At 39.3% G+C, this 72,089-nt stretch overlaps 2 protein-coding genes across 4 annotated transcripts; both read right to left on the bottom strand.

The window, feature by feature from the left end:
* Positions 1–37,271: 37,271 nt before the first annotated feature.
* On the bottom strand, positions 37,272–58,333 carry LOC121947828 (CCR4-NOT transcription complex subunit 6). Its single transcript, XM_042492966.2, has 12 exons — positions 58,202–58,333; positions 56,919–57,040; positions 55,828–56,014; positions 54,314–54,399; positions 54,111–54,215; positions 53,918–53,986; positions 53,047–53,204; positions 51,425–51,579; positions 46,224–46,378; positions 45,753–45,986; positions 42,636–42,838; positions 37,272–41,854 (listed from the first exon to the last, which is right to left on the bottom strand). Exons 2-12 carry the CDS (start codon positions 57,028–57,030, stop codon positions 41,639–41,641), a joined length of 1,680 nt encoding a protein of 559 aa, XP_042348900.1. The 5' UTR covers positions 57,031–57,040; positions 58,202–58,333; the 3' UTR covers positions 37,272–41,638.
* A 755-nt stretch (positions 58,334–59,088) lies between these two features.
* Positions 59,089–69,146, bottom strand: simc1 (SUMO interacting motifs containing 1). Of its 3 annotated transcripts, XM_088081174.1 has the most exons (11): positions 68,952–69,145; positions 68,568–68,738; positions 64,818–66,086; positions 64,455–64,702; positions 64,231–64,300; positions 63,810–63,970; positions 62,318–62,410; positions 62,091–62,222; positions 61,205–61,361; positions 60,900–60,984; positions 59,089–59,454 (listed from the first exon to the last, which is right to left on the bottom strand). In XM_088081174.1, exons 2-11 carry the CDS (start codon positions 68,715–68,717, stop codon positions 59,243–59,245), a joined length of 2,577 nt encoding a protein of 858 aa, XP_087937300.1. In that variant the 5' UTR covers positions 68,718–68,738; positions 68,952–69,145; the 3' UTR covers positions 59,089–59,242. The 3 variants fall into 3 exon arrangements, 2 of the variants coding, with proteins under 2 accessions (XP_087937300.1, XP_042349434.2); XM_042493500.2 differs by having other exon boundaries at positions 68,568–69,145; XR_015777277.1 differs by having other exon boundaries at positions 59,420–59,454; positions 61,321–61,361; positions 68,568–69,146.
* Positions 69,147–72,089: the final 2,943 nt, after the last annotated feature.

Raw genomic sequence — 72,089 nt, 5'->3', positions numbered from 1 at the left:
TCTCTCTCTCTCTCTCTCTCTCTCTCTCTCTCTCTCTCTCTCTCTCTCTCTCTCTCTCTCTCTCTCTCTCTCTCTCTCTCTCACACACACACACAAATGATGGGCGGACCAATTCCTTTCACAGTTTTAGTTCCTCCAATATCTTAACCAGGAAATCTACAATTTTTGCAAATATGGTGTCAGTTTCTCAGTGACGCTCTGGTATAGTACATGCACATTCAACAGCTGGTCCTGCCCACCCTGAAAAACTTCTTTTCAATGCATTACAAGTCATCATGTATTAGTTTGCATTAATTTAGATAAAATATTTACTCTAATGCATTGATTCAGCATCTCACTTGTATTTAGATGTTACAGAATTGTCGCTGACCAGCAGTCTGTTGTTATTTGAGTGGCAAGTAGCTTCCAAGTTACCTTCGCAGTTTTGTCCTGCATTTATGTGGTGTCAGAATAATCTGAAAATTTCAGATCATATTTCTTGATCTTGATATTTATTGCTCTGAGCAATAAAATACAGCGCATCTTCTTTGTAGCATTCATTTTGTTTCCTCATTACAAATTATAGCTCATGAACAAACTGAAGTCTGAAGAACGACATTCCCAGGAGCAACTGAATGCACTTTTGGCCTTGGCTGGCGGGGGTCTCAACTCAAGTCCAATTTAGTCCGTCCTAGCACATTCACTGAGTGCCATTTCTGCATTACATTACTACACAAAAACAAGATGAGTAGTAGGATTTATATTTTTTGTAGCAGGCCTTTTTTAGGGGACCACTCTAATGCTAATGCAAATACAGCCTTAAATTTTTTCCTCAGGTATTCCAGCTAACAGGGGGTGAGTACTGCTGCAAAATTATGTTTCATCGAATTTTTGTTAAGCTCTGTATACATTTTACTGTGTGTGTGTGTATACTATGTGTATATATATTAAGATACACACACACACACACTTTTCTGCAGATAGCATTAACAGCACAACTGTTGAGCATTTACGCACGTAGACTAACAATGTAATGGCACTGATGACAATGTTTCTGCAAGCTTTTGAGGTAAAGCACATCACTGAAAATGTCCAGCCGACACAGCACAAACAATAGATACTGCATGTCCTGGTGATGTCAAACATCCCCAGTTGTGTTAAGACTCTTCATAACAGTGGTGCAGAAAAGACACGTCGAGCTGCTCATTATTGCCTTTGTCCACAAAACACTGTCTGACTCTTGATCTTTTAACTGTTTTACAACTTGTTGTTTTTACTCCTTCTATCATATAATTGTGTCTTTTGTGCTGAAGCCACAACCAAAGAAATGCTGCTGTGTGTTACTCGTCTCTCTCTGGTTTACAAGACGAAGTCATAAACTATTTTGAGTCTTTATGTTTGAATATGTTTCCAAAGAGGCACTTGTTGGACAGCTTTAAGGCTGCATTTTTAGTGGTGGAATTTGCATTTACTCAAGTGATGTATTTAAGTACAGTCAGGGCCGTGGGAGCGTGGGAGAAAAGTGGGACTGATAATCCAGGACCCCATTAAAAGGGGGCCTTAAAAATGTCTGGAATGAAAAGTCTGGGTTTGTTCACAATTAGTTATTTCTACATTATTAGTGTAATAAATAAATTATAATTGCCTGAATAAATCGGTTGACAGACTGAACTTCGTAAAAATTCATAGCAGAGGTTCTCTGAGGTGCCATTCGAAGAGAAGAGAAGAGAAGAGAAGAGAAGAGAAGAGAAGAGAAGAGAAGAGAAGAGAAGAGAAGAGAAGAGAAGAGAAGAGAAGAGAAGAGAAGAGAAGAGAAGAGAAGAGAAGAGAAGAGAAGAGAAGAGAAGAGAAGAGAAGAGAAGAGAAGAGAAGAGAAGAGAAGAGAAGAGAAGAGAAGAGAAAACTGACTTTGTGAACAAAAAATTAAAAGTTGTCTGAGAGAGACATGAATCAAGAGAGGACAGCAAACTGCTTATGCACGTGCCCCAGAATTAGGTGTTATGCCGCTGGTTACTTCATCCAATACAGTTTGGTGGCAAATTTTGTACTTTTAACTCCACTACTTTTATTAATGGTTACCAGTTACTGCTCAAATTCAATAAATCAACTCATAAATTATGAGTAGTTATATATATTATAAGTAGTTAAAATTAGCCCCACTTTTACCAACTGTAGCATTAAAGTGATGAGCATATTGATGCAACAATAATTATAAATCAGTTATATAATATACATTACTCTCAAATGGAAGATACTGCATATTTTAGTACAATATTGACTGCACGACTTAATCATACATACATCATACTTAGTCAAAGTATCTGAATACTTCATCCTCCGCTGCATTATTCATGCTACAATGGTGATCAGTGGCCTGTACATGCTTCATAAACACAAGACGTATTCTCAAACATACACACACACATGCATGTGCACACACACTCTTGGTATAAATAAAATGAGGACGCACACAGACACACACACCGTGGCCCCAGGCCATTATCCGAGGCAGGTCCAAGCGAGTATGTCAGGGTTATTGGAATGTCATTTCACTGTTTTTGGAGGGGGATCAGATTTCCAATTCCTCTTGACCTCCCTTCTCTCAGCCTCCTCCAGGGCTCCGCAGCAAATGAACAGGGTCACCATGGTAAAACAGGCCCAGCCAAACGGCTGAACTGCCGCAGGCATCCTAGCGGCAGAGTCGATACGATCTACGCAGAGCCAAAAATGCAATAAACAGCATATCATACTGTGATTAGTTTTATGTCTGTCACCATAAAATAACAGAAAGGATTTAGAACATTTTGCCGCACGCTGGAACACTTTCAGCAACAGCTGGAGTGCTGCGTTGCTTCATTTGAGGTTTGGGCGAGAGAAAGTGAGAGATGAGTTTGTGGTAAATGGAGAGTCTCTCGCCTTCATGTTTTGTGTGAAATAGTCTCAGTTTTTTAGCACCCTCTCATAGCACCTCCATTCACACGTTGACCCCTTTTTCAAACCACTGTTGACAACCACATAACCCTGTAATAGAGGGTGTCAGGAGCAATCTGGAGACATTGCTCTCTGGGAGGGCTCCCTCAGATACAAGTCCGATATGTCCTACTCAGGAAGTACACTCAAGGAGGAACTTGCTGTCTCTGTTCTTGTTCTAACATTATTCTTTTTCTCACTCTCACGCACCCTCTTTCAATCTAATAACCATACCTTTATCTTACCTGAACCTTTGTTCAGTCTGTAGGTCTCAGTACGCTGTCAATGTCCTTGAGTGGATGTGTCCCTGAGCTTAAGGCAAAGAAGAAGAGGAGGAAAGAGAGAGAGAGCGAGAGGGATGAGGGATGGATGCACACACAGAGCGAGCGGATGACATAAAACAGATAATTCGGGGTCAGCAGGTTCAAAGCTCCACAGTGACCCTGGACAATTCCTGAGGCGTGCATGCATGTCATCTATATTTCATTTCAAAATATTTTTACTTTTTCTGACACTCTCTTGCTCCTCATATCACATACATTTAATCTGCAAAATGAAATGTAAACTATTATGTAAACAGAGAGAGTTCATTGATTTAAGAACAAGAATGATCTCTTCAGCTTCAGTCGGGTTTAAAGGCTCATCACAGCACGCCGGCTGCACTACTTAGTGTGATGAATGGCTCGCTTTTAGCAGCTGATGTTGGTCATTTATCAGTCGTAGTTCACCTTGACCTCTGCGCTATATTTTATACTACTGATCACTCTATCCTTTTTGAACCTTATGCACATTGGTTGGTTGTAAACTGGTTTGTGTCCTGCTATCTCTGAGATGAAATTGTACAGTTGGGATCAGAGTCCACAGGTCCTTTCCACCAGGTTGCTCTATGTGATCATCTTTGGTCAGTTCTTGGCTGCCGAACATCGCCCAACGAAACAGCCGCCCCGTTATTGAACTGAAGGGCATCCCTCCCATCCTGCAAACGAGCCTTTGATCAGCACCATGGACTGCATCCAAGGTGCCACATTTATCAACACTAATCTAACAGCCTGACCTGGACTTAAACCAACACCAAAACCTGATTTCTCCAAGTGGCAAAAAAACATTTTCATCCAAAACAGGCTCAACAGTTTTCGGGCCACAGTGTAATGCAGCAGTTGCAGCGTTGATCTTTATGCCATTGCAATTACCCACAAAAACACAAAGTACACACTACTCACTTTCAAGAACTGTAGAAACATTATTGTGGTTTGAACTTATTTTGGCAGCTAAGGTAACATAACAAAACTTCATCTGTTAATAACCTTCAAAGTCTCATTCATGCATTTATCACATATTTAGACTATTGTACTGCCCTGGTTCTTGGTAAAAGTCCATTGCAAAAGTAAAAAAATGTTTTGATACTTACAGACATAAGAATCAGAATCAAAATGATCGATATGAGACTGTGTGCCTTGTCAAATTATCAGGTAAAACCATTTTAGTTGTTGCCATACTAACATTGCGATCTGAGGTTGACTGTGACTTTGCCATTAGTTACTTTCAAATAATCATGAATAAGGCAGAAATTAAGTTAGCAGAGACATTGTCTTCTTAAATATCCCTTTCAACAAACTATTTCTACAGCCTCTATATTTATATTTTTTTAAATATTTCATTTCACCCATAATGTCTGTCCTGTCAAACTCCTGCATTGGTTTATCCTTATATCGTGTATCACATTTGGCAAACATTGTTTCAGGAGGATGCTATATAAATAAAATGTATTAAAATTGAGCAACAACAATATTTTAATGTTTTTAGAGCAAATGAAACCCGTAGTCCATTTCAATTGAAATTCATATTCATATTCAAATTCATTGTTTTAGTTTGAAAAATCCTAAAACAAAAAAAAGTATGGAATCTGTCACTCCCCCATTGGCTACAAGAATCAGCATCTACTGATTGACACAATTGACACACACAATCGCATACTGTAGATCAACGCCCCCACCCCTCCCCTTCACATGAACACACACACAGACACACACACACACACACATACACACAAACACTTTTTGCATGCCTCTCTTTGGAACATTTCATTGTGGTTAATCGACCTATGGCCCTCTAAGAGGATGACGGAAGGTATTAGAGGACAGCCGAGAAATACCTGGGTGGACCAGGTCACTGGAACAACAGCGCTCTTATTGGAAAAGGTAATACCTCATCCACATGAATTAGGATGGACTTGTATAAGCCAAGCTGCCTCTGTGAGAGCAGGCAGAGGATCACACCAAGTAATGCATTTGTGCGCAGCAACAATGAATAGAGACTCATGCATGCATACAAAAATACAAAGTCACATGCATCACACCTCTGCACCTCTGTGTTTATAATAAGAGCAGCCTTAAAGGATCACAGTGAGCGAAAATCTCACCTGCTTTCCATCCTTTCTTTTTACTTTCTCTATAGGTTTCTGGAACATTGCAGCTGGACTGCAGGTGTGTGTCCTTCATTCAATTTTCTCTCTTTCTCGTTTTTATTGAACTCGGATCAGTTCACTGAATATTTATTATCATGACATTTTAATGGGAAAAACATGTTGCCAACATATACAATAAAAGAGTAAAGTATGCTAGTGTACAAGGTATGCACATACTTTTACGTATTTCTGGTCTTGGGCTGTTTTTCATTGTTAAACAACAGTGTGCTTCCAACTTTGTGACAACAGTCTTGGGAGAGGGCCAGTGTCAACATGATGTGATGTCTTTGAGCACTAAGCATGAATTCAAAAGAACTGGTTTTAGACTGAAAGAACTTGACAGGAATGCCAGCTGGGACCCAGGCCTTATTGCCCAACATCAGTGCCCAATCTCACCTATGGCAAATCCCCACAGCCAGCTCCCAAAATCTTGTGGGAAGCTTTCCCAGAGGTGTGGAGGCTGTCGTCAGAGCACATGAATGTCCATGGTTTTGAAAGGACATGTTCAACACATTAAACTGATCTGAGTTCAGAGGTAGAATCGCCCTTCATTCATTAAATTTCCTGGTTGGTAATCAGCATAAGATTATCACTGACTTGAGGTCAGTGGGAAAGCTCGGACATGTTGCATCACTGAGGTCACTCGCGTGTAGATGCGCCTCTTTTTGAAATGTCAAAATGGACTGTTTTATTTTCAAACGTCCATGGACAGAAAATTTACATGATGGATAATTTTTCATCGACAGCTGAGGAGGAACAGGACAGGGAGAAGACTGCTTCCTCCGCCAGAGCCGGTGAGTTTAAGCATATTTAAATGTCTTTATAAATCTCTCTCTCTCTCTCTCTCTCTCTCTCTCTCTCTCTCTCTCTCTCTCTCTCTCTCTCAGGCATTCATATTGAAATCTTGACACTGATTTGAGCCCCATCTTTATATAGCCAAAAAAAAGTTGTCACTAGTGTCAACATACTTTAGCCATATAAGTAATTACACAATTCCAATAAATTCAGAAAAAATAGTTCCTGACAACATGTAGAGAAAATAAGAAATACTTAGGACCAGAAAAACAAAGAAAACGGTTGAGTGCATCACGGCAGAACTTGTTTCAATAGACAGCGAGTTTAAATCAATAGGATCATATTTGTCAGTGTACAGGAGTTTTCATTTGGTTTGAATATGAGGCCAGCTGAAGCTGCATTTTTTTTTTTTGCCTTGTGCTGAGGGTAAACGTCTTACGCTTTCTCTCTCTCTCTCTCTCTCTCTCTCTCTCTCCAAAGCTCCTGTAGCAGATATCACATTGCACCACATGTCTTGTCTTACAGATGATGAGCTATAGCCCCACATTCCTTTAGTCACCATTCCCAAACTTGAAAGATCCCCGTCTCGCACTATTTTATTGCCAAGATTCCTTATACTGCTCCATATACCTGGAGCATACCCTCTGGCTAGTAACCAATGCATTAGCTAGCCCATGAAGGCCTACTTTAGCTTCTTTGTTTCTCAGCACCAGTATCTAGAAATTGTAATAAAAGTCCTGTGGAACAGAAAAAGGGGAGAATGAAGGGGATTCCCTGATGTGCAGAGGGACCAAAGCTATGTTCACATTACAGTATAGAATATATAGTCAGCTCTTCCTTCAAATTCAGACGTAGTCTAGTTATTACTATGTGGTGAATTACACTTATTATATACCCTTTCTCTATACACTACATTAAAAGCAAGTTGGACCAACCTACCAACTGACAAAGTTGTTAACATATGACCCCACATTTGGTAAAATGATAATATTGATATTAACTGGGAATATTTTTAATTATATTTGACAGAAACAGACAAAAACACCAGATTGCTTTGCACGATATGACTTTTTCCACTCACTCTTAACTTAACTAACTCTGAAACACAAGTATTTCTCTATGTACAGAGATACAACTTAACCACAGTTAAATCTACAAAGGACAGAAGTTACGCTACAGCTTGTGATGCTAAAATGAGTTTCTGTTTATAGCTGATTGCTTTGATTGGACACAATGGATGTTACCTAGAAACAGAAGCTAAGAAATTTGTGTTTTAATGGTGTAACCCAATCAAGTAAATCAATAATTTGAAACTAGTAACCATATTTAACAAAGACTTTAAGCACAAAGCAAAAGTAGCTGGTGCAACCCAGTCCTTACTAAAAAAATCACACATGCACGCACACATGTGGACACAGGTACACACCCATGCCCAATGCAAAAACTTTGGTCACCGCCTGCCATGAACATGCACATATGCACCTAAATTTTCCCCCTCCACATCTCAACCTCATGTGGCATGGTGGTGAATTAAAGAGGGGAGCAGTGAGGCCATTTCCCCCTTTAATTAATAACTGTCTCTGTTATTATCAAAGCCACACTCATCTTTAGCAGGGAGGGGAGAGGAAGTCCTCCCACTATACCTCATAAAAAGCAGAGAGGGTGGTGAAAGAGAAGTTTAACGTCCACAAAAGAAGACTAAAATACAGGACGTATGAACTGTAATAGTCGTCAGCCAAAAAGTTTGGCTTTTTCTGTCACTAATACATATGATAACGGCCTGCATGCATCTGTTTTCAGTTGGCAGCTATGGCAACAGTAACACAGATAATACATCCTTTAAACTATAGTTGCATATTTATAGCATGTTTCCACATCTGTTTGTCTACATGTGGGCTCTGCTCTGTGTTACGTGTGTGTGTGTGTGTGTGTGTGCCGCGGAGGTTATCGGGACTCAGGTCTAATAACAACCTTGATACTGTTCTCACAGAGGCCTCTGAAGTTGCCTCCACTCCATCAAGTCAGTGTGTGGTTGCCCGGCAACCGAGGGTCCGGTGTTCCTGAGCGGCGCTGTTTGTTCCCTACGAATGATCCGCCAGAGAGAGGAAAGATGGGCGGAGGTGAGGATGAGAGGAGGAAAGACACAAATTGGTAAATGGAAGACGCAGCCTCAAGGGGCCCTGAATCAATGCCTGAGCAAACAAGCTCTGTCTGTCTTTCTCAGCCGCCATCTTTCTCTGTGTTAGATGCTTCACTGTCTTGTCTCGCTCTCCCTGACCCCCTTTCTCTCATATAGTCTCCCGTTTCATTTTTACTATTTTACATGCACTCTGTCAACTCATTAACACCAATTTTTACTTTAAAATGTTCTTAATTTCCTTTGAATTATTCAGCTTTCTGTCTCACCCCACAGGCTATTGTCTACCCGATTCATTTTCTCCCCTCTCCACCATTTCTATTCACACTTTTTTGTTCCTGTGCCATTAATAAAGATTGTGTCTCCTCTCTTCTCCATCTCTCTGTGGAATACGACTGGTGAAAATGGGCTATAATCTCATATATAGCGCCTAATGATCAGAGTTCAGGGACTATGTGCTGCTAAAGGAAACCTCTGCTGTTAGCTGCACATTCTCATGAACCACTCTTCAATACACTATTACAACCTCGGCACAAGCAAGAGGATGTGCCTCACTTAATGATATTAACTAGTTCTCTCATTTTATATTAAATTTTCAAGTTTTATATTTATAGTCAGTTGTCACATGACTCTTTATGTATGACAAAATGAAAAGTTTTCAGCTTAAGCCAGCTTGTAAAATTCTGGTATTTTACAAGCTGACCCAGCTCAGATGGCTGTGATATACTGCATACAAAAACGCTGAACCAAAGGCAGACCAGCAATGATGCATTCATCCATTTAGGGTCCTGGTATGTCTGAGTGAAAAGAAGAAGTCTCAAGGATATGGTTAAAGGAAAAGTTCATACAGAATGTCAGCCCATGTTACGCTGAAGTCCTGAAGAAAACTTTGTCTGTCTTACATGACTCCACGGCGGACAAAGAACCCCCTCACCGTGGAGGCATACAAGAAAAACAACATTTTCTTCACAAATTTAAGGTACTACACAGTGAGTAACTGATAGAAAATTATCATTTTGGGGGTGAAGTATTCCTTTAATGAGCCAGTAGTTTAGTTAGTAGTGTGGTCAGTTACTACATCAGGTTTTTTCACATATGCATTTATTTGTGGCAGGCCAACACAGTTAAAATATCTGCTGCCACAAACATGTTTTTGGAGTCTGACTGTTTATTAGGAGTGCTATTGGAATATATATACCATTCAGTTATTTCTAGCACACTTGGGGAAGAGACAACGCCGCAAAATGTCAGGTGTATTGAAAGTTAAATGTAACCCTTCATTCTGCTAGGTATAAAAGTCTGCTTTCACATATAGACAGCTGCTCCTCTCACCAATCAATGTGATCTGATGAGCTGTGAATAGATGCACAGATCAATTATCCACACCGTGAGTGATAAACTGCTGCGGAGGGAAAAAATTTTTAAAAAGTCATAGAAAGCCCTGCCTGCACTTTACAGACCCGCCAAAAAGTCTGAATTTAGAGAGCACTGTTGGCTTATGAGGAAATTTGGTCACCTGCCTCTTGATGTCAGTGCAGGTGTGTGGGGCCAGCAGTATATTGAACACAGTATCGAAATTGGTGTGTTCACAAAAGCTGATGAACTGCTGCTGCACAATTATTTTATGGTTCAACCTCCCTGAAACTCTGTAACGGCCTTCTATAGAGCCACTTGACCACGACAAGACAGAGTAAAATTTTCTGCCCCAAATATTCCAAGAAAATACTTAATTAACACTCCATTAGAGTAAGTTTTGGTGTTGTTACGTCACACACACCTGATCACATTTTCTCTCCTGACAGTTGCTTGTCTTGCCTCCTGAAGGTTGAAATTTATGACAGCCCTCTATTAAGAAAATTTATGAACACTAAAATGCTTGAAATTGGTTTCATACTCATATAGCAGAGAGTGTATGGACACAAAACAGGGTCAACACTATACTGGCTTGTATGACCATAACTGAATGTGAAAACATTTTGAGCAAATCATTTTAAATTTTGAATGTGCAAAAAATATCCATTCAGAAAGATTTTGAATGGATATTTTTTTAATCCATTAAGATCTGTTGGTGTGATAAACATTTCTGTGGTTTAATTTGTACTCGTAGATTTGATTCATAGCTGTAAACTTGGGAATCACACATACAATTGAGTTACATGAACTTTTTATGACCCACAAATTGATAGTTGTGGAACTGAGAGCTGAGACATTATCGTTATCGCATTCACATACTGAAAGTAATGCAAATATATTTAATTTGTTCACAAAATGGCATTTACAGCTACAGATCTTCTTACAGGTTTAAAAATGTAATCTTTTTTGTTTGATATTTTTTTACCCAATTCAGATGATCAAAGCCTTTTGAGACATTCAGATGTTGTGATAAACAGCCACGAAACTTTTGATCCTACTTTGTTTCCATAAAAAGGACCATGTAGTATGATGGTCTACAGCAGATAAGTGATGTAAAATCACTTATCTGCCAATCATATTCCAATCACTTATAAAAAGTCCAGGGAAGCAGTATAAAATAAACAAATAAATTAGATTGTTTGAAATCGGATAAGAATTAAAGGTTCATTTTTATGGTAACATTGTGATGGAAACTAGCTACCTAAACTATATAACTGAATCAGAATCAGAATCAGAATCAGAAAAAGATTTATTGCCAGGTATAGTTAACACAATATGAGGAATTTGTTCTGGTGGGTTGGTGCAACATAAATATAGAAAAAGAAAACAGATAAAATAGAAGATACAAATATAAAATATAAAATATAAAATATAAAAAGTACGAGTCTTACAGTGCAAAACAAAACAAGTAACACAAGTAACAGTGTAACAGTGCAAGAAACAGAACCATGGAATTTAAGTTATATACAAGAATGTTTGGAGTGCAAGATATATATTGATATTTACATTGAAATTCACATTTATACAGGTTTGAGTGCAACTTTATGGTGTGGATGTGCCACATGACCAGCAGCAGTGTCGGTGATGTGCATTAATGAACACATTAATGTAACGTACAGTCTATGAACTATAACTATAACTGCACTAGTATTAAGAGTTTATTATATTCAGAGTAAAGGTAATAGGCTGATATTTCAGATAAGAATGCATCTAGTGAATTACACACAGATTTTGAGTCAGGTTTTGGAATAGATGAGAAGGCAGCAAACCAACAGCATCCAAACATAGCAGCAATAGACCAAAAGTTAAAGATGATGCTCAGCAGAACAACTGTATTCTTTATGATCTTGGTTTCATCTATATTATGGCTGCATGAAGGATATTTACCCTCCGCTATGTATACTGTAAGACCAGCTGACATCTTTCTCAGCCAGACCTCCCTTTGTGGCTCTACAGTTCACACCAAAGTGCAGAAAAGAGCAATATTTCTCATACAATGTGCAATGTGAGAAATAAAATTAGGCTCTGCTGACTTTCACAAGCTGAACCAAAATAACTGTGGCTTGACCAAATTGTTCCACAAGCCAGGCTATGACAGCTGCGATCAAACTGATTCATACACTGTGGAGCATTATGTGGAAAATGTGGAGATCAAGCCTTGGTTTTTATTTTGGGGTCTGTGAAAGCGGCATGACATCAGCGCATGTCTTCAGGACTTTGTGAAAAGCAGGATTTGCTGTTCCGCAGGCTATCATTTTCGTAAACGTTATGAAAGTATCGTATTAAACCAAGCACTTGTTTGCTTTAAGTCAATGGACCCAGACAGATCTTGCTACGCAAAGGTTCAGACAAAATCAATTTGTTAAAGTTGGTCCCAAGAGAGTCAGGTTCAAAGCAAACACTAAATGTACACTGGAGCATGAGAGTGTACCTGGCCTTTCTGCCAAGTTCGGCTTACATCAGAGCTGAGACCAACCCAGCTAGGTGCCAGAACACACGCACGCGCACTAAGCTCCACAGAGGACACAATGTACTCAGCACCATCTCTAGTTTTTTTCCTCGTTTTTCACCCTTTCCCCTTACTTAACCTAATTATATCTGTCCTTATCCTCCTTTCTCCCTCCCTTGCACTGCAGTGCTGGCGTTCTCACTGCCACTAATGACACGGTGTGATCTCCACAGAGTCCCCAGCCAGTGAGCTCGGGTCACATATGTTCTATATCATCTCCTGAACACTTCCATATGGAAGCATGCCACCCATGCCAAGACCTGACACATACACAGTGCCTCAGCAGGAAGAGGGACAGAGAAAGTAAGACGGATGTACTGACAGACATAGTTGGGTGAGAGACAAGAGAGTAAACAATAAGAAAAAAATGTACTGGGAGAAAAAAAAATGGAAAGAGTGAAGATATAAACTGAAGAGTGCAGCGAGAGAGAAGGCAGAGGAACAGCCAATAAAAACCAAAACAGGGAGAGTGTGAGTATGATGGAAAAAGAACGCATACCAGGTCTAGATTTTTCCTGTCTAGCAGTTGACTAAGGCAGAAAGAGGCAGTCATAAACAGGAAAGCCCAAAATGATGAAGCACCACACTGCTACTATGTGTCTATCCCACCAGCCCCTAACTTAGCACAACCTGTTTTTTGTTTGTTTGTCTTAACCTAACCCTTACTGAAATATAGTTTAAATAGTTAGTTCCTCACTCAACGATGAAAGACGATATTACTCTGTTGAAGCATTAAAAGAAGCATAATAGGAAAATCATGAATAGAAATCACCAGATTCATCATTAAAATCATGATGAATCCACTTTTTTAGGATGGAGAGCCCATGACATCATCAGCCATGTCTATGCTTTGGTTAACAAACCATGATTTTTTTTTATTGGGCTTTATTGATTCCAGCTCTTCGAAAAGGGTGCCAAAAGCAGAAACTAGTGCAAAACACCCAAAACGCAAATCTAATTAAAACCACATTCTGTGACCTGCTTTTTTTTTTTTTTTTAAACAGATAAGCTTTCAATCACTAAAAAGATATTTCCCACTTAGACCAAGCCTTTTGCCCAACTTGATTCAAACTGAATATACTTTTACTATACATTTTTTCTGGTGCTTTTTGCCACATGGGCACAACTACATTAACATACTAGCTAAGGGGTAATGTAAAGTGAGCCGCTCATTATTGTAGAATAAACCCTGACATTATGATGCAGAACTTGAATATCCCTAGTTTGCATTTATGACCAGCTCACTGAACATTATCCTGCCTATTACATGCTACTTACCAAAGAAATCAATAATGCGACACAAAACCTTGATTTAGAATGATTTTATACGCTGGAACTCAATTTTTGTTTGCAATCATTTCTGGGTAGAAAACCCCTGCATCATGTACATAAAATGAAAAGGTCTCCACCTACTCCTGAGCTGCTAAATGCTCCACTATGTGCACCAGTGATTTGCCAACTATCCCATTGTGCAGTTGGGTGCACAGCAGATTTTAGGACTATTATACAACATCATAAATTATGTTAAATAACATTTTTACAAGCTCTCCATTGAAATCATATGCACTTGCTCTTTAAATAAATAACAACATGCATGAATATCTTAAATGCCTTCAATACAAATGTGATCTTCAATAAACTCAACAAATACACTGCCTTATATACGGCACTATTATATAACAAACACAAGCGTACACTCTCCCTCTAACAAAGCCTAATCGTTTGCTATGACCCTGAGTTAAAGAGAAATGAAGGAAGGACAAGAGATGGAGGAGACAAACAAGTTGGTTGCCATGCAGATGTGTGTGGAGGTTGTGGAAACGCTGCTCTGCCACTAATCAGCCCATCGCCCAGACAACATCAAGCCTGTTAACATTACAACTTACACGACGATGGAGGAGCAACGAGACATCCTGCTGGAAGGCAGAAAGAAAACAAAGCGATATGCATGCGGCATAAACAAACATATTAACAAGGGTTTCACAAGTTTTAAGTGATGGCAGAATTCCTAATGCAGCTCCATGTGTGAAGACGGTATACACGTGAGCATATACACACATGCTGATGCACACATAGCGACATGTAAACAGAAAGTGTGAGTGTGTTTTCATGGCTAAATGTGGTGTTTCGAGCTATTTGCAGGGCATACTCACTTCATGTGGCAACAGCCTGAGCTGCTTTTCCTCCAGGGGTGACATATGGTATGGAGTGCTATAGGGGGCAGAACAGCCTGTTCGTACATGTGTGTGTGCGTGTATGTGATACTTGAGTTGTGTCCTTCAGTGCAGCCTGTACCGAATAGGCCATAAGAGGTAAGGACATACAAAATGTTCCATGACCAAAAAACAACGTAAGCTGGTTTGACATGATGAAACTCTGACCAAGTACATACAGTATAAGCAAAATATGAATACACTAATCATGCTTAGGTGCTAATATGTTGTTTTTTGTACCATTGGCTTGTTTACACCTGGTATTAACAATTGTCTTGGGGGATCAGATCACAAGTCAACAGCTCTAAGTACAAGTATGAATGCAACCAAAGCGTTGTCAGTGCACCTTGATATCTGATCACTCAGACCAAGTCTGGAGGTGGTCTGGGACATATGGTTTAATCCTTTCAGCAGTCTACACACTATTGTGTCCTGGGCCACACTGAAGGACCGCCTAGTCAGCTGACTTACTCTGAATAGGTTGTAAAACATTAAGCATAAGTTAGGTTAAAGATGGTGGGCAGCACCCCCCAATCCTGCAATGCTAGTGGTAATATTTGGTAGCCTAATGCAGTGTGGTAGACAGTCGCATAGCCAAAAATATTAATTTAGGTGGGCCTGTGAGCTCTAAGGTTTTTAAGAACCAAAGCATAAAGTGATAAAGACAACCCGAAACATGTTTTCACTCTACATTTTAAGGTCTAATTTCAGCAGTACTACACAATAGGGTGTTAAACGGTGGCATGACAGTGATACGTTTAGGACCCAGGCACTTCCGTTAAGGGATTTCCCACAATGAATAAACACTGCACATATAAACACAAACATGCCTCGTCACCTCAGTGTCACTATAAATAAAATATATGCGGAATAAAATATTTTTTCATGGACAAATTTAGGTGCTACATATCCTTAAACTTCACAGGTAGGCCTATTAAGAAATTAAAAATGACTTAAAATGAATTAGTAGCCACTCGCCCTGCTGATGAAGGATGCAAAGGCATCTAACATCAAAGCTGAGCAGTTTGAGTGTGATCCAATATGTCCCATGACTTCAGAGTATTGAAAAGTCAAAAAGTCCAAATTAATGAAAAGATATGAATGAAATATTTACAAAATTCACAATTATCTTCATCCAATGAATAAAACTTCAACCCATATTTGTTGGCAGTTTCTCTTAAAAAACTACATTTTCAGTGTGGTCCCTAAGTTTACTGCTCTCCGGCTCACTGCACACATGAGAGATATGAACCTGTATTAACAGTGCAGTCTTTGTAGATCAAGCTACATACCAACACATCACAGTGCAAGGCAGCGGGGCTTGGTCTTAAATAATGAAAAAATGTCATTATATTCCAAAGTCTCTGTCATCTCCTTTTCAAATGAAGGAATGGGTAAACTATTTAATCGGCCAATGTGCAGAGGTGCCCTGTTATTTGTTATGATCTGGTATGTCTCTTTTATTGTAAATCTGTATCTTTTATTATGTTTTGATATTTTATTGCTCTGTAAAGCACTTTGAAATGCCCTGTTGTATGAAATGTGCTACACAAATAAAGCTGCCTTGCCTTGCCGGATAACTGTGAAAAAACAAGCGCTGAACTGTGCAGCTTGTTAATGGGAGAGTAATGTCTTAGGAAAAATTATAAATCATAGTGAGATTTTTAGAATTTGCTGTTACCTCATATTTCTTAGGATTTGGTTGCGTGTGCCAGCTTTAGATTAAAGTGGTACAGGCACATCAGGGCGCACCTGTTCCAGGACATTTTTACATTAATTTATTAAATAACATGACATTTGTATCAAAAACCATTTACATACAAGAAGGATAATTATGAAGTTGATATGAGCAGCTTCAAATAGGCCTATATTTTTTAGACGGAATCTAATGTATTAGTGGCACACACTGTCATATACAGTATACCCCAGTGAAAATCAAGGAAGATGTGAGCCAAAAGAATAAAAAGTATGTTATATGTTAAGAGTGTGCCACGACTCAATTCATTTCCCTTCATTTCCTGAATCAGGTAACATTAATTATGTTCATTCTCAGCATTTTGACACTTAATTCCCCAGATTCATTTTGTTTGAACTAATCTGACAGCATCCAGTTAAGCTGCAGAAGAGAACCATGAAGAACCAATCTTGTGTTCCTGAGCCACGCTGGAAAAAAAATGGTTACCAAAAAAACTTTTGTTTGCAAACTGCACAGACTTAAATAAAAACAAAAAGTAGTATAAAACATGCCACCTGTGCTTTAAAGCTCTGTAAAACAACACTAATTCCCTGTGGGTTTGTCACTACAAGTGACAAGTTTCAGGTATGTTCATTTGAGCCATTGCTTATATAAAAATATTCATTATTGCAACTTTTAAAAAACAACAAACTTGGAAGGCAATGTGAGCATACAGAAGATATGAAACACACACCCCATGTAAATCTTCTGGTAATCATTTGAACTGTTGTACCTCAAATACAGCCAAATATTCAAACTAAAAATAATCCCACAAGCGAGTGTGGGTAGTCCCTTTGCTTACTGTGCTGATTTCTGTTTTGATGCAGTGACTAACAACCTTTAATGGGATTTTGAATGTAACCTACCAAAGTCTGACTCCCACACGTCTGTAAGGGACAGTAGACAAGCGATCACAGAGAGATGTGATCCTCCCTGCGCTCCGTGAGATGAAAACAGCACAGTCACACAGTGCTTAAAGTGCGATATTGTGTTCCCATTACCCACTGATAAAGTGATGGGGACGCAGTGTGTGTGAACAATTGAAAATGTAGAAATGTTGTCCTTCATATGCCCTTTTCATTCTTTGCTGTTGAGGTCCTGTTTTCCTACAAAACATGTTGTGCTGAAAATATTGTTCATGTAACTCTTATTATTTATAGACAGTTGTTCAAGCTTTGTGGTGAGAGTGAAGTCAGGACAGTCTGGTCTTCTAATCGGGGACCATATTGGAGAATGTCTGTGTTTGTATCTGTTCTTGTACGTGAGGCAGCCAAACACGTGGTGTGCACACTAACACACAAGAGCAAACATACAAACACAGCATGGTCTGCAGATGTACCAAACTCGCAGCAGGCAAGCACGCAAATAGCATCATGTGTCATGTTTAGTCTCGAATACTTCAAATTTCTCCAAAATAAGACGCAGCCCGTTAGTGTAGGAGAACAAAAGTGTGTGTTGGGAGGATGAGATGGGCTGATGATAGTGGCTCGGTGGACATATGATCCGAAGAACTCTCATTTGCAAACATACCTGTCCTTGAATTCTCTGTTCCTTCACCACAGGTTTCCATGGAAACCGGGGAAAGCAGGGAGGTTGTCTGTGTGCGAGTGTGCGCTACTGAGAAAGGATGAGAGAGTTTGCAGGTAAGAAAGCGCTTGCATCTTTCAGAGCTCACTTCATTTTTAACACCTGGTTGTTCCCATTAGAAATTTGAGTGAGAAGAGGATGCTTGAACTGAAACGGTTGAATATGTACAGCAACGCAGTGGTTAAATGTGTTTTGGAAAGTCGCTTTTCTGCTAACAGTAAATACCTCTGGGGAAGACCTGAAGTAAACCAAGTCTTCGACTTTGCCCTTGACACTAAAGTCAAAGATCAAGCACATAAGCACTGGGCTCATTCTGAGGCAGCCCTCATCAGCCACAGCAATACCAATGATGTATTTACAAGCGACAGACAGAGAGGTCCCAGTGAATTTTTAATGAAAGCTCTGTTTGAAATTTTGAACAAGCTCAAATTGATTCATGATTTTTTAATGTGGCCTGTGGAAGCTTCCAGAATTGCTGATTGTTTCTCCCATGATGAGCAAACATCCCCAGCAATGGGTAAGGGAAAAAAGGGGGCCATGACTCAGACAAATTTCTTCCATTTTCTCCCCCCACACACTCTTAATATAAATTTTAAGAGGCCAACATCCTGTTAAGTCATCCTCATGTTATTGTAGCTATTTAATTTGATGACATACTGATGACAAACAACTTTGCAGACATGTCATTCTGGAGAGCTTCTCCCTGTTCAATTAAAACTGTCTTACCAGCTTCAACATGCCTGAACGTGACTTTGGACTTGGACGCCCAGGAAAAAAAAACTCCCAACAATGATAACATCCACATGAGGTCAAACTTAAATGTAATAAAAAACGACTTTGAGGTCTTAACGCAGATGATGATCCCTTGGCTCCAGTCTCAGTGATGTCATGAGCTCTTAACAGTTCATTTCCAAAAGATTAGTTGCTTAAAAATAAGTGCTAGAGCCATGAAGCAATTAGACAAGCTTAGCAAAAAAACTTGAAGCAGGGGAACACATCTAGCTGTCTCTGAAATCAAAAAAGACACCCATCAGCACCCCTATGGCTCACTAAATAACATGCCATATCTAATTTTCTTAATCTGCACGCAGGGTCTGAAAAAAACACTAGCCAAATGTGTGTAGATTTTCAGTTTGGCGAGTAAATCTCAGAAGGTTATCTGCCACACCGGCAGGTAAATGTTTGTACAAAAAAAGTCATGTAATAAACTTTACTGAGAGTCTTTGCAGCGTTTCAGTGTCATTTAAAGGTGCACGGCTCTGCTGTTTGCTGCTCTTGTGCTCTCTGTGTGTCTCGAGCGCTGCTAATACTGCGGCACTGTTTGTCGCACGGGACATCAGCTGATCCGCTAAACTATCACTTGCTGCCATTCTGCTCCTAGATAGCATTGCACGCATGAGATATTAAGACGGAGGCCCCATAGTTCAAGTAGATAAACTGATCAAACTCTAACTGCTTAGGAAGAAATAAAGAGTTCCACTTGTGCTGCGTTCACAGACACAAAAAAATGTTAGAATTCAAAGAGTGGATAGACTGATACAAAAGGAACACGCATTAAAAGATGCAAAGTCTTCCTGAAAACGGAGAGTTCGCTGATGACAACAACAACCTTTTTTTCATAAATTAATGTAGAGGTGATGAGTAGTCATATGTGTGAGATACTGTGCACGCTACTGCGTTCCAAAAGTTGAATTTTATTTTATCAGGACACAGCCCTGAGAAATAGTTGCTTGGAAAAGCTTGCGTGCCACAGTGGCATTGCTCTCTTTTTTAAAATCACGCCTTCAGCGCAACTGCACTGACAACAATGAATTTAAGGGTGTAAAAAATGCAGCATGTGAATGGCCCCTTACTTTTCAAATCTAGCTTTATACTCAAACAAGCAAACACACATGGTACAACATAAGGCTTTTAAAGTGCTGGTATGTGTAGTTTTTTTTTTTTTATAACTTCGGGGAACCGCTGTCAGTTCCTGTTTTGAAATAAGAATTTACAATTTCTGCAACACTGCTGGTATTTGTTAGCTTGTCATTCAGGCACAAAAAGAACAAACTTAATTCTATGTTTTAGGAAAAGTGCATTGCAATTGAGTTAAATCAGACAAAGTGTTTAGATTTTTCTAAAGTGAAAGCCACAGATCAGAGAGAGCCAGGTTTACTGTTTTCCCATAATTCCGGTTTTTATGCTAATCTAGTAAACACACACACACACACACACACACACACACACACACACACACACACACACACACACACACACGATAGTGGCATCGATCTTCTAACCTCAAATGTTAAATATTATTGACAAGGTAAAAAAAAGAATTACATAGAACGTGTTACAGTGACAGAGGCAGTTTTGAAACAGGAAGGGTAAACTTCTTGCCAGTGAGACAGTACAACAGCCTGTGTGTCCAGGACGAGCATGCTTTGTGAGCAGAAGGTAACTTTCACAACAAGCCCTTCTGGTTTTGGTCCCATAATAGAGAATTTGTGCTGTTCTCCAAGTGCTCTGCGTATGTTGTTGAAATATTCAAATTCAATTGATCTGGAATGAAAATCAACAACAGCAATGCGTCAAAGGGCCACAATTATTATTGCCAGCCAAACTTTAAGTCTGCTCTGGGGTTTTGTCAACACAGGATGATAGAGACATATCCAATGGAAATGAAAATTTAAATATAATCCATAAAGATCCTCCTTCAGCGACCTCATCACCTTATTTAAATATTTGAGCTGCTCTGTAAATAGTCCATCTCAAACAGCAATGTAAAATAATCTCCTGCAGACAAAACCCGGAGCAGAATGAAGTTCAGATGTGCAACAGGGGTAGTCGGGTAGAATTTCATGATCCCACTTTGCCTTATAAAGTGACAATTTGCTTATCTAAAGATTGTCCATAAGGTCACTGGAGGAGGACTTTAGGATTCAAAACTTTGCATGTTTCATCCAGAGGTAATAAATCATGAGACGGGGTAGTCAGGTGCAGCCTTTGCTTCATGGAAGAGGTTCAGGTGTCCATCCCTTCCCCTCCCTGCCCTGCCTGCACTTAATTTATATTACAGGTGTAAAGTAGTCTCAGCTCAGCTAAAGGTCTCCTCCAAAACCCTCAGGGCCATGGCTCGCCCCAGCGTGCAATAATTTATGAAAAAAGTTGCCAGGCTTTACGAGACAGGAGTGCCAAGTTTGTGATGCCTTTATCTATTCTGGACACGGACTCTGACAGTCTAAAATATAGATCAAAGATTGTGGCCTGGGTATAGATTAAGAGAATGCAGCGTTGAAAAAAAGATAACTGTAGTTTAGTTCAGTGTTTGTGCCAGAATATAATCTGTGCACAAATGTTATTGTGCTAAGAAAAAAACACCTGTTAGTGACTGAACAGTGGTGTCATGATAATATGACATTTAAGAGACGTTACCTGCCTCCATGTGTCAGTGTAAAGAAGCCTGCGGGGTGATCATTAGACCAGGGAAGAGCCATGGAGCATCTATCTGCAGCCTGACAGAGCTCTCTTCTCCGCCTCTCAATGTCACACTAACCCTCCTCTGTCCCTGGTGCATTTCCTTTAGCTGTTTTGTGTCATCTCATTCTACCTCTAAGTCTCTCCATCCCTCTCAGCCACGCTATTTGTCCACATGGCTCTCGCTTTCTCTGCATCTGCGCTACATCCGAAGGAAAGTCACATGAGAGAACCTGGTAAAGTGTATGATGGGAGCGGAGACCACGCACATCATTCAGCCCTGGCAGATATTTGTTCTCTTTCTGTGGAGGAGGGCAACACTATTAGACTGCTTAGAGCCATCCATCATCATCTGCTGTGACTCTGAGCTCGGTGGCATCTCTCTTTCAACTTTTTGGAGGTCAAGGGAACAGAGCGAGCCATCTCAGTGTTCATTTCTGCTTGCGGCAGGGAGCCGCGGGGCCTCGAGCGATGACAGGAAGGAAAAGGCCGCCATTTCTGCAAGACCAGGCAAAGGGTCAAACTAATAGACTGGTTCCTGACAACAAACACTCCACCAGGCGCGGGTTAAAGAGATGACGGGGCAGCAGGTACAGGTGCCCCCACTGGTTTTGTAACAGGAGGAGGTAGTTCAAAGGCTCCTGCTGCTTACACAACTGACATTTACCACCTCTCTGCTGTCTGTCACTGTGCTACAGGCTTCTGCGCAGCGCTACGAGGAAATAGTAGAAATAGTTTCTGTTGCCTTCCACCAGCCAGCTGGGCTAATTTGCAGGTGTACTTTTCTCTTAACCATCTGCAATGGTGGGACGCTCACCTGGAAAGTATGTTTTAGCTTACAACATGTTCAAAAGAGAGCAAAATTCTGGCACCCCAGGCTGCTTATTACCAGCTGAAGCAACATCTGACATAAGGGACTGTAGTGGGAAATTAAGAGGACTGGCATCAGTTCCCAAGGAAGTTAATAAAGCCATAAAATGTCCATCTGTGAGTCCGCAGAGTTTCAAAGAATTAAAAACACGCATACACAGAGATGCTCACACAAACAGCTGTGTTACACTCAAATGAATGCATGCAACATAAAAGACAAACAAAGGAGGAGGGAATCACTCATCGATAAAGGCACGTTTCTGATGTTGAAGCTCTTTACCTGGTCTCATGATACAAAGCCCTCATGTGATCTCTGCCGCAGGACAAAAGGCGCTTTTCCCAGAATTCTCAAGGGCTCACGCGCCAGCTGCATCATTATCTCTTCTCACCTCAGCTCTTTCCCTCCTTCCGTCTCTCACAATAGCTCCCTCTCTCAGCAAATTATTCATCAATACCTTCTTGACAAAGTTGGTTAAAACACTGATAATGCCCTTCCCTTCACCCCGAGTGATGATGAATACAGCGCAACAACAACAATCTGTTACTAACCTTTTCCTCTACAACAGGCCAGGAGTGGAAGGGGGCCAAACACAGCCTGCACGTTGTCTCGTCTGTCTGCGGAGATCAAGCCACGTCTGGTGTACTCATCTCTTTAATGCCGGATCTCTAGAGTCGAGGTCGGTTGTGCTTACATTTATCAACATAGCATCTGAGTGATTGGCAGTGCCCAGAGGGAAGTGTGGGAACCTCATTTGGCAGCATCTCTTGCTAGCATACCATACATGTCTCATCAGTCATAACACTGGCAGTGGTATCCAGGTTGGGTGCTCAGGGCTTGTCAACTAGCACTGAAGCAGGAGCTGATGCCCTGCCAAAGACTCAATGTTGTGTTATTTGATCCAGCGTGATGGACAGAATAATAAGTCAAACAGTGATCTAATTTGTTGTTGATCCGCTCCTGATATCATATCAAGTTCAAACTGCTACAGTTTTGCAGGCTGTGTGACTGTGTGTTATAGCATGGTGAATACAATAAGTAGCACAAAGGCTCTCGTACACATACAGGAAGGCACTCATTCACGCACTCGCCTTGAGGATAGCTGTGGGACATAATGACCCGAGAGAGATAAGAAGTAGTACTTGATAAAGCAACAAAGGCGACATAATGCAATGAAGAAATAAAAGCAGCCACCAGCCACAGAGGCAGCTGTCAGTACCTCTGCTCTCAGATGTTGCTCTGGTCAATAGTGATCAATATTCAGAGACAAACGCATTCAACTACATGCACACAGACACACAGTGGCTCAAAGTCTCTATGAAACCACCCCAACTCATGTGTCTCTCTACTCCTTGTCAAAGCTGTCATCAACTCACAGTCCCTAAGTTGCCTTTGTATAGTTTCATATGCACATTGAGTTGCTCTGTAGCCCATCTGCAAGTATCTGCCAAGCAGATATTATCGCCCAGTTTATCACAGATATATCGGTGTCAGTGCGTATCTTGACAACAACTTGCAGTACAAAAAATGACAAATATACAGTATCAGACAGACAGAAACAGAAGAATTCCGGCTAAATTATGGATAAATGATGCTAAATACATAAAGATTAATTTGTCAAATTCCATATTAAAGGACTATTTCACCCATAAGATGATCATTTGTACATCAATTAGTCATGACGCTGTCAACAACTGTTTTTCTCACATGCCTGGTGAATGATATTGATGCATTGATTGTTTGGGGACCAAGTTTAACAACGGCAAAACTATATCAAAAAACATCCGTATACAAACTCTCACATCACTCGTGCAGTGTTATCCAAGTCTCATTTATCCAGTTGTATGTCTAGTATTTCCCAAACATGCATTTTTGCTTAAAAAAACAACTTAGTATTGTCAATTTTATTTATATAGCACATTTAAAACAACCACAGTTGACCAAAGTGCTGCATTGGATAGGCATGCAGGATATTGGATTTTTTTGCAGATCCATGGCCATTAACCAATACCAATATCAATATATATTCACTTTAAAGTCTCCTCTCTGGTGGAACTGTTATCATATTATGCATACTTGTGATGGCCCACCAGCAGATGGAGACATGAAAACCAATGCTTTTCAGTGTATGTAATATTCAGTCGTTGTGCAAAATAAGAAAAATACTTTTTTAAGCCTAATATAGGGGTTAATGTTTTGTACTTGTTCACTTTTTCAATTAAAAAAAAATATAAGACTAAGTTTGTGGTATCAGCATGAAATCAGCATGTTGGTCGATTCTGATTTCATTTTAAAGCAACTATCTGCCGATACTGCTGAAGTGCCAATATTATCATGCAGCTGGAGTCTGGCTGTGAAGCGACCACAGAAAATGTCACTTTTGGTTCTGTATTAAATATAAAGGTTTTAGCAAAAATGCATATGTTTGGGAAGTACTAGATTTATGGACAAACTCACATTATGTCACCCACCATCAGGAGCATTTTTGATCCAGTTTGGCACAAAGTATTCTGGTGGTTTTCAACCTTCTGAACAAAAATGAATGCCCCAGCCCTTTTCCTCCTCTTTCTCTGGTCATGTAACAACAACTTCAAAAGTAAGTGCATCTTTCTACTGCGTAGACAGCCCAGTTTTATGAAAAGACTATATTTCCAGCAGTGTAAAAGTCTCAATCAATAGGTTACAGTTTCTTTAGGCAGAGGTTCCCAACCGTTTTGGCTTGTGACCCATTAAAATACAGTAATGTGTACTTATGACCTCTCATCACAGATTATCACATGTATTAGAGAACAGTTGGATTATCAATATTTTTTCTTCTCAGACTTTTTCATTTGAACAATTTTTAGTGGCTTGGAGAAAGTTCAATATTTCTTGAGGAGGAATTATTTTAAAGAAAAACTACAGTTACTTCATGTCTACAGTATTGTAACTCTGTGTCCCTTTAATCATCTTGAGACCGCTATGCGGCAGGTTCTGACTTGCGAGTTGGGAACCACTGCTTTGAGGGTTTCTAACAAAAATGATTGTTTTTCTACCTTCTGCACACAAACAAACAGAAATCCACAAAACCACATGTCATCATTTACATTATTTTGTTCAGACCAGACAATTATTTGGGTAGAACTTTTTACGGCTTGAATGGAAATATAACTTATTTATAGTGACAGCTTATGCCTGATTTTCCAAGAATTCTGCCGTCTTTCACTTCCCTTCACTAAAAATTGTTTCAGACCGAAGTGTTCATGTATAAACATGAAGCCTCTTGAGGTCGCAAGTTTGTGGACAGTCAGACAAGATGAGATGTGTATCTCCAGTGCACACCAGACTGTTTTTCTCCTGTCAAACCTCACTGACCCGCCCAGCACACCCTCAACCCAGCACGCAGTGTTTTGAAAAGCGTGTCAGCTGTACTTCCAAACTATTCCTCTAACATCCGCACTCCACATGTGTGTGTGTTTGACTGAATCTGGGCTGAATTAGCTCTCCGGCTTTACTCAATGAGCTCTCCATACTCCTCGGATCAGAAATCTCTGTTGTTTACATGCAAGTGTGAGACAGACAGGCGCATAAGACAGACACCAGTCGCTGACACCAGAGATGTGTAAATTCAGCGCAGTTGCCTGACAGTGTGCATTCTCCTGGTGCGGCTGCAAACCAGCAACATCACAAAAACATAACACTAAATGCCAAGAATACTTTAACTGGTTGAATTAAGACACTCAGACATTTCAAAGTTCAGCATTGTTCTTGATTAACATCAGCCTGGTGGAGATGCATTGATATGTGGGTGCGCACACAAAGACCTTGTTATGAATGTAAGTTGCATCGGATTTTAAGTTGGTTAGTATTAGGCAAGAGGTGTTCAGAGGCGCTCGCTGTCTGAACAAACGACACTCTGAACTTTTGAACCAGAAGCCCGGATTAACAACTGACCTGGGAGCAGCAGAATCTGGGAAACTATAATTAAGGTTGATTAAAGAACATTCCTGGGGTCTGTGTCTGCATGTTAAGTGAGCTGCGGGGGTTGCAATAAGTCCACGTCACATGCACAATTTCATAGCTGGGAATGAAATATGTTCCTTCGTGGTGAAAAAAGCCACAAGGAGCCACATCAAAGTGATTACAAACAGGGAAATACACATGTGCATGCACGCAGGTAGACGTATATACATGCAAACAAAATTCCCTCACTGTATGCCATAGAGAGAGGACCGAAATGAACAGAGAGGAAAACAGCTTTGGAAAGCCAACCAGTCATTACTGCAATCATCCTTATGGCGTCCACAGTATAATTAGCTATAACAGGCAGCACTGTACCTATAAATACCAGAGACTAAACAACAGTAAACAAAGGGACAACCACAGCCAGCAACCTCTCACATTAGACTTCAGCTCCTTCCCACAAGCTCTAACAGCAGCAGCATCAACAGTAACTGTTGCAGCAGCGACAGTAAGCGGATGCTCACAATTAAACCTCACGCAAGTTATCTATTACAGAGGCAGCTACGGAGAAACAGGCACTTTGTTGAGGTCATAGTTTTTTATACAACATAACCACACCAAGCCTCTCCTCCTTCTGTCTCTGCTTCTTTTCTTTCCTCCCTTTTGCCATCCATGCTTCCCGCTCATCTGTCTCCTTCCCAACTTCAAGCAAAACCAGTGTCAATTTCATCCAGTTTGGTTTGGCCAGAGTGTTAAAACAAACCATCCTTATACTTTTGAGACCCATGGTATGACCACTGGGAAGCAGGCCCAGAAGGCAAACTGGGTCAGAGGAAGCCAGAGCATCACATCAGGAATAACATGAGACCTATGAGAGCTGCTATAAACTATACATGTTTATCAAGACTGTTAACAGGCCTACTGAGTGGCTGCAGCTATATTCGCAACTTACAGCAATGTGCAAACTGTTGTGTTAGTATCTGGCTTTTAACAAGCTTTAAACCATTCTTATTTTCTGTTAGTTACCTGGTGAGTAGGGGTGGGGGATATGGCTCTAAAATAATAATGCAATATGTCAGGGTATTTTTGCAATAACAATATTCTTGATGATATGACAAAACATTAAAAAAATATAAAATATATCTTATTACTAATTACATGAATATAAAACTGCAAAAAAAATCTGTGTTATAGTTTTTCAAGTCAATATAAACATAACAGTTTGCCTTGATAGTGTAAATAATCCAATGCCTTGTAAACGTCCAGTATGTAGAATTTAGGGGCATCTAATGGCAGAAACGGTATATACTATTCCATATAATTATGTTGTCATTTGTTTAAAATCACCTGAAATCAGAGTCTGCCATGTCGTTGTACAGTAGCCTAGAGTGGATAAATCAAGCACTGGTTCTAGATAGAGCCATCAGCATTTTTTCATCAGTCACTGTAGGCCTGCTACTTGGCAAACAGATGTTTCACCTCTGCAACCTCACCGCTAGATGCCACTAAATCCCACACACTCAAACTTTAAAATCATTTCACTTTCTCTCTGCTCGCTTTGTCTCCCTCCCCCAAAGCCAACTGGTTTCATTTTCACTTTCTATTAAGTGGGATTGCTCTTTCTGCAGACTTTTGTACAGTTATGTACAGACTCACTCTTCACCTCCCAATAATCTAATTTTGAGTTTAATTCATTTACCAAAAGAACAAGACAAAAAGCACAATAAACAAAGTTAAAGATGAGTTTGACTGATGGCATTGTTATTATTACTTTTTTTATATAAGTCTTAATAATATGGTTATCATGAACTCTTTTGGCCACTATAATTGTGGAGCGAAAATCTGATATTTTGTCCACCAAAAAAGTAGATAGATAGATAGATATTACTTTAGTTTCAGGATGATACATTCAGAGGCACATTATAATCATTTCACCTTCATTTTTGACTGAACCAAATCAGAAGCCTTCAGCCAGTCATTATGCATACAAAGGCTGGTTCAGGTAGGACCAAGGTTTCACAAAACACACTGAACTTAATCTGTCTGCGTAGCCAGTCATAAGCAAGGGACTGTCACCTGCATGGAGTACAGGAATATTTCGAAAAGTCTTCAAGTAAAATTTACTTGGATAATGTAAAGGGAGGTAAGTTAAAATAGTCCACTCTTAAAGGCTACTCTGTTACATCTTATAAAGGAAATTTGTTATTTTTTATAAAGGAAATAGAGGTTGAGGGTAAATAAAAATATATATGATGATGATAAGGTAAGACAGAATTATTAAATCACAGAACTGCAACTTCAAGCTAGGACCTTGCAGCCTGTGCACATACATTAGCAGTTATCACTTATAAGTGGGTTATACAACTGCTTTCCTCAGTGTAGCCTCAAATGAATCAACCAGAAAAGAGACAAAACTCAGACAGTTGAAATGACAAATAAATAGAGCTGTGGGCACTACGGCGAGTGCAACAAGTAGGTTAGCCACAGAAATTAAACTACCTGCTACTTCTTATAGGCCTACATGCAGCGTTTTAACAACAAAATCAAGCCGCGAACACTTGGCAGCAAAGAAAAAAGGCCGTTTTTGCACATCACACACAGTCAATACGTTGCCTCGTGACCCCTCTGACCTCCTCCGTACAGTCAGTTACAACCATTACAGTGAATTTGTTTTTGCACTCACCTGTTTGAAGTTCACTCGGAGTCTTGTACGCCATCAAGTCTTTGTCAGTATGCTTGTTCGTCCTCAAAACACCATATATCCAGTCCACTCAGCTTCTCTGTCCCACTGCGATACAAACAACGTTTTCCAAACATGGTGAGCTAAAAGAGGCCCTGAAGTCACTACTGTGACGGAGGTTGTTGTCCCAAACCGCAGAGAGGCCTCACACACCTGAGTGAAGGTAAAAGTTCCTCCGTGGACGCAGAAAATTCCTCTGGTGCATCCACCGTGAGCAGCATTTAGCATTTCCGATGTTAGCTAAACCCGGGATACACCTGTGACCGTGTTTTGATTGGGACATTCACGCGCAGGTGGGCGGTGCATTAAGCTACTGATTAGTCATCGCAGGGGCGCCCAAAAGAGGGGGGGCAAGGGGGGATCATGCCCACCCTTATACAATTGCTGCACCCTGTTTTGGCAGCATAGTCTTGCAAGATTTGTTAGAAATTGACATAATTAACAACTGACATTGGCTGATATCAGAAATTAAGCTATCAGATAAAAACAGTGGCAAAATGAGGAACACACATTAAATTTGCACTGTATATAGTGTTGAATTGTTTTGAATCATATTTCATCCATCCACAGTTCCAATGTTTTCTACATTTCAAAACAAGGTTTGGGTATGCAGGGGAGAGACAAGCATGCCAACTTGACTGGAAGTGAATACCATTGTTCTTAATTGGCACAGCTTGAAATGAGGTATCTTCTGCTGGGTTTTTTTAAACATATTCTTATTGTTTTTAAAAAAACATACAAACTGTTGCACAGCGTAGCAGAGAGAAAACAATAAAATAAAATGAGCATATACATATATGCGTACATGAACACATATACAGACACTTAAACACATACAGAAAAGTTAAAGGAGCGTGCAGTTACACAAAACAAAGGCTCACCTAGGGCTCATCCCACTGTGATTGGCTACAAGAAATGCAAGAAGATAGATAAATGTGAAAGATTTATTTCCATTGTTTGGGGGGTGGGTGGGTTAATTTTTCAGATTCTTACAAACTTATCAGGAGAGCAATTCAATGTAAATTTCAAATTCTGAAGTTTAAAATGTTGCATCACCTCCCTTAGCGACCAAGTCCAGCTCAGCGGGTGAGGGTTCCTCCAATCAAGAGCGGTCAATCAGTTGTAGAGCGTCTTTGTCTTCTGGTTTCCTTGTCTCAAAGTCAGTGGGTTTTATGAATGGATTTTTGGTTTGAAGCCTTGATTAAAGTTTGCGGTTAACACAAGCTGAAAAGACTTGAGAGAAGACACGTTTAGTTCCACAACACAAATATATCAGGAAGTACCCCACCTGTAAATTTTGTCACATTTTTATGTGTCTTAAGAAAGATGGCTGCTGACAATTGTCCACATGACACTACAGAACGCTATCATGCCGAACCACTAAACATGGTTTTACAGCCTTGTAGCTGTGGCGACGCTACCGTTGTGTCGTTCTTTTTAGCCTAGCAAATGCTTTTTACTTCTGGGGATTTAATTTAGCTTCACAAAAGGAGTGTTCATTTATGGAGATTATTTTATCTTGACGAACAAAAAAGTTTCATAAACGTTTGTTTACCACACAACATATTTTCTGGAATCATCCAAATTATAATCCCATGGGCTTTTTGACAAGGGAACCAGGGTGAGCTTGTGGGTTGACCTACAGAAAAATGTCATCCCTGAAGCTCTGTTTTTAGGCTACTCTACCAACATCAGCGTGGTATCAATTGTCTCAAGTAAGTCTCAGAATGAAAGCCAATAAGCATATTTCCCAAAATGTCAAACCCGTCCTTTACAAAGCCAAAAAATAATGCATCACAGTGGTTTGCAGAGGTCACTGTTCTGCCATCCAGGTGAAAGCACATCTCTGCAGACATAATGATGCTGATGCTGACAACTACTCATTGCTTGTCTCTTTACTGATTTGCATTTTATTTTTTCTTTCTTTCCTCCTTGCAGCACACCACTATGTTTGTCTGAACCACGGCTCCCCATCACCATCTCCTCTCACACTCATTAGGCTTTGGAAACACACACAAGCGCATGCGTGCGCGCACACACACACACACACACACACACACACACACATATAAACAGGAGCTGTCATACTCTCCTACGGTCTTTGCTGGAGCCTGTGACCCACAGATGCAAGTGTACAGGCCTCGAGTGACAGACGAATGCTCCCCAGCCCTGAGAACAATTAGCACAGCCAGCACTGGAGACACAGAGAGAGAGAGAGACTGTCACATGGAAGCAGCTCACTGGAGAGAGACGAGAGGTTGCGACCTTGCTCCAACGCACTGTGTTCAGTCGCCAGATGCTCCACACTACAAGACTTATTGACAAAGACAGAGAGAAACAGAGACAGTGACAAAAACTGAGCTGAGTCCAATTTTCACCTCTAATTTCCAGGTATCGGGGGAGAAGATTGGAGCCTCTTCTCACGCTCGACAACAGGTAGTGTAATCCCTCAGAGGCCAAGCCACACAGCACTCTCTCTTAAAACTATGGATCATTAGACACACATAGCCTGTCACCAGCCTCACGTATATTTGCGAAAACACCTTGAAAATAGAGCAAAGTCATTACGGGTTTTAGCAACTGCCAAAAAAACAAAGTGAAAGAATTTTGCATGAATAATTGCAAGTGTTACCACAACACACAATCCATCAAAACACTGACAAGAAAGCAGATTTTTGCACGTTTGACCTCTCACACTTGGACTACAAATATACTCAGGAAATGCGGAACATTGCATTGTTTTGAGAAAAATCAGGGCATGTTTTTTTTTTTGCTTCGTTTTTTTCCACAAAATACGTGTTGTGAATTCCTGGCATGACTTCACAGGCACACACGGCCTTGTTTTCCTCTGCTCTTTGTGGATAATATATGTTAGTGGTGGCAGGGGTGCTGCTGGTGAAGGGATTGTTCATGTGTATTTTTGCAGGCAGGTGTGCCTGTTGGTTGGTGTATCCTCCATCTCAATTAGATCTGTTGTGGCTCTTCTGTCAGCCGTCCAACATGTTAAGAGAGAAAACAAGCCAACCTCATGTGGTTAATTCTTAAAAGAAAGTGCTAATATATGTGATTTTTTTAATTTATTTTTATTTTTTACTTTTTTTTAATTTCCTGTAACATTTCTCCTACCAAGATCATACACCAGCGTTATGTAAGTCAAGGCTCCTCATTAATTTTGGACCCTTTTGCATTGTTTAATTAATTCATCACATTGGTTTTGTTTGTGTGGCTTCTTCCTTTCAGATAATAATTTCAATCAGGAGGAGCCACAGAGGCACCTGATTAAGTGCATTCAGCACAACAGTATTATTTATGCTAGAGATGACTGCTGAAAACATTTATTTCAAGAATACTGCGCACCAAAGCAAGTCTGCAGGAAACATACTTACGTTTACAGTCTGTCTGCCTCGCACAGACATTTTATGATGCTTCTTTATGACCTATGACATAAACAGCACATGACATTTTAAAATATGTTAAAGGGAGCTCACCCTAAATCATAACAATAAAAGTCTGCAATGGGAAACAGGCTTTGGATGAGTCACAATAAAGGAATTGGCAAAGGGAAGCGGACAGAACAAGAAATTGTTTTTATTATTTTCCATTTAGCCATAACCTCTTTTCACATATGAGCACTGCTTAACGAGAAGGCAGCATTTTGGACAATAGCTCAAGCTACATTTCAGCTCTGTAGTCTGGTGAGTTTAACCTCACTGCACCCTGACAGCAGGTGACTTCAGTTAATGCATCACATCTGGCCACCTGGCCACCCTGCTCTTACAGGAAAAAGCCCTAAAACACAAACACAAACACACACAAAGAGACACTGTAAAACATCAGGCAGGAATCTAGTGAAAATTTAGTAGAATCAGTTTATCTTTTACAGGATTCCTACAGCTTTAAGGCAAATTTGATTTAAATCTTTTAAGACTTTGTAATGCCACTCGGAAGTAAATTTAAGACTAATTTTACAAAAAAACATTATTTGGGGGGAAACAGGAAAGAAGAACATGAGCCAACATCAGTGAGGTTGGGATGATTAAGCCCCAATGTTTACTGAAATATTAAACACCATTAATTTTTTGTTCCAGTAAAAAAACTATATCATCTACTTTAAATGTAATAAAAAAATTAAATTTTCCAATTTTGCGTTTTCCCACTCTGCATATGGAATTTTCAACATTTGAAAAACTTTTTCTATAAAACACACGTAGCCTCTTGTATTGCCCTGTACCGGTTTCAGCCGTGCCATGAAATCTAGGTGAATTTTTAGTTGAATTTGCACTTCCCCATTTTGTCCAGGGTGCAGCAACAACTAGCTAGCTGACAGTTGATCCTCTGCTCTGAGCATTTCGTGCAAAAACAAAATGTGACATTAAGTAAGAGGTTTTTACTTAATTATTTAAAAAAAATAGTTTCCAATTATTTTGAGATTTCACAATGCTACAATATAAGAACAAATCATAAAAAAAATCATACTTTCCATGTACTAAACATTTTTTAAGACTTTTGAAACTGTGAGACATTTTAATACCAATTAAGGCCTTATTTTAAGATCAATTAATTCAATGCCTTTAAAGACTTTTAAAGGATGCATTAACTTGAATCCGGTTCTAAATCCAAGGACATTTATGTCAACATCTACATGACATTTTTGTTATGCTACAGTGTGGGGAAAACTTAATTCTTCCAGTTTAACGAACAAACAATGTTTTACAGTGCACATCCTCTGTCCAAAGCTGCCGCTGGCCTTTACACATAACTCTCAGGTCTGCACCCTCCTCTCTAATAGAACAAAACCACACCCCTTGGTTTAACAAGAGCAATAAAACACACTCACACACAAGCACTGACACAAGCATGTGCTGTTTTACAGACCAGCAAATGCTCAGGTGTCAGTGACTCCACAGTAAAAGCGCATGCCAAGCAATCATCATTTAGGTCGAATTTACTCCAAATTGTTCCACTTTTCAGGTTCACTGTTCTGAGGTGATTTCCACAGAAAAAAAAAAGACTTCTTAGGATATTTCAGGTTGAAGCACAGGCTGCTGTCTTGGCTGTACGTCTGCTCTGGCAGGTCCACTCTCAGCTAGACACACACGGCTATATTTCATGTGCTCATTTCTGGAGCTTAACAACTTGAATCCACAACCATGGAACCCAAAGAAGTACTCTGAGAGCATGTTAGGAGAAGCTGGCGGAACATCACACAGGCAACTGGCCTAGTAGTCGTGCGCAGACACACACACACGCACACACATACTTAGAAACACTAGTGGGAATTTTAGAGGAAAAATATAAAAAAGAGGATGGTGGAGTGGGGGAGGAGGAATAAAGGAGGATATAGTGAAGGAAGAAAACAAGCAGGAACAAGAGAAGAGAGATAGAGGGAGTCTACATCTGCAAAGGACTTTACGGGCTTTGCAATCATGCTGCCACGTCAACACAAGACAGATAGTCTGCAAACATTGGGGTGAAGTAAAAAGGAATCTGTCTCTTCTCTCCACACTCCTCCTTCTTTCCCTCCACATGAACAACAAGCTCCTTCGTTCTCTCTAATGTCGCGCAAACACACATTTTGACAGCTGTTCCTGCGAGAAAATTCCATTGAAAACAAGAAGTAGTTCGCGGCCTTAAGAAGGAAAATTGCCTCTTGGACAACCTTTAATATTCCCGTCCAACTTCCCAACTCTCATTTTAAACAGATTAACTGCGCTGAATTAAGGCAGCATGTTTAAAAAGCCCCTGGTTTCCACATGAGCACAATCAGGTGAGGATTGTTTTTACTGTCACAGTTCATTTCAGAGTAATAACAGGAAGCCCTGTGGCTCTTTGCACACAGCTTCTACTGCATTGATTGGCGTCATCGTTTGACGTATAGAAACGAGTGTGTGATAAAAACTGATTGCAGATCTATTTATTGTTATTGTTCTGCAGAACCTAACAGCATTTTATCATTGTTTGCTGTTGGCTTTCCTGTGAGCATCTGTTAAAAGTTCTCTTCGACTTGTGCGTGACTCTCTGAAGTTTCTTCTGCAACCACGTCATCATGTCCTGCACCTTGATGAAGACAAAGACAGTGTCTCACATCCCTTGAGGTCTGTTAACTGGTAATAATTTCATGGACATAGATGCGTCATTTTAGTGTGGAAGCCCACTAAGTTCTGCAAAATGTACCAGACCACCAGCTTGACGAATATGTAAATCAAATTGCGCAGTCCACAAAAACAACTAATAGATACCAGTGGATACCACATTGATTAAAGTTTAAATGTGCAGTATCCCTTGGTGTTGTTTCATGCCAGGGAAACTATGAAGAAGAGAGACACTAAATCCTTCACACTGCACCTTAAAAGAACATAACAGGCCTTCTGTTGCTTTGCATCTTTTTGGAGTGCAGGAATGCCTTCTTTGGCATAGTCTATTTTTGGACATTTCCCTCCGTTTATTGCTCAATTCAAAACATTGGTTGGAAGAATAATCAAATGTAATAAGTCACATTAATTTGAGGAAGTAATCAAAATAGCTGCATTACTTGTTACATGTTTGACAGAGCAACTAGTAATGTGTAACCTGTTACATTTCAAAGTAACCATCCCAACACTGTAAAGAACACAACACACAAAGTGAGGAAAAAGGAAATTTCTGTTTTTATGCTTGAAGAAAAACAAAAGGCTTGGGCATGTGCAGCATTGTCACCATCACACACCTTGTCATACATGTCCTTTTGCTGCACGTCACCCCCTCTCTCTCTCCCCCTCTCAGGCTTCCGCTGTCCTATCAAATAACAGCATTAAAAAGCCCCAAAAAATTATCTTAAAAAATAAATAAATAAATAAAAATGGCGATGTACATTGAATAAATATTCTCTGCATTATAAAGTATGGAAAAACAGTCATTCTCCAGTTTGTTCAGTGGCAGTTGTTTCTTTATGTGAAACTGATTTTTGATTTAAGATTCAAAGCTTTAGTGGGCAATATACTGAATTTAAAAACGTCAGGAGTGTCGATCTGTCAGTCATGATTTTAATTAATCAACAAATTGTTTGTGTTTAAACGGTAACAATAAAAATAGTAAAGAAAAGGGAAGCCCATCACAATTTCCCAGAACTCCAGAAAAGTGTTTACGATGTAGTAAACCACACACACTGTATACACTAACCTCCTTGTGATCATTAGCGTCTCTAATCGGTATATCCAAGGGCACAGGTTTGGTTTCAGCATTTGGGGCAAGACCATACATATAAAAAGAGGGATTTGTGGGTTTTGAATGCTAAATTTCCAACTTTCTGGTAAAGTTTTATGTGCTAATTTATGCTTTTCTGCATCAGTTAATGGTGAAAATGTGTTAATCTTTGCCAACATAAAACTCCTCTGCTAGTTAATATTATTTTTATTTGTAGTCCTCCCTATGGAAGATACTAACATTTATTTACACAACTGCAACAAATATTATATAATATTATGTCCTGTGTACGGTATTGGCATTTCATAAAACCTTGGATTATTATTGTGCTCCCACTGTGCTCAAACTAAACTTTCCTGCTCAACTTTCTGTCTCACACTGTTCCTTTTCTCTCTAAATTCACTCCAGCTGATGTTATGAGCCACCAGTGACTCGTTTGGACCTGGCACTGCAACTCCTTCAGTCAATGACATGGACGGATCAGTTTTTAGCGCCTGCCTTGAGCTGATCCTTTGGCTCCACCGTGTGTCTACATATGATAAAACACAAACTGTCATTGCAGGGCTATTTTAGGTATTAAATGTTAATGTTAAATTTTATTGATCCCCAATGGGAAATTCTCTTTTCATTTGCCCTCCTGGAGAAAAATCAAAAGGTCAGGCTCGGCTACAAAACGGCACCCGTGGTGCTGATAATGGTTCTGTGTCTTACTAAAGGACACTTCAGGGGAATGAGTGTACTTGCTGACACAGAGGCTTCAAATAAAAAGGTCTTTCTGACCCACTCGTCTGGACAAATGTGTCACAGTGAGCTGTGAGCGAGCAGGTTTTAATTCCAACCAAACACCCACTGATATTCACATAATTTAATTCCACTGCTGCAGAATTCAGTTTGGAGTGAAAACCCACATGCTCTTGGGCCGCATAATCCAGCCTCTGACAGCTGTTTGACACACTTGCATCTTCAACATCGACCACCACACAAAGCTCAGAATTATTTTTTGGATTATGTAAAATGTGAGACAGCGGGGGCGAGTAGTCGGCTTGCTTTACTACGTTTTCTACATTTGAAATGGCTGATAAGGTCACTGGACTGAGAAAGAGGAGAAAATGAAGACTAAAAATATAACAGTCACTTTCTGTTGCGTGTTAAATCAAGTCTGAAAAAGACTGGAAAGGATCTGAGAAAAAAAAAGGAAGCAAAGGGAGCCGGATACAAGGAGAACAGATATAGAATTTATTTTCGATATCCATTGCAAAGAATAAGAGGTGACACAGCTTTAAACAGATAATATAGAATTTATTTTCAACCAGAAGTAGGAAAATACATAGGTAGGTGTAAAGGAAACAAGCAGAACCTGTAGTCAAAACAGAAAAAAACAAAAAATAAAAGAACAAAACTAGTCCGAAGAGAATCGAGAGGACGGCTAAGGGGTACAACAGAAAGCATTGTTTACCATTCAGTTTCTTTTTAAAACAGTATGTGTTGATTTGAAAACAGCTGCCTTGATTTCTCATCTGGATTAATGGACATTCTACAACATTGTGCAAGTGTTTTGTCAGTATTTTTTTTTGCTGGTATTTCATGAATGGTAAACAATAGTTGGTCCAGTGCATAAACACAGTGACACAGATCAATATATGTACTCAGCTGACTACAGATAGACAATCCTGATCATTGAACAACTACTACTAAATCGGCAGGGAAGAAGGACATGAGCAAATATACAAGATGGGTGATAAAAAGGGGAAAAGAAAGGTAACAAAAATGGTCTTGAAGGTTTAAGATTGAGAGTTCGAGAGCAAAAAATAAAAAAAGACCACAGTTTGAAAGATGAAATAGCTACATTTTCCACATGAAATATTTAAAAACCCATTTTGAACGTTTCTGGGTATTATTGCCAAGTTGTTTTTTTTTTTGGAAAAGGATGCGTTTTAAAAGAAGTTTATGGATCGAGAAACCAAACCCCAACAGGAGTATGAATATGGATACGATGTACTGATGTAATTCAAGGAAAAAGGACAAAAGTACCTTGCTTTCCTTACAGCCCTACATTTCATGAAGACTATGATTCGGATAAAAATGCGACCGGTGTGTGAAAGAACTCGCTCTACAACAGAGAACTGGACTACAAGCAGCTTTGGTGTGCACCATTACAAAGAGATGCAGCCTGGGAAATTACTCTACGTCTAAACAAGCCAACTATGAAACACAATGCAACAGTGGAAAAGCACAAAGCCAACAATGTGATCACTCGCTGAAGCTTACACGGTGACATAACTCAGCTCTGTGATTTGCCAGATTTTCAGTCAGAAGCCATAGTCTGTGGTTTAACAAGAGGGTGATGAGGAGGAGGAGGAGGAGACGGGGAGGTAAGAGGGGGAGTCAAAAACCAAAAAGACATAAGAGTCAAATCAGTGACTATCAATAGTAGCTAGCTAGTGTAACAGGTTTAACCACTGTGATGCACAAGAACAGAGTGAAATGGACTAGTAGTACTTAAAATCATCACAGGACCAGTCTAGCGACCAGCGGCGCTCCGTTAGCTTAGTCTTACAAACATGTTTTACACCAGTCAGAACAGTGTTCTCTAGTGCTGAACTGCAGCCACTAAGAAAGACAGCTCTGCTGCCCTAAACTACAGGCACTAGCACTCTCCAGCTAGTGCCATGCAACATCCAAAATAAAGCTGAAAAGTAATTTAAAAAAAAAAAAGAGAATAAACAAATTGAATATCCCTGCACTGTAAGTTTTCACTGATACCAATGATGCAGGTACTTTTCCTTCGACAAGCTCTCAATAATTCCTTCTACGAGGCATGGTCAGGAACATTCAACTCCTCCAATCAACCCACCAAGACAACATCTCATCATGATTTCTACAGAGGATTTGGTTTGTGATGGGAAAAAGTAAATGCGGGAGGAAAAAAAAACCAAAAAAGTTCTGAGTAAAAGTAAAAACAACGTAGCAAACATAACACCGTCATAGAATTCATGATTTACACATCAACAACACAATTCAATATCTTTTTAGAAAGGAAACATGAGATACATCTTTTATTCACACTTTACAAAAAAAGCTAGCCTTTAAATCTACTACAATACTAATGCCATTCAGGAAAAAAAAATGTAAAGGGGGGGGGGGCAAACAAATGGGACAAGAAACCTTGATAAGAGGACTAAACTTCCTAGTCACTTGCTTCCCTCTTGCTTTTTAAAACACGTCCTTTCAACATGTAAAGTAAATTAGGTCTTTATTTGCTAATATGATGGGCAAGGGAGTGAGGGGAGCTGCGTCTGAATGTAATAAGTGCTCATCATCTGGTGTATCCGTGCAAAAGCATGTCTCACCAACGACAGATTCTCATTTGTTGGGATGTAACAAATTTGATTCTTAGCAACGTGTTGGAGAGAAATAGTTGAGCTCACTGCCCCTCATCCCTTGTTCATCCAGAAGCAGAGCAAAGTGGGCCTTCCAACTTTTCCAGTACAGAGGAAGGGGATCCACAGATGGCACTATAGCTGCAGTGACAAGGGTAAGAGAACTATACAAAGTGGTTGAGCAAAGGGGGTTAAAAGACACAGCTCGAGTAATATAGTGGGTTAGGGAAGTCTGAGGTTGGGTGGTTGAGGTTGGGGGGTATAGGGTGATGGACAGGCTTAAGGAGATTTAAAATGTATGGCCAGGGAAGGAGCTATGGGCTAGATATTTTGGGGGTCTAGGCATGGAGCTGTGCTAAGGTAAAAAATAGGGAGCAAAACAATCTGAGAGTGGATTTTAATAAAGATAAGACATCCTACTCATGATCCTTACAGAGAGGAGAAGGGGTCGGTGGAGAAAGCATACCTGATTACTAGAGAGCTCAATGAATAGGAAGGATATACACATCGTCATAACATTGTCACAGCTCATAAAAAAGGAAATCAACATTTATTGGTTTTGTTAAAGGACATAAAATCATCACAAATGTCAACAGTATTTAAAAATAAAAGGAGAAAAGGTTGTTCAGGCGTTCAAATCAACAGCCGGGGGTGGGGGAGAAAAAAAAAATACTGATACATTAATTACAGTTATTCTCTACGGAGTGCAAAGTAGTGACAGTGAACGCCTCGAACAACCTCTTCTTACGTCTTTTGTACAAGCTGGTAATATCAATTCATCTTAACATTAACTGGATAAAAATTTAGCCATAGTTTACAATACAATCTTTTTTTTCAAATCTGATCATAATTTACTCTTCGTACAAAAAACGCCAGAAAACAGGTCTTTTGTGGTTCATATACAATCATGTAAAGACTGAGTCTAGATTTCTATTCTGTACAAACACTTGTGAAAAAAACCACTGCTTTTGTGTATGGAATTTATGGCTGGGGAAAGTCACTACTGGCCTCGGAGACAGTGCTACAGATCTGTCTGCAAATTACCTGTGTAATGTGTGTGTGCGTGTGTGTAAGCTTGCATGTGTGGAGTTGAATGGCAACTCCAGACAGTGAGAGGAATGCTGGTTTTACTCCTGTGTATCAGCCATTACTCGCTCTCTCTGCCTAATAGCAATCCAGACAAAAAAAAAGATTTGTGAAAGCCCCTCATCGCTTTGCCCATCAGCCTAAATCCCTTCCCCCTTTGCCCAAAAAATGGGGGGACGTGGGCCACATGAGCTCCTAAGCACAAGACTAACCTAACAACTATACAAGCTGGGGTGAAAACAGTCTGCAAACAGAATGGTAGCTGCCTTCAGTTTCTCACCACATCCTTCCTTCACAAATTAACACTACATACAGCCCATGTGAAACTGGGCAACTGTAGTTCTCGGACGTCTGGTTCTTGAGGCATCTGTGGGTTTGGTAGCTAATGCACCAGGACCGGGGTCAGAGGTGTAGACTATCTTGTAGCACCACGGGAGGCCGTGACCACACAAAAAGGCCTCAGCACCACAGAATGACAGCAGGAAATCTCACCTCGAACGAGCTGCGCTACATCCACCTCCAGGGACGCTGAACTACCAGCTAAAAGCTGCTCTAACCCAACAACATCTGACTCGACAAATGTCTGCATCCTGGAAAGACTAAGAAAGTATGCAGGCTACCTAGAGTACAGGGGAAAACAAGCACAAGCCAGTGATGGAGGTCTGAGACTGACAAGTCTGCTGTCTTTGCTGGTTTCAGATTTATACAGGACAGACAGACAGGCAGACCATCAGCTATGGAACTTTTCCGGTGAATGTCTTCCCCTCAGCCGCTTCGAATTTCCCCCCTTTGCTCTAAAACCAAACAGTGCCCCATGTGACAAATCTGAATGAGCTACCATCCCCTCTAGTTTGAAAGACAGAAGCAAAGTGGGTGGGTGGATTTGAGGAGGAAAGGGAGTCCAAAACACAAATTATGATACACGGACAGGACTGAATCGAGCAGTTAAAAAAAGAACAAAAAAGAAAAACGGAGAAAGAAAAAAAGAAAAATATAGAATATCTATAACATTATACGAAATCCCTGTCGGCCAGACCTCACTGTACGAATATTTTACAGGTTGTGTATTTGTCTTCCTCCTCCGGTATGGTGGAGGGAAGAGCTGGTAGTGGGAGGGAGGAGGGTTTGAAAGGGAGAGGCTGTGGTTGCAGCTCCCCCTGGTGGTGTGGCAGGGACTCACTACCTGCGTGCAGGCAGATGGAGCCCGTTGACCTGGGGGGGCACGTTGGGCAGGAGCAGCTCCAGCTGGCCTAAGAGGGAGAAGTGGTCGGAGGGGATGTGGGGATGTGGGCAGCCGCTGACATTGTTCTCTACAAGCCAGGAGGGGTCCAGGGGGCCCAAGATACCCAGCACGTTCAGGTGAGGCTTGGAGTAGAAAATATAGTCGATGACACCCTGGGGAGAGAAGAGCAGATACATACAACTTTGATATGGAGTTATAATAATAATAATAATAATAATTTACAGAGCATTTTTCATGGGGATGGGATGCTGCTCAAAGCGCTTCATGATAAAGATGCGACACAAAAGCAAAGATTAGACAATAAAAGACAGTCAGTAATAAACAAAATATAAAAGTGAAGATAAAAAGTACAGTGACCAATAACAATAGTTAAAATGAGGGAATTGACATAATAGTTACATTAATTAAATACTAAATAGGCTTTCAGTTGTAATTTAAAATATTTTCCGAGCCCGCTTCTCGCAAGTCTTTTGGAAGGGTGTTCCATAATTTTGGAGCATAGTTAACAAAAGCTGTGCTGCCTGCTTTCTTGTGTGTACAACTGCGTGTACTTAAAAGCCCAACAGCAGAAGACATGAGAGCTTGTGAAGGATTATAGAACGAGAGAGAGTCTGCAATATAAGCAAGTCCCGACTCATTAAGAGCTTTAAAAACAAGTAAAAGAACCTTAAAATCTATTCTAAAAGTTACTGGCAGCCAGTGGAGTGTAGCTACATCAACACTAATATGCTCTCTATTCATTGTTTTGGCTAAAAGTCTAGTGAAACAATTCTGAATAAGTTTTTCAAATGACTGTTTCAGAAGAGCAGTAAAAAGAGCATTGTAATTATCTATTCTATTTGAAATAAAAGCACGGGTAACTTTTAAAAACAAGCAACATTAAAAACAACCATAACCTCAAAAAAACAATAATTGTACTGTCAGTTCATTCACCTTGAAGTCGAAGGTGTAGTTGGTGTAAGGCATCAGGCCGTTCTCGTAGGCGCTCTTTAGCTTGAAGCCATGTGTGATCCTGCCGTTGGACGTGCTGTTCTTGCCATTGCAGTTGAATTTGGTCAGGCTGTCGCTATAACGAAGCTCCTTGAAGTCCTTGTGGGTGCAGTCCACCCCACCAGTACTCAGGTACTCCACTACGCCTGGACAGAGGGGAGAAGTTGTCATCAGAAGAATAAAGGCTGTGGCAGTATGGATTTTTTTTTTTAACACAGTGAACAAGCAATGCATCCCTACCCATTTTTTCCAAACATTAATGCATATGATTATGTTAAAAGCAGGGTTCCCACACATTTTCATGGACAAAATTGAAAAAACTTTCCTCGACTCCATAAAAAAACAAAGTCATTATGGAGAGGCACGGGCTTCACTACGTCTGTGGCACTTGTCATCTGTTACAGTACTTTCTTACACTCACACTCACACACACACACAAAAACACAAAACGCTTACGGGAGTCTCGCTTCCCGTAACAGATGCTGCCACACTACATCACATATACACGTTTACTTACTTACTTACTTTAAAGGCTTGGCCTGTATTACTCATGGAAAATAAAAGAAACTGTTTTTTTCCATTTTTATCAAGCAGCAACTAAGTTGTTTAAGTTAATTTCCCTTACTTGGTATTGCATGTCATTTAATTCCACTATTGAGCATCGCAATGTTGACGCGGCAACAATATCGCGCACAGCCTTACGTCAACGCATATTGGAGCTACGTAATGTAAACGGCTAACATACAGAAAATGATTTCACTGTTCTGTTGCATCACATTGAAAAGGTTATCCCTGAAGGTACACACAACAAAATTCCATGACTCCTAAGAAACTTTCAATGATTTTTTTTTACTAATTCTTAAACTTTTCCAGGCCTGGAAAATGAGACTGAAATTCCATGACTTTCCCAGGTTTTCCATGACTGTGGGAACCATGAATAAGAGTATTGTGAGTGTGTGGTTGAGCAACAGAGAGAGTTTGACAGTGGCTGCATTTGAGGCAGACAGGCGCTGGTGATCAGAGCAGAGGGAAAGGTTAGCAGTAAAGTTGTCTAGTAAATGTACGGCGTCGGTCACAGTTTGGCCATGAATAAACACTGCAGCCTCTCAATCAACCCAGTCTCACTCTCAATTCATCAAATACCACCGCTTGTGGCCCACGGTGTCAAACACTGACGCACTGAGTTGAAGTGGAATGACACGGATGCGGCGGTGGCATTTCTTGACGATCAGAGCAACTACCATAGTATAAAGAGCAAGAAAGTCTACATTGGGGTGGGCAGGAGGTGAGGGGGACAGGTCAAACATAATGACTAACTCCAGAGACAGGACACTCCGCTCCACCTAAGGTTGCACAATGCCTTCTTTTTGGGCGCCGACCTCACGGTTAGGCGCACATCATCGTAAATAAACGCTTCAGATCTGGTACGGCCCATGAGATATGAGGCTGACCGAGTGTGGTTCAGACAGCTGCATAGATTCACATGACAGCACATCTGTTGGATGAGGCTTGCAACCAAAAAACAAATCTGATACACTTGCAGTCTTAACATGGGGTGACAAAAAAATGGATTTTTTTCTCTCCAAAAGACAGGATGAAAGACAGTCAATGATGATAACTGAACGATGATTATTGTGTTTGTAGATTTCATATCACACACCATATGCATTTTCACCGGAGAAAGAAAGAAAAAGAAAGAAAGAAAGAAAGAAAGAAAGAAAGAAAGAAAGAAAGAAAGAAAGAAAGAAAGAAAGAAAGAAAGAAAGAAAGAAAGAAAGAGAAAATTAATTGTGTAATTGTGGTGATAGCAGTAATAAGCGTAGCCATCACATGAATGCAGTATTACGGTCATGTGGTTATTGTGAAAGTTTTACACAAGCATACACATCCAGAGGATGAACACTGGGTGCTGGACAAGAAATAATGCAAAAGATGGAAAAACACAGTCCGCAGAGTCAACTATGCTGCCATTGATATTGTACTGAGTTCCCACTGAGGTGATGTTTGGAGCTTCATGCTCTTTATCAATCCTAATCTGAATCAAGAAAATTCAAATGGCACAACAGACCAAACCAAATCGGTCCTGGCGTCACCACAGGCACTGCTAAAGAGCTTTTCTTGCAGTGTTTGCTGTAAGATAAAAGCAGTTATTCAACCCCCCTTTCTCACATCCACATCCCACTGTTTGCATAGAGAAACAATTTTGCATATGGTAATCTTTTGGCACATTTGGAACAATTGGCTAAATAAAATGTGTGTGATATCTATCAGGTCCTGTGGGGTCTAAAATGAGCGCTGCAGCAAAACTGAAGCAGGAAAGCCTGATACCTTTACAGGTCAACTTCACTTTCAACATGGAGATGTGACATGTAAAGAAATCAAGGTCACAGTGATAAAAAGGAGCAAATCCTTCAAGATAATAAACTAATAAATTAGACACATGCAGGTGAGGTGGGTGCTTATTTATGGATGTTTTCACTACCACCACTTAGTATATGGTCACTGCTGAACTGAAATTTACAAGATTTTGAAATCAAATATGTGCCAGAAGGTCTTGGTATAATGTATTTCATGAGTGGCTTTATCCAGTGCTAAGAAACTGCAAAAACAAGACCAGTGCAAGTAATAATTACTTAGATTACTGATTAATCTGCAGATTGTTTTCTCAATTAACTGACTGTTTGGCCTGAAAAGGGTGAGAATGTTATTTACTGACTTTCCTAATTTGTTTGACATTTTGTGAGAAAAAAAACATTTAATCAATTATCAAAATAGTGGAGATGCAAAATGTGACCTCAGTCCCTATAGCAACAGGATTTTGACTGTTTTTGACACTATACTCTGTGCAAAAATGAAGAGAAATGAATCTTTATGCATTTGTGTTTTTTTCCGCCGCTGTATCTAACTCTCACTGAACCGTGACTCTGACACTGCGGCATCAATCGAACCGTGACTTCTGAGTATGGTTACACCCATAGTCACTGTTGCAGGATCTTCAAAGCATGTTCAAATTTTATACAAACTCCATGTGGTTGGATGAAGCACAGCTTTATTACTTACCAGAGTCAGGTAAGGAGTTGAGGTCAGCGCACAGCACCAGTGGAATGGCATTGGTCTCACCAGAGACAGAGGACAACTTGAGGCTGCGTGTGGCCTTGTCCACTATGTTCTTCACTTCGGACAGGAACATCATGGTCTGGACCAGCTTGACGTCAGAGTACTCTGGGTCCCAGTGCATGTGGGCATTGGCTACCAGGAGCAGCTGCTTCTCCATACCATGGAGTGACTTTCCAGCTGAAAGAAGGGAAAAAGAAAGCAGGGAGAAGTGACACAGAGGAATTATGACTCATGAAATACAGTGCCATAATAACGGTTGTTTATGGACCACGGGTATGTGTAACCCCAGCTACAATCTTTTTACTGTAACTCAAGCCTCTCAGTGAATTTCAGACAAAAGTCAGTTCAGGATTAGTGGATCTTATTTGTGTGCCTGGCATCTCTAAATGAAAGATCAGAATAGTGTCCACTCACAGGAGGCCTCCATCATCTCTTTGCGAACTTCGAGCAGTACAGCTACCCCGATGTTGTCCTTGGTCATCACCCTGTTCAGCATAGCCTCTGAGCCCTCGGAGTTAGCCATGGCCAGCTGGTTGAACTCCACTGTGTGCTTCTGAACTGCGCTGAACCTGGAGATAAACAGAAGGAGACAAAGAAGAGAGGACTTAACACTAGTTCTGCATGCAGTGCTGGGAATAAATATATGAAGACAAGCACATAATTTATGAGATGCTGCAAATAGATCCTGGATTCTAACAGTTGCACTCCGGATAAGAATCAAGGACCTCTGAAAGGCAAAACAAAGCATATGAACTAAGTGGTGCAATCTTAAGGCTTGCAATTACTGCAGCTACAATGGCTAATGTAACACTTTAATTATGTATTTTTCATTTTTTCGCAGCTAACTGACTTACTGTTTAACAGAGACTAAAATTCTCCCAAAGCACTGAGATAGTTCCCCAGACTGAGTCACATTTAGTTAATTTGCCAAAACTTGATGCCTCTAAATACCAGAGCAAATGGGATGTAGTGCAGCATAACAATTTATACGCCAATACTGGCAGCAACAACAATTTTCCTACTTGCCCATACAATTGGGCCTCTCCATTTCTGTAACATTGACACTGCAGTACAATAGTTATATTTTAGTTATTTACTTCATTTAATGTTTCTATGGGTGTGTGGACACTTTATAAGGCTGGTAGTGTCCACTCTATGTAATGGTGACTTATCCTGCTTCAGAAAAACACAGATCAGTACAACCAGCTGCTGTACAGATGAAGCTTCAGCCTTCTGTAGTTTTAAAGTTAGTGTACAATGCAAATAAGGCAGGCTATTTGCTTTGCTTTTACTTCACCAACACTCTCAGTTTAGGGCTAATACTGTTATCCACTTCTGTACAATTAGGAAAAACTGTCTGAAAAAAAAAAAAGCTTAGTATTAAGGGTTACACAATGACGTAAACATTGAACTGAGCTTCAAACAGCCAAAATACAGGAGGCACAGACATTATGCGTCATGTAGTCAGGGTGGTTTTTTTTTTACCTGATACACAGACTTTGTCTTTGTAGTATGTGGTTGCTGCCAATTGCACTTTGTGTGTTCTGAGTTTTGCCAAGTGATAATAGTTGATTATGCAGGGTTTGGAAGCATGAGCAATATTAACCGATACTGAAAAAAATCTACTAGATTGTTTTAACAACAGAGTGCATTAATTTGACTGTCAATCCACAAGGTTAGTCAGCGGCAACACATTGCCTCTTGTACAATGAGGCATTCATTTTCAGCACTTTTTACATTGATTGTACTAGTTTTTACACAGTTTTATGTAGTTTTTATCTGTTGGAGGGCCATTGTGAAACAAGAGGGGGAAAAAAATAAAAAAAATAGACTAGCTGAGTAAAAATGGAGAAGAGCAACACAATCCCACACAGATGTGCGCTCCTTCCATGGTAGGCTTGTTGCGGTAACTGGCATTATATGATGTTCACCGATTACATTGCTTGCCCACCACAGTTTTGCTTTCTTAATCAATACTTAGGCGGATGAAGGACGCGACTACTATAAACCAAAGTGTTTTCTACTTACAGCAGCAGCAGAAGAGTAGCAGGAGCCAGATTTCACCACCACTTTAGTAACATTTCTGATTTAAATTCAATGCAAAGAGGAAACCTAATAATGTACATGTGGGGAAACAAGTTGGTTACATCACTAACATCCAGACCACTGTATGCGTGAGCAGCTCATAATGTCAACCTTGACAAACTGCTGCGTCTTGCACGGTTTTCACACTGACAGTATTGTTACTGCGGCGCTGCTGCAGAGCTACCTGCTTCTATGAGAACTAGATTTCCAAAATGAAAAGTACATACTTCACTTATTTATGAAGCTTTGCAAGCTCCTGCATTGTCAACAACACGGCCCTGCAAATGTTTCACAGTAAAATGCCTTGTGTCGACAACTGAAGGGATTCTGTCGACAGAATGTTATCAGAGGGCATTTATTTTAAAATGGAAACAGGGTAGGTTGAGTTTAACAACTATATTTGTACTTCCAAATGTCTGTGACAGACAGAGACATTGAAACTGCAATAAAAGATGGCATAGAGTCAAAATAAATTCAAACACCAATTTCACTGTCCATGTCAGCTGACAACTGCATGCGTCACATGGAAAAAAAAAATCAGCGAGCCACTATTTTATAGAGATGTGCTGCGCGTCAGCAGCACTGCTCATGCAAATTGGTAACACAGGTGTTGTCCCAAATGTATTAAAATGTTTGATAATTTCTTCATCATGCCATACCTTTTCTATGGTCAGCTGAGCAGCTTCATTTTATTATCATACACATGTTCTGCTGTGGGCATACTGCAGCAAACTTAAATGTGGTTAATTGGTGACTCTAAATTGCCTGTAGGTGTGAATGTGAATGGTTGTCTGTATCTGTGTCAGCCCTGTGATAGTCTGGCGACCTGTGTGGGGTGTACCGCCTGTTGCCCAGTGTCAGCTGGGGTAGGCCGCTGCCTAAGGTTACGGCTAATGAATAACTGAATTAATTCAAGTTTTTGTTGTTGTGACACCATCTATCAATTGCTAAGCTATATATTTAGAAAAAAAAGCTATCTTACATATTTCAATATCACTTTTTTGTCACATAAAAATATTCAAAACTAGGCTGCTCTGGAGTTATTTTTTTTTTATCGTTTGTACTTCACCTATTCAGAAATGCACTCTTGTAACATTGTCAGAGTCATGCTGGACAGTTAAAAAAAACAAACCATCAATAACATCAACATCACTGCAGTAGAACCAGAAATATTGTCCTTGTATTTGTTCCACACATTTCTTTCTTGTCAAAACCAGGCACTTACATTACCCACAATGCAATCTGTCCATCAACAGTTCAGTCAAGAGATTTTCCTGTTATCTAGTCGCGGCAAATAAAGCCTCTAGCCACAAACAGAGATGAAGAGCAGCTACAGAGGTCAGGTGAACTGACTTCTCTCTAACGCCACACTACCAGAGTTTTGTTTTCAACTCTAAAAATCACCTAAGGAAATTTATCTGAGTTCACCCTGCTCCCTCTGGAGCCAGAAAAGGCTTTATGTAACTATTTTCACAAATGCAGTCAAGCTCCGCAAGACCTGTAAACAGACTTTCATGTGTCGAATCGATAGGGCTCCCCTTTAATTAAATCAAAATTAAACAGCTCAGGATTCATTGATAACAACTAACTTCCAATCTAAAAGTGCTTTCATGCGAAATACTCCACTAATGTCGTGGTCTATCATGTGCGTGTTTTTCTTAGTATTTACGGAAAACTCATAAAAGCATGAAACCACTTTCATATTCCACAACAACCATGCACAATGTTTTCATTCAGTAGTCAAATCTATGTGCTATGGTATAAACAGAGCCTCACTTAAAGAATACTGCCAACATCAAGCCTTAGAATCTAGGCTGACAACTATGCAATCTGCTATGAGTTTTACAGGAAACTGCATTGAAGTGTGAAATCAGGGTAAACACTAGGAATGTAATGATCGATCGATCTGCACTGATATATTAATTAAATGAGCAATGATCATGTATCGTGGATGCAAAGTGTAAACATTGATCCACATCATCCTCTTTTAGATGCACTCTTATTTTGAAATTCTGTGTCACCGTCACACACTGTCGGGCAGATGGCGATCAGCCAAGAGAAAGATGATGATGAGAATGCCCTTTACTCTGGAATAAATCATCAATGTGGAAAAGCTTTGTTTTCGGAGAGACTGCTAGTCAACAGACGGCGTATGTCATATGTAAGCAAAAGCTGTACTGAAGAAACACGGTGTACCTGCGGAGCCACTTCACGGACTTCTTGCTTAAGTTACGTTAACTGCTCTGTTTCAACAATGTTGACTGAAAATGTTGCGTGCACGTAAGACTGAAAATCATCTGTTCTGTCAGGAGATGCAGACTTAAACCAGTGGTGTATAAGACAAAGCATAAATAATAGTAAGTTGGTTAACTTATGAGTAGAGGAAAACACCGCTAGCTGCTAAGCTAATTTCTGCAATGCAAAATGCCATAGGCTTATGCTCATAATGTTAGCATGTTGTATATGTGGGGGAAATGTGACCTACAGTTGTTTTGTCTACAATTCTTTATAGTTAATATTGAATTTTATACTATAGTGAAAAGATCTTGTTGTCAATCCACGTTTTGAGGATGTTGGGAGAAGTTTGTCTTCAAGTCAGACACACCTGAAGTTTTAGGAAAAAAAATCATGGCTTGAATTACGATGAAAACATTTTTTCCAGAAAGCATTTTCAAACAGAATAAACCAGTTTTACTTATTTCCAATTATGTATATGTTGTTTTTATCTTTTCTGGCCAAAAATTAAGACAAAGGTGGCAGCTCCTCCTGTAACCCCCTGTGTTAAATTAGTAGATAATATCAGCCCATATTGATCGCAGGCCCCTAAATCAAATCGAAATTGTATTGTGGTAGACTTTGTGATATCAGCAAATATCATATCGTTGTCCAAAGTATCGATATAATATCGTATCGTGATGAAACCAGTGATTTACACCCCTAGTAAACACTTAGATAAACTGACACAAATATTCACCAAGATGAGTACAATCAAGGTCATCAGCATCTGAAGGCTAAAACAAATAGACCCTCTCATTTACAGAATAATCTAACTGGTTAGGCAGGCCAGCGGTGGTAGCTCCACCCAGCTGATTCACCGCTCAACGGACACAAGACACCATTAACACACAACAATAAAAACTATAGCATAAGTTTCAGTTTCCCAGCATTACAGGTAGGACCAGAAGAGCAAGGCTCACAATAAAATATCTATTTTCTCTATTAGAATCATTGTCTCTGTCAAAGTGGGAAAATCTCAGAGGCTTAGGATCAAATATAATAGCACCAAAATAACGCTGTATTAATCACTCAAACAATATTTGGAGCTATTCTAATCCTATCCTCATACCATAACTACACTAGACACAAAGTCATGTACCGAATTCAGACTGTCAGCAATTATGGCATTTAGACAAAAAAAATCAAAAAATGTATTTTAAAATGCTGAGAAGATTTAACAAGCAATTCTCTGTCTAATTAGGCAAATCGACACGTTAAAACAGCTCATAACTGCAAAATTTGCGAGTACATACTTTTCTGTCTTGAAGAAAATTGCACAACCGTCCACGTGTTTACGGTCCGACTCTGACATAGTCCTGGCTCGTGACTTTGGACTGAAGAACCCGTCATATCCCTGCTCCTTCAGCTCAGGCAAGAAAAAACTGTAGTACTGCTCCGTCTCAACTTCCTGCAATTAACAAGAAACAAGTGTTAGGATGGACAACAGTAAAGACCAACAGTCATGCAAATATTGAACACCCACTTCCAAAGAGAACAAAACAGCAATTTTAAGTTGAACTCTTTAATAAAAGACTGACAAAAAATAAAAGATGGTGTAAGATACCTTTTCATTGAAAGGACATATCAAATCACACAAGTTGAAGCAAGAGAAACAGCTGTTAACGTCTGAAAAGTAGTGCAGGAAGGAGAAACGGCTGAACAGAGAAAGTGTTTGGGAATAATTCTCAACCATCTGTGTTGTAGATACTAGTCCTGCTCCTTGTTATAGTATACACATGTGAAAAATGAATATACATTTTTTTAAGTTATTTAAGTTTTTTATTAACTTCTTCTTGTTAGGAGATGCCACGAAATGCCACGAAAACCGATGCTTCAGTACCAAGTGGATGCCAAAATTCTGTAAATGTGACGATACTAGTTTTTCTCCAGTGATGCAAATATTGGGGAAGAAATTCTTCTGGACCTGACAGGATTAGTGTATATAACTACTAGTGTTAAAGTCTGCCTTTAAATGCCCGAGGAAGAAGAAAAACGCCGGCCAGCACAAAACAACGACAACACATGAAAGATGGCGACAGGTGCTGCTTCAGCCAAAGCTCTTTCTCGACTCGTCAAAAACAAACACACTAAGAGTTGTGTCTGAAAAAACTTTGCATTTGAGGCAAAGATTCCCAAAAACAGTATGCAAACAGTGACACTGAACTTTTCAGATTACAGGAGGAAACACTTTTACTTCACATCCAAACGTATTTCAAATTCAAAGTAAATTTTAATTCTGTTTTTTGTAATTTATTTCATAGTCATTACCTTAAGTCTGCATGCAACTGTTGTTTTTTGTAACATTTAAATGTCTATAATAGAGAAGTATATGTTTTGTTTTTGTTTTTTTTTCTTAGTATTGAGTTGGGTATTTCGGGTATTTCACTGGTATTGGCATACGACTTTCTGGTATCATAACATGCCTAAAAAAGGCAAAAAAAAAAAAACTCTTTAACTCAGATTTAAAAAAGTAAAATAAAATAAAAAAGCCTAACAAGATATACCAAGATGACAGCACCCTCTCAACCCAACATCTTCACACATTAAAACATAATCAAATTATGACAATAGTACAATAATCACTTCCTAATAAAATGCAAAACATGTAAACCTAAATTTCATTCCAGGTCAATGAGAAAATGATAACACAATGGTGGCGAGTGTTAACAGTGTCAACACAGGACAGTGGGACTTTGGACAGTGCTAGGCAAAGGGAGTATTTATTAGATTGCATAACTTTTTACAGGTGTTGCTTTTATTGTGTCAACTTGATGTATGTAGAAGTCCCACCAAACAACCCATTTTTTTTAAAACCGTTGGATCTGTATTGCTATACTTGAAAACAGAAAAACATGCTTCGACATCCATCACTCACCTGCAAACTTATGATGTCTGCATTGCAGCCCAATATCTCCTGCATGATGGATTTCTTCCTGTACTCCCAGTTTAGAGCCCAAGAGGGGCAGTAGCCATATAGCTGTCGTGTGGCGTACTTATCACAAAGCACATTGTAGCACATCACAGAGAACAGTGCTGAGGGGGACAAGCAGACAAAAGGCACCACTTAGCATCACAGAAATACTTAAGAAGTTGATGATCTTTGGTTGCCTCAAAATATTTTAAGGAGGGGCGGCATTTCCACACTTTAGACTAGCCTCTAGATTAAAATAAAATCCGACCCTTTCCTTATACACTTCGTCCAGCCTATACAGAAAAAATGTCTTTTTTGCAGTATTTTGTTAGCCAGGTGAGCACTAACCACTTGATACTGTGTTTTCTAAAAACAGAATTTTGGTAAGACATCCAAACTGTATTGTTGTATGTATTGTTTTAACTATTTCTACCAAAATTCTGTATAGAACTGCAGTTTGACGAGGAGTTAAAAAACACACAGCAATGGTGCAGCCATCTGTTTAACAGCACTGAGTACTGAGTCAGTTAAAATAACACAGTCAACCAACATAAGTAAGTGTTCAACCCAAGGCCAACACTGGAAGACCGTATATATTTGCCAAAGACCTACTGATCTTTTGGCGAAACTGTACAATATGTTTGTTTTGATCAGATCCAGCCACGGATGTCTAAATAAACTACACTGCAAGTGTAAGAAGTATAACAAATAAATCTGGTTGACAGTTATGGACACAAGCTGGATCTTTATTTATAGAACAGCTGTGTATTACAAAGAAGATTGCTTAGTCCATGTGCATCTGTTCAAAATCATGTTTCATGCTTGTTTCCCTTACCTGAGGCTCGTGTTCGGTCTGGTTCCTGGAGTGAGATCCATGACCGGGCTGGGGGCTGCTCTGTCGGTACTGAGCAAAGGGAGAAAATGGTTCAGAATCGGTGACAACATGAAAACAAACGTAAAACAATGTCTTCAACATAGATAAGCCATAGGGTTCCAAATGCCAACTGCCAGAGAGAGGAGGGACTCACTGCGCTTAATAGCCCCTGCCAGATTGTCTAGCAAGTAGTTGAGCAGTCTCCGCGTGCCATCAGGTTCCTGGTAGAGGCTCATAATTTCTTGTGCAAGTGGGTTTCCTGGCGAAGGAAAAGCAACGCAGGCTGAATGATTGCACAGAGAACAATGGAGTTTTAAGGCTACAATGACTACAAAATTTCATTGATAAGCCACTCACCTTTCAACCCCAGTGTTTGTAACTGAAACAGTTTTCCCAATTCAAATGGCAGAACCCGCAACTGGTTGTTATTTAAAAGCAGTTCCCTGTGGATGACATTGGGGAATTTGATCATTAGAAAACAGCCCTCCTGAGAAACATCCATCAACATTACCTTTCAAAAACAATATCTGCTTATGACATACATGCTTTGTCCGACCTCTTTTTAAAGTGGAAACTGGCGTTGCTGAGGTTTCTTGAAGACATTTTGCCTTTTCTCCAAAAGGCTTCTTCAGAACTGAAGAACGTTTTGCTTCTTCACCAAAAGGCTTTTTAAGACTGAAGAAGCCTTTTGGAGAAGAGGCGAAACGTCTTCAAGAAACCTCAACAAGTTCAGTTGCCACTTTAAAAGAAACTTCGCATTACCATGACCTGGATGACTGAGAACCTACACAGACATAACATACTTTGCAACTTCAGATCTTGTTAATATGAAATAAAATTTGGAAGGTCACATTAAAAACCTTATTGACTTATCAAGGTCGTCAAAAATGATTGCGGTAATGTTCATATACTGTATGACATTTCCCTTGTGTTGACGTGCATGTTTTTTTTGTTGTTGTTTTTTTATGTAAGAATGTCCCAAATATTTGAGCCAACAGTATGCCAGAATAAAGAGCAGGGTTTGGGATAGAGCTGATTCTGAATATTCAGCTATTTTAATTTCCGTTAATTGGGTAGATTTTTAGTTCTAAATTTAGGGACTTTTTTTGGGTTTATTTATTTTTGTTTTTTGCAAAGGGGGGATGCCATTTCAGTGTTTATGAGGAAAAAAATAATAAATGCATCCTTAATCTTAGATTTGTTGGAGTTAGTAATTTCTATAATAATTTGTTGATTAGAATAAAAATTGTCACAAGCTGTGTAATGTCACAAAAACCACACAGAAAGGTCATTGAACCAAATACCTCAGTAATTTCAGATAATCTGCCCCCCACCCCACCCCAATAAATTATTGTTAACAGAGCACAAAAAAGGTCAATTTTTTTTATTTTTTGTGATTTTATTGTATTTATTTAAGATAATTATTTGAAATTTATTGAGGATATACGTTTTATTTATCTAGGATATTTTTTATTATTTTATTTTTACATTCCAATTTGAATGTCTGAATATAATTACAAAATTAAAAATGCATTGCTCTTTGAAAGGGTGTACTTACATTATTAAGCAATTATATTTTACCATCAGTGGTATACATTGTTCTTAAAATGACAATAATATCGTGTTTTGCAATTATTTCTAGGATAATATATTGTCCACCAAAAGTAGTTATCATGACAGGCTAATGTGAAAGAAAATGGGCAGATATCCAATTTATCTATGATTAACTGAAAAAAAACAAACACATTGCCATAAGGACAAGCACCAGTGTGTAATATATGTGAGCACCAAAACCAGATTCATGATCAGTCTGTGATAGATACTCCTTTCCACTGTGCATCAATAACAGGGCCAACGAGAAACTCACTAACCTGAGAGACACCATGTTGCCGAGCTCTGCCGGCAGGCTCCTGATCTTATTGGATGAGAGATCCAGGTACACAAGATTGTGTAGTTTGGCAATGTCTGGCGGGATGCGTGACAATGAGTTGTCACTGAGGTGCAGGGCAGTGAGGTGGGTGAGAGACCACAGGGCTGTGCTGAGACTCCTTACTCGGCCTGCAGTGACAATGAGAAAAGGAAACGCAGGAAAATTCATCTCAGTATCCAACCATTACTCCACTAACGGAAAAGGAAAAGGATGAAATAACTCGCTTCGCATTGCTGTGAAGGGGTCAATGTGGGTTGACTGATTTCACAATGATATAGACGATGCTTGAGCATAATTATAGGCCTGCTTTCATTTCCCCAAATACCAAATAGATAAACAAAATCATGTTATGAGACTGTAAATTACACCACTATGTTGCATCTCCAGGGGAAACTGTTTCACTGTAACCTATTTTAAACACTTGCAAAACACAGTTTAGGATTAAAGCCAAAATAATTAGTCAATTAATCAATTTGTAAATTAACAGAAGGCAAACTAACAACAACTATGATAATGCAAAAAAAAAAAAAAAATTAAATACACTTTTGAAAATGTGCCAAACATTCAATGGTCCCAGCTTTTGTTCTGTATAAAAGGTGGATATATGTTGAATGTTTGAGTTTTTTTCCTTGGGTTTTCAGCTGTTAGTCAAGCAAAACAAGAAGTCTGAGGATGTCACCTTGGGCTCTGCAAAACTCTGATTAACATTATTTTCTGATATTTTCACGGGCCAAGCGGTTAATCAAGAAAGTAATTGGCAGATTAACTGATAATGAAAATAATCCTCAACTGCAGACGAGACTGACATGTGCAGAGTTTCTAAGTGAACCAATGTCTTATTCTAACAATGACAAAGTACCTGTGCTGTAATGTGACATGAAAAGGTAGACACACAAACACTACAAGTTTAAGTAGGAAAAAAAGAGTCAAATATAATTAAGCTTTATGCCAACATCAAAAGTATGTGTGAACAGGATACACTCAATACAACCACTTTACCAACAAAACTAGGAACTCCCTAATAAAACTCACCGCTGATTTCCAGCTCAGCCCAGTATGACTTCTTCCCGTTGGCTGCCTCCTCGCTGGACATAATTGTGTACATCCGCCTGGGATCCGGCGGGTCATATTTTTCCTTGGGCATTCCTATAACACTGCAGAGATAATTTTGATTTATTATTATTATTCATGAACAAAGTCAGAGAACTCCCAATATACCACCAATAGCAAATCAATTAAGTAATCTTGCACAGAGAGTAAAGCTGGAATATCCTGAATCAGGGTTAAATGTTGTGTGTGTTTGTGTGTGTATGTGTGTGTGCGTGTGTTTAGCTCATCAGGTACGTTGATGGCACTCATATTTGCCATGACATTTAAGAAGGTACAACATGTACACGTTTACACAAGACATAAAAAGTATCCTTTCAAATTTAAAAAATGACGAGATTTGACTAAGATATTGTTAAAGTCATAATAGGCTGCTATCATTATTTTTTAATATATTATAATAAACATCAACCTGTTTCCAATGAGGGCTGAGATTTCATTGGAGTTACATAATAATCAACATTAAACTCAGCAGCGTGCGATAGTGCAATACATTTCACGCTGAACTTAGCAAACTATGTTAACTGTAACGTTTTAATTGGTCAAAGAGCTTAAAATTAAACAGCATTTTTTAAACGAGTATATATAGCTAACACTGGCTAAGATTAGCCGAATTTTCCTCTCGTTGTCGCTAACTGATTAGCCTAGCTTAACCTAAATAGGTAGCTATCAAACTATACATAACAAACGCTAAATAGCTAAAGCTAGCTCGTTCGCTAACTAGCAGAATGGTCAACGGACAAGCGAAGTTAGTGAAATTCAGCAATTACTTAGCTGACTTAAACACCCTGCCCGAGTGGGTTAGCTAATAAGAAGCAAAATGACATTAAGAGATACTGCACAATTGTTGTTTACATAATAGCAAAGCACTGACTTGCGCATTAACAGTAGGCCACGAAATAGCGATTTAGTTAGCTGCCGCTAGCTAGCCTCCAGAAACAAGAATCACTATCATTGAAATAAACTGAGCAAACGAGCTCACAATGCTACACAATGCTCGTTTCGAAAGCAATTGAAAGCTATTTAGCTTAGCTCGAGTTAGCTTGCTAGCTAAAAGCTAACAGATCCCAATTACTCGGAGCTGACCGACTTCCTATTCAAATAAGACCTACTTTGGAAAACGACCAGGTCGCCTTTAAAGTCAAAATAAGGTTGTGGTGAGATGTTTGAAAACAGTTCAGGTCTCATAGGAAGGATTTCTTTATTACCTGCAAGAGCATACCAAATCGCGAGGACGACTGCGTGTTCTCTTTTGTTTTCTAGCTACTTCTCACCCGTTTCCGCTGCTATATCATGGCGACTGTAAGGATTTTTTTTTCTCTGCCGATAACAGCGCCTGATCCTATTGGTCAGCGTGCAGACGGTCCAACCAGCTGTTGAACCAGAGTAAATAAAATCCTTAAGTGATGATGGAGCATGAGATGGATGGATAGGATACAACTGTACATTTTATTGTGGCCAATTTATATATAGTTTGTGGAAAAAAAGTAAATACAGTCAAAATAATGATGTGATGATCGCATTTGTATAACGATCAAGGCAAGATTCACCTCTTTTGCAAACAGGATATCTAAACTATTACACATCTTTTTTTAAAATGTGAAATATCAAAGATTTTGGACAGATCTGGAGTCTTCTTTGAAACCTCCAAATCAATCTACCCTTTTAACCTCAGGGATATCATCTGTTATTGTGATAATCCAAAAAGTAGTGCTCTTGAATATTTATATAACTCTGTTATTCTAAATGCTTCAGTTTTGATTCATAGAAATAGAAAGTTTGCATCTTTCCTTCTTGAACTGAAAGCTCTCATTCAGTCACTCTGCTTAATGAATAACACAAGTTTCAAGCTTTTGAAAATCATGCTTCTTTCTTGCCTGAATCCTCTGACTGAATGTTTATCCATCTTTGTTTTTAAAATTTTATTTTCCTAATTATTTTATCTGCTTATTTGTCTGTATCATTTTTACCACCTGTGTCCCGTATTTATCAGATTTGTCAGATGTTTCTTTTTTTTTATACCTGTGCTATATATATATATATATGTATCTGTATGAAAGATAATATAAAGTAATTAAGACACGCCAGATGTGAATATCTTTTAACTTCAACCCAACAAGGCACAGCCTTTATTTAAAATACAAAGCTTTATTCAACTCATACAAAAATATAAATATTAAATTAGAACAATGCTTTTTTTATTCAAGAACCAAACACATTTTTTGCTTTAAAACTGTTTTAAAAGAAATTCAACACTGACACACATCTAACAGGTGATCCTGTAGATAAGTAAGGGACTCTTCTACATGAAGAGGTAAGGCTTGACCGACATCATCCTGGGACCTGGACAGGAAGGCCTCTACTGCTTCACGAATGGCGGGCTTGGATACCATATCATCCGGTTTGTAGACCAAGTTGACAACTCGACCTCTTTGCTCAGAGACTGAGTTGCACAGATAGCCTGGGGCATGACAGATGAAAGATGCCAGGAGTAAACCAAAGTGGGCTTATTATTGTTATCTCTGAAATGTGCATATAATCCAGGTATTTGGTGCATCAGGTATCAAAAAGTTAATGCAACCAGTGTCTTAGAAGCATTCCTCGGGATAGGTCAAATAAAATCATTAGTGAAAGGTGATCACAAATGTTCTGTAATTTATTGATGATACAAAACTCTTAAGACAGGTGACTGAGCTAAAAAAAATCAACAGATAAAAAAACAAAATAATGCAAATGAAATTAAAAATTAAATGAGCAAAGGAACGTGAAAATATGTAGAAAGTTAACCACTATTATATCTACAATAAGTCAAATTTTACATTTAACTTTTTTTTTCCTCAGTAGAATACATCAACAATAGTTCACGCAGATGAACCAAAGACAGAAATACATTTGTGGAAAATATATAAATAATGGTAAGTCGAGAGGGCAGGAAAAGACATTTGACTGGGTGATCAGGATAATCTAGCTCTTGTTTGATCTTTACAACCAAAGTAAGAACTTGGTCCTCTTTTCTTTCTCCGCTGTACAAAAAAAGGATTCCCATAAAACAGCACAGTGCAATCCCACATGGTATCACACCACATTCACTGGAGTCTGAGGTTTCTCACAGGCTCCAAGCTCTGTCTGCTTCCTGGCAGCAGGACGCTGGAGAGCTGGCCGAGTAACAATATTGGTTTTGATTCTGATAAGATAACCTTACTCACCATATTTAAAAAAAAATATGTATTCAATAAGGAGAATGCTGATAATGTTGTGCATAATGAGCACGAGCAAAAATTACGTTCACTTCGATTTTACATAATGTATAGACAATTTATAGACTGTTTACCCAACACTGGTCCCAGTAGACCACTCAATCATCACTCATCTGCAAATCAGTATTTACCAAATGAGCAGTATCTATACTTGAATGTGCAATAATGTAAACTCTGTCATTCAGCCTTTTAATTTATTATATCTTGCCTTTATTTTTACTGTTTACAACCATCACTCAGGGTAATGTCAGTACATGCTTAACTGTGGAACATTTATACTGCCATTGTTCAGTAATGCGAATTAGCCACCTAGTCTGTCTTCTCTATTATACTTTATATATTTTACTTTTTTACTGCTTACTTATATTTCTGATTTTTTTTTACTGCTTTCTCCTTATTATATTGCTTTGTTTTTTACAGTTTAGTTATTACACTGATCTGTGTAGTTTTTTTTTTGTTTTCACAGATACATATTTGCTATTATATTGCCTTGTGTGTGTTTTTTTACTGATGCTTCCTGTCTACACTATCCCCTTAATGTTGCAAATGTCCCTGCTGTGGGATGAATAAAGGATGATCTTATCAACCATTTCATGATTGTTCCTGTAACTACTGTTGTTTACTTCGTTGGTATTTACCAGCATCTCACCTTTCATCGCTTTGTTGTAGCTGAGCAGCAACATCCAGAGAAGATGGATCAACTCCTCCCACTTCTGCCACTTTTCAGAACCATCCTAAACAATACAGTCATCAATCAGTTGCACTGAATGGTTGCTTGTTGTGGAAGTGTTAGAAATCCCCAATCAAAATCAAAATGAAGCAAAGATACCCCCTAAATTCTTAACAGGGTACTGTTTAAAAACAAAAAAAGATATGTTAATACTATTACATCTGTGAAGAGCAAACCTGGCCAATAAGGTAAAGATGGAAACGAGATGCAAAAGTGATATTCACCGAAGGATCTGGTGCCAGAGTGCAGAACTTCAGAAAGTGAAGCAGAAGACTGAGCGACATGGGCAGAGAGATTTTCTGTGGGCATGCATAATCCAACAGATGTTCCAACAGCTTACATCTCAGCAGCTTGCTCTGCAGGCTCTCCAGCAACAGCATTCTGAGAATCAGACGGAGATTAGTCAGTAACTGCTCCGAAAACTGGGAAAAAAGAGACACATTGTGCCATTAGAATAATTAAATCTTTCTTTCTGCTATAAACCATACTGAAATTATTTTTACATGAATGAAAATCTATTTCAATATCCTCTTGTTGCTGGTCCATTTAAATATGTGTCCTGTTATAATACGCACTTCACAATCATCTGTCTGCCTGGATTATGCCATTAAATTTCTATTTTATTCCCAAAACAAAACCAAACATTAAAGAAACCAAGATGTTAGATTTTAATGAGGTCCATGTTAAAACAGAAACTATTAATATTCAATGCCATACAATTGAATAAAAAAAGTCTAATTGAAAGGCCTTTATGAACATTTTGTGACTCCTTTTAAAAATATTAAACATTTTAAGTAATGATAATGACACTGACTGCCACATTTGATATTTTTCATGATGTTGTATGACCTATTTTATGAATCCCTTTATTTTGTATACTTTAAAGGTAAATCTTTTACTTAATAGACTATTTACCTAATGTACCAGTTAGATAATAAATTGTAATTGACACCTTTAAAAGTCTATGATTTTTTTGATGGCACAATCCACAGGGGAAGGTATGCTTTGCATATTAAAAAAAATGTTTGTCCCTCTCACACTTCAACTTTCTCTTGGTGGTGAGAATCTGCTCATCTCGCCTCTCTCACTCGTCTCATCACTCCTCCTCACCTGTGTGCTCGTAGAGGTATGTTGCTGATGAGCATATGGAAGAGCTCTTGGGACAGTTTGGCTGAGTTTAGAGCTGGAGAACAGTCCACCTCCAGAGCCAAGCACAGCATCCTCTGGAAGATGAACACCGTCCTGCACGGGACAACATTTATGTGGAAAAGACAGGCATAGATATTAAAATGTCCATGCATACAACAACTCATTATAAGAAGATATTTATATTTCACCTCATTTGTTCATCTCTCTCTCTGGCTGCGTCTTTACTCTCTTCATGCTCTGTTGATTTCATAATGGCAGAAAAGAGCCACTTGATGACATCCCTAGAAAACATTTTTTAAAAAAGTATTATTATACATATAAAAATACAAAAAAAAACTTGTACAAATTTTTACCAATGTACTATAATGTGATCACGCTGATCTGTAGTATTTTATTTGATATGTTTTAATGTGGCCTGAATCACAAAGCAAGATCAAATTTTGTGGACTTTGTTTAAAATAACTACCTTCAGGACCATAATCTGGTTTTGCAAATCTGGTTACTGATCGATTGTGTAAACTCTTGTTTTCTTAAAGCAGCTGCAATTTTCATTTATAGGACTCAAGAGGTTGTTTTTTTTGGCAAAGATCCAAAACACAGAGCATCAACAGAGAAGAGCAGTGTATTTAATATTTGATGCCACTGTGAAAGCGACGTAAGTAAATTATGTCATTGCAGTTGCACAAAGGCCAAGTACAACTATATGACTGTATAAAAGACGGGGTGTAGGAATGATCATTTGTATGGCAAATTTAAATATTTGGATCCACTGAAGTCAAAATGCTCTGAAATAGGTACACTGTGCGGTATACAGCATTAGGGGCCTCATTCCCTAATACGTGCGTAGAAATGTTCGTACTTTGCACAACATAATGTAATAAGCACGAAAAATTATAAACGTATTCATGACATATGCCAACCTGATTCTTAACATCATGCGCATGCGTAAAGGTGCGTTCCCACTATCTGCAATCAGCTGCTGCCACACCCTCATTTCCCTATTTATGGAAATATGTCTAAACTTGATCTGCCTCCCTCTGAAATGCCCCTGTATCCAGGAGACTGTTGGTGGACAGGACTTGAACCTGAGAAGGTATCAGGTGTCTAATGTCTTGAATGCTTTTCCAAGGAATTAGCTGCAGCAAAACTCTTGGCAGTCGGCAAGCGTTGATACTCTCTAATTGAGGATTTGCTCTTTCCTGAAGGCACAGGCTGAAATATATTTCCCAAAAGGCTAGATATCTTAAGCTCTGCTTAGAGGTAAATAAAAGTCTTTTATATTAACCATTTGGCTAACGACACTGGCTATGTATTTGCAATTTCATGGCGCTAGAAATTGGTGGGAGTAGCTGATCTTTATAGGCCAGGTCTCTAAAAACTAGGGATGCTCCTGATGACTAATTTTACTGACAAAGATTTAAATTAAATTAATGAACTAGTCTAAAAGTATATAATATCTGTGCGTAAAATGCTCCTACACCTGGTTTGAGCACAGATTTGTGCTTATGCACTGTTTGTCAATGAGGTCCGTTGTCTCATAAAACTACAGCTTCCAAACAGAAAACTGTACATTTTAACTGTCATGTACAATAACACTAACACTCCTGGCTTAAGTCCAAAGTCAGCTGACTAACCCTCTAATTGTACTATACTACACAAGCCCCAGGTTACCAAACTCACCTGATGCGATGGAACTGCTGATCACATGACAACGTTGCCTTGGCGATGGAGTGGTTGATGGCAGAGACAGAGCGTTTGGCCTGGAAGTCATCTTCCAGAGTCTGCACAACATAGTCCAGGAACATTCGAACAACCTCACATCGACGCCTCTTTGTTTGGTCCTAAGTGTGAGGGGCACAGATAGAGACACGTCATGTCAGTTTACTGAAATCTAGAAATATGTTGATACAATGCAACAATCTGACTTTTGTTTCGTCCAGAAGATACTGACACATGAGAAAAGTTTTTAACAAAGCCCATTCAAAAAAAAAAATCAAGCCAAAATCAACATGGTTCTGTTCAACAGCACTGGTAGTACTGCATGCTAATATATCACACAGCTTTATTGTACATTCACACATTTTGCTTTAAGGGATAATACCTGACTGGTCATGACTGAGGTCAACAACTCCCAGTCCCATGGAGCTGTGGTTTTATCAGCCATGTGGTGTCTGCAATTAGAAAGCAGCTTTAATCTCCAAATTCAAAGATGGAGAGTGGAGAGACATGATGGAAGACAGGACATAAAGGACAGATCATGAATTTATAAAGGAAAGGCTATATATAATGCGCTACTATTAACTCTTATGCCTGCGGTGTCCTCACCTCTGTGTCCTCATGAGCAGATTGAAGGCCTGCACGCTGAGGTGATAGGGACACTGTGGGTCCAGCAGAATGCCACGCAGCAGGTGGGAGGTGATATCTCTGGGGGGATAGTAGCCAGGCTGGAGTAGGTCAGACAAAAGCTGCAAAGTACCCTCTGTGTAGCTTTCATCGATGGTGCTGTACACCAGGCTCAGGCTCTGACGGCACAGCACCTCTGGAGTTCCAAAACCGTCATCTTCCACATCAAGCTAAAAAAAAAACCCACAAAGAAAAAAAATGCTGTAAATTCAGCCAAGCATATAATGTGTAAATGGAGCAACAGAAAAAATTACACATATAAAGACTTGGAGACATGTCTCTCACCAGGGCTTGAGCTGGTCCAGACATTATTTTCTTGAGTGTAACTGGGCACACAAATTGCCTGTCCTCTCTACTGGCTGTCCTGAAGTCCACATCGAATCTGCTCTCTTTGTTCACCTCATCTCCATCACTCCCCTCTTGCCAAAGAAAAGACACTGGACTATCAATTAGCAGATCGTCTCTGTATGTCCCAGCTCCTGATCCATCATCCATGTTCTCACCTGACACAGACAAAGCAGGTTCACTCGGGATGCTAAAGCGCAAGAAGTCAGAGCTGTTCGAGGCCTCGTCAGCCTTAACCTCTTCCGATTGCCATTCAGACGTATTCTCAGCTTGTGTGCGCTCAAAGGTTGGCATTGGGTCGACTTTGCTCGTACAGTTATGAGATATGGCACTTGTGTGGGACAGAGAGTCAAGGTCAAAACGCTCAGAGGAGTTCAGACCAGCTGTAGGTGAGTGGGGGGTTAAGTGACCAGAGAGATCACTTAGTTTGGATTCTGCTTTGTCTAATCCCAGTTGTTCCAGTTTGGGGCGGAGAACTTCCCTTTGTAAGGAACCCTGCGCTTTATCTTGAGATGACGAAGGGGATTTTGGGGAGGTTATGAGCATGGATGAGCAAAAGTCATCCCTCTCATTTTCGCCATTGTTGTGCTCCTTTGAGGTTGTAACAGCGCCCCTGTTATCTGGACAGGGAGAGTCAGCTGGGCTCTGTGGAGACTGAGATGTTTTAGGAGGAGACTCAACCAATGACGGATCTATGTCAGGACCATTTGTTGCGGTAGTTCTCAAATTCCCGGAGCATTCTTCTGCTTCACTTTTCTTGTCTAGCTGACTGACATTCAGTGGCATTTGTGTACAACTGCTGTTTGAATTGGCAAAACAATTTGATGTTCTCCCTTTTGCAACATGAGTTTCGAGAAAAGGCAATCGTCTCAATTTTACAAATGCTGTGTGATGTTGTGTTTTATCTGTCTGTATTTGGTGTTGCGTTTGAGAATCCAACCGTCTCTGCTTTGGCTTTATGTCACCACAGTACGGCTGTAGTGCAACAGTCTGTAAGTTAAACTCTTGTTTGCTGGAAGTTTGGTGTTTAGCTGCACTTTCTTTTTCTTTTTGAGGGTCACCTGGTGGCAAACTCTCTGTCTTGTGTATTGTCTCATTTGCTACATTGGTCTCGGTCAGGGCCACCAATGTCAAGGGTGGAGAATTTTGTCTTGTGTGCAACTTCAACTCTGGAAGAGTCCATTTATGCTCTGTGAGGTCAATATAAAGCTAGAGAAAGAAAAACATAAAGGAAAAAATCGGTCAATGAATTCTGTGGTTGATTAAATACTGTAATAGAAGAATAGCATGGCATCTGATTGTCAGCATAAACACATTTCTCCTTGCAAATTCACAGCAGCACGCTTATTTTGTCAGACCATAAGGTAATTACAAATGCTACTGTAACCTTGCTTTGTTGACCCAGTAAAAATGTCATTTATCTGAAATGATATGATGATCTGACTGCACTGTTTCCAACGTTTATATGGACCTACAACTATTCTATTGAACACTGCAATGTGTCAAGAAGTTTTACAATAAAGTAATCCTGAATTGTACACAAACAAGCATTTGTTTGTTCCTTCCACTATGGATTATAACACATGACCAGCTGGTGAAAAAAAGGTCAATGTCAGCATTGTCTTAAAATTGCCTGTAGTACACTTGAATGATGTTTTCTGAGCAAATTTCGTAACTCCCTCATGACGCTGTAATACGTAGCCTAAAAGTACAGAAAGCATATTCAAATTTTATTTTGACCAGTTATGAAAAAGTGTTTGAAATTGTCATGCTTGTATTTTGAAGCTGAAACCCACAATTCTGAGCAGGTATACAGGTGTCAACTGTGTCAGTTTTGCCATACCCATAATAGAAAGTGTAATCCAGTTGATATGCTAAAGTTATGCCCACATTTTTGTACTGTTGAGGGGCCTGAATATCTTCCATAATGGAGCCATCACAAAAATGTCTATTTTCTCCACAGTAACACAGAAAAGGTGATGTTGACCCCTGAGCTTTAATGGTCAAGGATCACCATGATACAATAAACAACATCATTTGAACTGCTCAGCTGAATATTTCATGGTGAATTCAGTGAGGTGAGAAGAAAACTGCAGTATTTGAGAACCTAGGCTAGACTTAATAATGTCTTTTGCAACATGTTGCGGAGAGTTTTAAATAATGCTTAATGCTTATGTTTATTAACCTTGACAACATTAACCTTGACAACACAATGACTGTAAATACTATAGATTTACTAAGATTTACGTAAAAAAATATCATCCTTTTATGAAAAAGTGAGCATATAGCCTCAAAGTCATATCACCTGGACTAGCAGCACTTGCTTTCATATCTGGGTAGACAGGACTAGGAGGATATTTACAGTACATATGGTAATGTTAGCTATTATTAAAAATGAAGTACTGAAAAATATTCATACTTAGGAGCAGAAACCATGAGCCACATGGATATACGCACTAACACAACACACTGATTTTAGCAAGCCAGAAGCTGAGGATGCTAGCAGCGAAAGGGCACGTAGCCAGCATGCAAAGTATTCAAGTATTTCACGACAACAAGTTTTTTGGTGCGTATTATCATACCATAACCACACTACTGGGACTACAGTTAGCTTCACCTCACCTATCAAGCCGGCAGAAAGGAGATGAAAGTTTTTTTTTTTCCAAGTTTCCTTGACTAAGGACGGCACTAGTGAGCGCCTTGTACCTGTTTTAAACAGTATGCTTGTTTCTGTTTGTATTTCTAGGTTTAGGTCGTGCTAAAACAACCTGGCTAACGTTTAGACACAGCGACGTCTTGAGATTGACCCAATTCAAATATAAAACTTTTACGGCGTATAATAATAATATAACAATAAGCGAGTTATAGGTGTTGATACAATGGTTGACAAAAGACAATGCAAAAGTCAAAACAAAACAAAGTGAGCCGGGGTTAGCAGCCGTCTCTACACTACCGGGCGATTGCGACGAAGAAGTTAGTTTCAGATTCGTAGCTTTCGATTCAGCAGTTAAGTGGAGAGTTAAGGGAAAAGTTCCTCAAATTGCTTAGCGACCGATTCTCAGGGTTTTTCGCGTTTTTCGTCAGTGTTGTGAAAGCATGTTAAATATTTCAGGTAAAGCATTGACGCTGTCTGAGACCCACTTTTACAATTTTGAAACCTTTATGCAAAATTCAAAATGCAAAAGAGTGAGATTTCACTGCTTTTCTGTTGACCACATTAGACCAGGTCCGGATCAAAAACCACAACATTGACACCACAAACTTGGATTGGATTGTCCCTGGGAGGCTAAAGATTACTTGAAACAGTTTCAGGTTTCAGAGACTTTAATTCTAAGATTTCACAGCTTTTGTCACATGCTGTCCACATTGGACAGTATGTAGGTTTTAAGTTACCCGAGATCACAGTTCAAATTGTAGTTTAAAGTTTTGGTGTAACACAATGAAATTTGATTTAGATTTAGAGTAAAACCCAAATTGAGAGTTAAGATTAGGTTTGAAACTATTATTTCTTAATGATTTCATCAAGTTTAAAAGTTTATCCCTGTTGGTGTAATCCAGCCTAAAAGGTACAATAAACCAAGCAATGTAAATTACTTTTCCCTTAAATCTCCTCTTAACTGCTGAATCGGAAGTTACGAATCGAAACCTAACTTCAGCGTCGTCGGTCGCGCAGTTATGTTGTTGGCTTACCGGCGTGAGGCTGACGTCGTCGACGTGAACTCGCACCGCTGTGAGGGGCAGTGGATCATCTTTGGTCATAATGTTACTGAAGCAGCCGATGATTTCCACATCAGAGTCATCTTTGTCACTGTCGGAGCTCAGAGTGATCACATCATCCATGCCTCCTCTTCTCTTTTCAACCTCACAAGACACAAAAAACCTCAGCAGCTAATGTGGGTAATGTCCAGCATTACCTCAAGCAGACTCACGATTGTCGCCAAAGTCCCAAAGAAAGAAAAACAGACTTTAAAGTGTAACTCCCCATAACGTTTTCTTTAAAAAACACAAGCTAACTGATGTAGTAAAGACATGTAACCTTAGGACTGGTGTTGACATTTCCTTGTTTCCTTATACCTCGCCAGTAGTTGTGAACTGGTTGTATCTTCATGTTTCTCGGGCCACGAACTAACCAGCAGGCTTAAAACTAAAGATACATCCGAAAACTAAAATCCATTAAAATGGCGTTCATATATCTGATACAACTGTTAACTGGTACATCTCATCTGAAATTTGATACTTCCTTTTTTTCGGTTTTTTTTTTCTTTGACAGTTTCTTCTGTTATGCGGATCACGACTAGTGGTTAATATCCCCACCTACAGTACTGGAGTGTGACTGCTCAACCTGCCACCATTTTTCACTAATAAACCTTATCCTCTAATTAAAATAACAGACTTTTCTTTTTGAAAAATAAAATTGAATAAATAAATAATTATAGGCCTAATAATAACAAATTGCATATATTACTTATTTGCACAGCAACAATGATTATAATGCAAAACTCAAAATTCAAAACATGCCATGGGGTTTAAGTTGAATAAATAGGCATTATAAAAAAGAAAGAAAAAAAGACAAAGAAAGAAAGAAAGAAAGAAAGAAAGAAAGAAAGAAAGAACAACTATAGGTATATTTAAGACATTGTTTACTAACTCTCACACAGCTCCTATAGTGTAATCCAAGTCTCATTTATTCAGTTGTGGGCTCAGTGCTTCCCAAACACGTGCATTTTTGCATAAAAATTCTCAGACACTGCAAAAGTGTGTTAAATAGTAAAGTTTTTTGCTAAAATGCATAATACAGAGCGAGTAATTGATTTAAAAACAATCATTTTGAGGGTGAAATTTTTCTTCAAGTCTCTGAAATGCTGGGTGTGTTTTGTGTATGCCAAAGGCCTAATGTGCTGTAATTAATGCACAAATGAATAAACATCAAATATCCACAGGGAGTTTTGCAATATTGTGCAATCTCACTTGTCACCACTGGAGTGCACTCATGTTGTGCAACAGATTTTGAAATTTGTCAAATATGTCCATAGCCTACACAGCACACTTAGTAGCAATCAAACATCTGTGTACCATATTCATCATGGACATTTTCCTGAAAGTGAATCACGAGCAGAAGAGCGCAGAGAGAGAGACATGTTTTGAGATCAGATGAGTTCTTGTTTGGTCTTAATCACATTTTGAGCTGAAGCACAGGCAGGCAAACACATTTTATCTCCCTTTTTGTGTGCAGAGGTGCTGTGTGCTGATGACATGAAGTGTGACACATCTGCAGCCTCAATGCGTACTCTGTTTTCATCTTACTTCTCTGATCCCTGGAGATGCATTACCGACACTCTGTGTACCCGGACAGTGTCAGACAAACCCTTGTGTTGTAATGACACAAACACAGTATGAGGGCTAAGTGGGCTGCAGGAAACAGTTCTAATACATTTCTGGATTTGTAATCTATCCACAGTTGATACACAAAACCACATCCTACATGGTATTTCTACGGCTTACTTTTCTGTTATAAGCACGGTCAAGAGCTTTTAGTTTTTCGTAATGCATGACATCACTGAGAGCTGCTTCCTTCTGATGGGGAGCTGAGACACATATAGCACAGTGGTGTGCTGAGTTGATAACAACACTGTTATTGTGATAAGCACATTGTTGAAAATGTGCGCAGTGAACTTTTCTCAGCCTTGTTTACATTTGTCACATTTTTTTTCTTTAAAACACACTTTCTTTATCTTGTGTTTGTTTGTTTTTTAAATGCATGTGTTGCAGACAGGAGATATTCCAGGAAAAAAGAGAATATAGTATTTTTCAACTTGTTTTTGTTTTTCCAACACATGTAAATTTTTGGGCTATTGCATTCTCCTGTAATTGGATGACAGGAGCTATTAACCTTGTTTGCCTCCAACCAGTGAACCTTGTGAGGAACATCGCAGAGGATGAGTCATCGTAATCAGGCATACACAACCCCCTGACACTTATTGAGCAATGTGACGATTTTACTGGGATGTTATGGAGAGAAAGAAATAAAGTGCTTGTATGTAAGAGGTTAAGGTTTCTTTTGTGCTTAGGAAATCATCCTTACCCTTTGTACTGCCATGATGCTATCAGTTCTGGAGCCACATTTTGCTTTAGTTTGAAAACAGACTACACATTTCTGATAAAAATAACAAAGTTATTATTAGTAATAATGTCCAACACACAGCAATGGTTGATGCCGAATTGTATTTGTCAGTTAGTCCTTATTATTGCGTTCAGTCCATTAATTATAAGAACACAAATATTGCCGCAACGTCAAACCTCATTCAGCAGGACAAAAGTGGTCCAATTTCAGTTAGACAAAGAGGAACTGAAACAAAAACATTGCCACTTTACCTTTTATATACTTTTACTCACAATTTCTGTTTGATATATGTTTATACTTCTCATTATGCACATACATTTCCTGTTTACGTTCAGTTTATTCATTTGCAATTACTGTCTAATCTATTTGACTCTATGTTATAATTCATCTATGTTGTATTTAATCCCCTTTTTTCTCTTGCAAGATCTTCTCTTTTATACATATTTAATTAGTATTGTTTTAGGGATCCTGACACTGTGCCAACAACTGCCTCTGCAATTGTGGTGCCTATGATAAATAAAGAGCCTGAACTTTGAAAGGTTTCTGCTGCCCATACATGGACACGGACTAAGGATGGAATACTTTATCAGCAGCAGAGCATGCATTTTCCTGTCTGAAAGGGTGTACAAAAGCACGTCTGTACTCATTAGTAGTTCCTTGCATTGGAAACCAGAGATGTCTGATAGGAGGCCAACTGGCTTTAGATGGACATGTTTGAGGAGATCTGTGAAGGCCATTGGACTGGACATAGGAAACTGTGGATGTCTTTCTTTTTAAAGCAAGTTGTGAAATCAGAAATCATAATCTGGAATTCAACTGACCAACTAAATGTTGTAATAACTGCATACTGTTTTACTGGGGATACACTCTCTATGAGTTATAAATGTACAGCTACCTTGCGGTTTTTCAGGGGTTTTGTGTGGGACTATTTCTTGTCTGGGCACAGTGACTCTCTGGTATCTCCTATCAACCCAATCACCAGCAAAATGTTTGGATTCAAACTTTGTTACATTTGTACATTATTTTGTGGTGGATATGCTGTGGTTAACATGTGTTCACAATTAGGTACAAAAATCACTTGATTATGGTTA

The sequence above is a fragment of the Plectropomus leopardus genome, chromosome 8 (assembly GCF_026936395.1).
Source record: "Plectropomus leopardus strain MGB_pleo_1.0 chromosome 8, ASM2693639v1, whole genome shotgun sequence".
NCBI lineage: Eukaryota > Metazoa > Chordata > Actinopteri > Perciformes > Serranidae > Plectropomus > Plectropomus leopardus.
Note: the sequence above shows the minus strand (reverse complement) of the source record. Positions and strands in the feature narration are given on the sequence as shown.

Bases quoted from the DNA above. Each gene is read 5' to 3' on its own strand.
- LOC121947828 (XM_042492966.2), bottom strand. From the start codon at position 57,030: ATGCCCAAGGAAAAATATGACCCGCCGGATCCCAGGCGGATGTACACA. The intron at 54,216-54,313 runs GTGAGTGGCTTA...TTCCTTCGCCAG, and splicing joins ACAAACACTGGGGTTGAAAG to GAAACCCACTTGCACAAGAA. The intron at 46,379-51,424 runs GTATGTACTCGC...GTTTATCTCCAG, and splicing joins ATTTTCTTCAAGACAGAAAA to GTTCAGCGCAGTTCAGAAGC.
- simc1 (XM_042493500.2), bottom strand. From the start codon at position 68,717: ATGGATGATGTGATCACTCTGAGCTCCGACAGTGACAAAGATGACTCT. The intron at 64,301-64,454 runs GTGAGGACACCG...TTCTAATTGCAG, and splicing joins CTGCTCATGAGGACACAGAG to ACACCACATGGCTGATAAAA. The intron at 59,455-60,899 runs GTGAGATGCTGG...GTCATGCCCCAG, and splicing joins CTACAACAAAGCGATGAAAG to GCTATCTGTGCAACTCAGTC.